General features: G+C 37.4%; 2 protein-coding genes across 4 annotated transcripts; one reads left to right on the top strand and one right to left on the bottom strand.

Moving 5' to 3' along the window:
• Positions 1 to 23,477: 23,477 nt before the first annotated feature.
• Positions 23,478 to 24,482, top strand: LOC127132667 (pectinesterase inhibitor 6). The gene has a single exon (XM_051061629.1). It carries the CDS (start codon positions 23,689 to 23,691, stop codon positions 24,301 to 24,303), a length of 615 nt encoding a protein of 204 aa, XP_050917586.1. The 5' UTR covers positions 23,478 to 23,688; the 3' UTR covers positions 24,304 to 24,482.
• A 205-nt stretch (positions 24,483 to 24,687) lies between these two features.
• LOC127132666 (caffeoylshikimate esterase) lies at positions 24,688 to 64,222 on the bottom strand. 3 transcript variants are annotated; one of them, XM_051061626.1, is made up of 8 exons: positions 39,487 to 39,541; positions 27,492 to 27,582; positions 27,362 to 27,394; positions 26,031 to 26,177; positions 25,817 to 25,947; positions 25,563 to 25,700; positions 25,300 to 25,398; positions 24,688 to 25,222 (listed from the first exon to the last, which is right to left on the bottom strand). In XM_051061626.1, the coding sequence occupies exons 1-8, from the start codon at positions 39,511 to 39,513 to the stop codon at positions 24,854 to 24,856; spliced, it is 1,035 nt and encodes a 344-aa protein (XP_050917583.1). In that variant the 5' UTR covers positions 39,514 to 39,541; the 3' UTR covers positions 24,688 to 24,853. The 3 variants fall into 3 exon arrangements, with proteins under 3 accessions (XP_050917583.1, XP_050917582.1, XP_050917585.1); XM_051061625.1 differs by lacking the exon at positions 39,487 to 39,541 and adding an exon at positions 27,724 to 28,082; XM_051061628.1 differs by lacking the exons at positions 27,362 to 27,394; positions 27,492 to 27,582; positions 39,487 to 39,541 and adding an exon at positions 64,189 to 64,222.
• Positions 64,223 to 72,089: the final 7,867 nt, after the last annotated feature.

Raw genomic sequence — 72,089 nt, 5'->3', positions numbered from 1 at the left:
GGTTGTTTTTTCGCGGATGCGACAAAACCCAACACAACACAACACAAAAAACAGTAAATACTTACAATGTTGGGGTGCCTCCCAACTAGCGCTTGTTTAACGTCGGCTAAGCTCGACGGTGCGATGCTCACAGAGGAGCATCAAGCGGAATTGTGCAGCTTCCGCTGGCCACTTTGTTTTTAGAGCTTCCGGGATCCATTTTGTTTTTAGAGCTTCCGGGATCCATTTTGTTGTGCAACCTCCTCAAGGGATTTGTTGTCTTCAAGAGGTTCTTGATGAACCTTCGATAGAATCTAATACCACCCTTTTTCGGAACTATTTGCACAACGCTCACCCATTCACCGTCGGCTATAGAACAATTCATCCCGGCCTCCACTAATTTGACAACCTCCTTCTTTTTTAGCACCCGCATCAATTGATTCTCTTCGTTTGTGGACAAATTATTGCTAATGATCACGGGTTTAACACAGTTATCATCAAGGTACACATATTTCAAATGTGGCTCAAGTTTCGGCTCCTCCACTATATTTGTCATATCCACGCCTTCCCTTGTCTCTTTATGATAGACAAGTTCTCCACAAGCTTCTAATTCATTCAATCATGCTTCCATCTTTTTTTCTTTAGTTTTGGTCGAAAGTTGGTAGACTCCGATAAGAGGTCTTTCGGAAGGATTAGAAATATGGACCTGGTTTGCGACCTCCACTAGCTTCTCCTCTGTGGCATCGATTCGGAAAGAATTATGTTTATCATTGAGATGCTTTTTGGCTTCAAAAAGATGGAAGGCTACCTCTTCATTTTGGACCCTTACCTTCATCAAACCGTTATCTACGTCTATCATCATGCGCGCGGTTTTCATGAATGGTCGGCCCAGGATGAGCGGAGCATCATCATCCTCTTCCATATCAATAATAATAAAATCAACCGGTAAGAAGAATTTATCAACTTTGACTAACATGTCTTGAGCCACTCCATATGGTGCAGTGGTAGATTTATCAGCAAGTTGCAAAGTCATCTTCGCAGGCTTGATATCAACATTTCCCAATCTTTTGATAATGGACAGTGGAATTAAATTGATGCTAGATCCCAAATCAATCAAGCCATTACCCATGTAGGTGTCTCCGATGGTTACCGGTAGAGCGACTCGTCCCGGATCGGATTCCTTCCTGGGGAGGGTTTTTTGAATGATGGCACTACATCGTGCATCAAGCAAGATTGTCTCAGGTTCCGTGTGCCTCCGTTTTTTTGTAAGTATGTCCTTCATGAATTTGGCATACTTGGGCATTTGCTCCAAGGCTTCGGCAAACGGAATGTTGATTTGCAATTGTTTAAAAATACCCATGAACCGGGCGTAATGCCGTTCATTCTCCCTTTTGGACGGAGCATGAGGATAAGGAAGGTTTTGGATTGGAGTAGCGCTCACTACCTCCTTTCCCTTTGCAACTCTAGAACTCCTCCATCTAGGTTTTTTTACTGGCTCCACCACTACTTCATCACTTGTATTTTTCTCAATCTCCACACTTTTTTTCTTTTCAACTTCACCATTCTTTTCGTTATTTTCAACTTCTTCCTTCTCATTCCACTCCCCCACTTCACCATCAATATTTTCCTCAACTATTTCCTCCTCATTTTCTCTCTCAACTCTTTTTTTATTCTCACTCATCAACTCCCTCCCACTTCTCGTTGTGATCGCCTTACAATACTCCTTAGGATTTGTTTGCGTGTTTGCCGAAAAGGAAGGATCGGTTTGTTGTTCCGCGATTTGCTTAGCAAGTTGCCCAACTTGAGTCTCGAGATTTTTTATGGCCGCGTCATTGCTCTTTTGGTTAGCCATTGACATTTGCATGAATTGCGTCAATGTCTCTTCTAACTTAGAATTGACGACCGGCGGTTGTTGAGATTGATACGGATTTTGGGGAGGGTTTTGACGGCTAGAAGAACCACCTCCATAACCTTGGTTATGATAATAGTTGCTTCTAGGTTGGAACCCTTGGTTCCCTTGGAATTGTTGTTGATTTTGAGGGTGCGGTTGATAAGGTTGTTGTTGTTGTTGTTGTCTCGGTTGATAGTCCCGTTGATTGGCCATGTAGTTTACTTCGTCAAAACCGGGAGGTGGACAAAATCCGGTGTCATGTTCACCTTTACAAAGTTCACAACAAGCTATTTGTTTAGCTTTTGACGGTTCTCTTAACTCTTTGATTTGTTGCGTTAAGAGTTCCACTTGTTGTGAGATGAGCTTGTTTTGGGCAAGGATGGCATCGTTCGTCCCTAGCTCAAGTGTAACACCCTTCTAAAATACCCCAATAATTAATTAAAACAACAAAATATAAATCAGAGTAGATATGCAATTTCAGGGTGTCACACTTGACATTTCTCACCAATCATCAAAATAACTTGTCATGCTCATTTATTAATCAAAATAAAACATTGCACAATTCGCAGCGGATAGAAATCTAACAACATTCGAACCATGTAACACATTACATGTAAAATTGTTCAACAACCAACAATGAAAACAAAGTAAAACATCCCGTCCCGATGTTACATATACCAGAGCATGACTCACTAAGGAACTACACTAGACTCCAAGCACTAGCTTCTACTCAATCACTGCTCGTTACCTGAAACATAGTTGTAAGGGTGAGTTCCTCAATCGATATAATAAGCATTATAAAATATCATGTAATGTTAAGTAAATTAACACATTCATCACCCTAATCATATCACACATTCAGCAACGGCAACATCAACTCATAATCATACTCAACACAACCACAACACACACGTATAATATTGGAATACATCCATTCATATTATACGCCATACATACATTATGAAATGAGACTCCATGCATGCGGTACCGACTATTCGTGAAACACATAGTTCAACCTCACCGATCAAACCCAGATACGGCTACCAAGCTCACTAGTCCCACTCATTTGAGACCTAGTGACTCACTCACTAATTCCTCACCATGGGAATTAGCTACCACCATAAAGGCCATGCTATGCACGCTAAATCACCTAGCATGCAAACATCAACAACAATCCACAATGGACATATGCTCACACTCTAAGCCATAAACAACTCACTAATTCCTCACCATGGGAATTAGCTACCACCATAAAGGCCATGTTATGCACGCTAAATCACCTAGCATGCAAACATCAACAACAATCCACAATTGCATACATAATAGATATATTCACAGCATTATGCATACCATCATACATCATCAACATATTTATCACAGAATCATATCATGTCATGCCAAATAATAAATCACAGTATTAGCACACTCTACTAACACTTATACTGCTCAAAACCACGGGAAATGATCCCTCAATATATCATACATCAGCTAAACTACATCACTCAGCTGAAATGACCAAAACTGCACAACAACAGCTCAGAAAAAAATCAAACTTCTGCCCATACGCGTATGCCTCATGCCCATACGCGTATGGCACATTTCCTAGCCAAGCCCATACGCGTATGGCCTGTCTCATACGCGTATGATACGCGTACTACTTCTCCCATACGCGTACCAACAGAGACAAAACTACGTTAGAACATCATCTTCTTCACTCATACGTGTATGGCCTCACCCCATACGCGTACCACTCACAGGCTACACGTAAGAGCACGCGTATGGCGCGTATCAGCACCATTCTCCTCCCCTCCAGGCCATCTCATACGCGTATGGCCTAGTGTCATACGCGTATGACCAGAAACCAATTTCCGGATCTGCTATGGGTTTTTCTCTGCTACGAGATTTCTCAGATCCAACCTCCCACAGTCCAATTTTTACACAGCATTCGTTCATATTATCTAACACAGATCATACCCATTCAATTTCACAATTTCTAACCTTATTACATCTAATTCCTACGAATTTTCTTCAATTATAACCCATATCTCATTCATCCATAAGTTCACAATTTGCAGCATTCATCATCCTGATTAGAGTCAATTCAATGGCTTATTACTACCCATTACATGTTAACCCATAATACCCATTAAACGACGATAAACCCCCCTTACCTGAGTTAATCCGACAATTGATTCTTTGACCTTCAACAATCGTGAATTCTCCTCTTGAGCCCTAGCCTCTTCTTCTCCCTTTCTTAGTTTCTTCTCTTTTCTCCCAATTATTACGTGTTCTCTGTTTTCACGTGTAAACAACTTTTTTACCAAATGGGACTCTTTTTACTGATTCCAAAGTTCCAATTCCAACTTTATTATTCCAATAATAATAATCCAATAATATTCCAATTATTTAATTAAATTAATAAATATACTAATAATAATATATATGAAGGGTTTATCTTTTATTTTGAAAAATAATACCCTCTCATTCATATTATCATCATAATATACTATTAAACTTAAATTAAATAATTATCATATTTTATCGGGGTGTTACAACTCTCCCCCACTAAAAGAGTTTTCGTCCTCGAAAACATACCTCAAGCGAATAACTCTGGATAAGACTCCTTCATCTGACTCTCAAGTTCCCAAGTCACATTGCCACCTGCTGGTCCTCCCTACGCTACCTTTACCAAAGCAATCTCTTTACCCCGCAACTGCTTCAACTCTCGATCCTCGATCCTCATAGGTGATGTTTCAACAGTCAGGTTATCTCTCACCTGTACATCATCTACTTGGACCACATGCGACGGATCAGGAATGTACCTCCTCAACTGAGACACATGAAAAACCTCATGCAAATTCGCAAGTGACGGTGGTAAAGCGATACGATAGGCTACCTCCCCTATCCTCTCCAAAATCTGATAAGGACCAATAAATCGAGGTGTCAACTTTTTCGACTTCAAAGCTCGATCAACCCCAGTTATCGGAGTAACACGAAGAAACACATGATCTCCCTCTTGAAACTCAAGTGACTTCCTCCTCTTGTCGTGATAACTCTTCTGACGACTCTGAGCAATCCTCATCTTCTCCTGAATCATCTTAATCTTTTCCGTAGTTTGTTGAACAATTTCCGGTCCAACCACAACACTCTCACCGGACTCATACCAACATAAAGGTGTCCGACATCTCCTACCATACAAAGCTTCAAACGGTGCCATACCAATGCTCGAATGAAAACTATTGTTGTAGGTAAACTCAATCAAAGGTAAATAACAATCCCAAGCACCTCCCTTTTCCAAAACACAAGCCCTCAAAAGATCCTCCAGTGACTGAATCGTCCTCTCAGTCTGACCATCAGTCTGCGGATGATATGCAGAACTCAATCTCAGCTTAGTTCCCAAAGCCCTCTGCAAACCTTCCCAGAACTCCGATGTAAATCTAGGATCTCTGTCCGAAACAATACTCGACGGAATACCATGCAAACTTACAATTTTCTCAATATACAACTCAGCTAATCTCTCTAACGGATAATCCATTCTGATCGGAATGAAATGAGCCGATTTTGTCAATCTGTCAACAATCACCCAAATAGCTTCAAAATTCTTAATTGTCCTCGGTAAACCAGAAACAAAATCCATACTGATACTATCCCACTTCCACTCTGGAATAGCCAACGGTTGCATTAGCCCAGACGGCTTCTGATGCTCAATCTTTGACTTCTGACAAGTCAAACAAGAATAAACAAAACTCGCAATTTCTCTTTTCATTCCCGGCCACCAAAATAACTTTTTCAAATCATGATACATCTTCGTAGCCCCAGGATGAATACTCAGGCCACTACGATGTCCTTCCTCAAGAATACTCTTCTTAAGTTCGGTAACATCCGGAATACACACCCGATTCCCAAATTTCAAAACACCATTCTCATCAACTCTGAATTCACCACCTTGACCTTGATTCACTAGAGTCAACTTATCAACCAAAAGCACATCGGATTTCTGACCCTCTCTAATCTCATCTAGAATACCACTCGTTAACTTCAACATTCCCAATTTAACACTATTGTGAGTACTCTCACACACCAAACTCAAGTCTCTAACCTGCTCAATTAAATCCAATTCCTTAACCATTAACATAGACATATGCAATGATTTCCGACTCAATGCATCAGCCACTACGTTTGCTTTACCCGGATGGTAATTCAAACCAAAGTCATAATCCTTCAGAAACTCTAACCATCTCCTCTGTCTCATATTCAGCTCTTTCTGATCAAACAAATACTTTAAACTTTTATGGTCACTGAAAACCTCAAATCTTGACCCGTACAAGTAATGCCTCCATAACTTCAGAACAAATACCACAGCTGCCAACTCTAAATCGTGTGTCGGATAGTTCCTCTCATGAACCTTCAGTTGTCTCGAAGCATAAGCTACAACCTGCTTATTCTGCATCAAAACACCACCCAAACCCAACAATGAAGCATCACAGTAAACCTCAAATGGTTCCGACGGACTTGGTAATATCAGAATAGGAGCAGTAGTTAACCTTCTCTTTAACTCTTGGAAACCTTCTTCACATTTTGAGTCCCAAACAAACGCTTGCCCCTTTCTAGTCAACATCGTCAACGGTAACGCCAACTTAGAAAATCCCTCAATGAATTTCCTATAATAACCTGCAAGTCCAAGAAAACTCCTTATCTCAGAAACTGACTTCGGAGCTTCCCACTTAGATACCGCTTCTATCTTAGAAGGATCAACAGCAATACCACCTCTTGAAACCACATGACCAAGAAAACTAACCTCTTCTAACCAAAATTCACACTTGGACAGTTTAGCAAATAACTTCTTTTCTCGTAGAACTCCTAAAACCACTCTCAAATGTTCAGCATGCTCTTCTTAAGATTTCGAATACACCAAAATATCGTCAATAAACACCACAACAAACTTGTCTAGGTACGGATGGAAAATCCTATTCATATACTCCATAAATACCCCAGGCGCATTAGTCACACCAAAAGGCATTACAGAATACTCATAATGTCCATACCTTGTTCTGAAAGCAGTCTTCTGAATATCCTCAGTTTTCACACGTATCTGATGATACCCCGATCTCAAATCTATTTTGCTAAACACACTCGCACCAACCAACTGATCCATCAAATCATCAATCCTCGGCAAAGGATACCGATTCTTGATCGTCACTTTATTCAGTTGCCTGTAGTCCACACACAACCTCATAGTACCTTCTTTCTTCTTAACCAATAACACTGGTGCGCCCCACGGTGACACACTCGGACGAATAAATTTCTTATCCAACAGATCTTCCAGCTGACTCTTCAATTCAGTTAACTCAACAGCAGACATACGGTACGGAGCCATCGATATCGGCCTAGTACCAGGTACCAAATCAATCGAGAACTCAACTTCACGCTCTGGCGGTAATTCATTCACTTCTTCAGGAAACACATCAGGAAAATCACACACCACGGCTAGATCGCAAATCACCAGTTTATCTCTAGCCTCCAAAGTCGCTAACAGCATAAACAACTCTGCCCCATCTGCTACTGCCTCATTCACCTGCCTTGCTGATAGAAACAAACTCTTTCCTTCCTCAATCTCAGGAAAGATCACAGTCTTATCAAAACAGTTGATATAAACTCGGTTAAACACCAACCAGTTCATACCCAGGATAACATCAATCTGCACTAGTGGAAGACACACGACGTCCATCCCAAAGTCTCTACCAAAAATACTCAAAGGGCAATTTAAACAAACTGAAGTAGTAGTCACTGAACCCTTCGCAGGAGTATCAATCACCATACTCCCATGCATCTCAGATATCTCTAATTTAAGTTTCACAGCACAATCCAAAGATATAAAGGAATGAGTCGCACCTGTGTCAATAATAGCTACAAGAGGAAAGCCATTAATATAACACGTACCTCGGATCAAACGATCATCTGCAGAAGTCTCAGAACCCGATAAAGCAAAGACCTTGCCTCCCGACTGGTTCTCTTTCTTCGGCTTAGTACACTGTGGACTGATATGACCCACCTCTCCACAGTTGAAACAAGTCATAGTCTTCAACCGGCACTCTGCAGCCAAGTGACCACCTTTGCCACACTTGAAACACTTCTTCTCAGTACTGGTACACTCATGGATACGATGTCCAGCCTGACCACATCTGTAACACTTAGCAGGGGCACTGGAGTCTCCCCCACTAGGTCTCTTCATCCCACTCTGTCTCTGGAAACTTTTGCCAGCTGCATACGGTTTCCCACGATCATTCTGATTCTTGCCTTTCCTATCAACCCTCTGCTGATAGCTCTTCGCTCTGGCCTTGGTATCCTGTTCAAAAATCCTGCAACAGTCAACCAAGTCAGAAAACACTCTAATCCGCTGATACCCAATAACCTGCTTGATCTCGGGACGTAACCCGTTCTCAAACTTCACACATTTTGAAAATTCCCCAGTAGCCTCATCATAGGGAGTGTAATACTTCGACAACTCTGTGAACTTAGCAGCATACTCAGTAACAGACCGGTTGCCCTGCTTCAATTCTAAGAACTCTATCTCTTTCTTTCCTCTGACATCCTCTGGAAAATACTTCCTCAGGAATCTCTCTCTGAACACCGCCCAAGTGATCTCAGCACTCCCAGCAGCTTCCAACTCAGTGCGGGCAGCAACCCACCAATCATCTGCTTCCTCTGATAGCATATGCGTACCGAACCTGACCTTCTGGTTATCGGCACACTCAGTCACTCGGAAGATCCTCTCGATCTCCTTCAACCACTTCTGAGCACCATCTGGATCGTATGCTCCCTTGAACATTGGAGGATTGTTCTTCTGGAACTCACTCAGTTGACGAGCAGCTCCCAATCCCACAACATTCGGATTCCCTCCAAGTACTCCAGCTAGCATACCCAGAGCCTCAGCAATCGCAGCATCGTCTCTACCTCTTCCAGCCATCTCTATTCTGAGAACCCAACAAGCTAAAACAATAAGTACTGACAGGGTTACACAACACCTATCACATATAGGGAAACAGAATAATTACGACTTGACTCGACCGACTATGCTCTGATACCACTAATGTAACACCCTTCTAAAATACCCCCAATAATTAATTAAAATAACAAAATATAAATCAGAGTAGATATGCAATTTCAGGGTGTCACACTTGACACTTCACACCAATCATCAAAATAACTTGTCATGCTCATTTATTAATCAAAATAAAACATTGCACAATTCGCAGCGGATAGAAATCTAACAACATTCGAACCATGTAACACATTACATGTAAAATTGTTCAACAACCAACAATGAAAACAAAGTAAAACATCCCGTCCCGATGTTACATATACCAGAGCATGACTCACTAAGGAACTACACTAGACTCCAAGCACTAGCTTCTACTCAATCACTGCTCGTTACCTGAAACATAGTTGTAAGGGTGAGTTCCTCAATCGATATAATAAGCATTATAAAATATCATGTAATGTTAAGTAAATTAACACATTCATCACCCTAATCATATCACACATTCAGCAACGGCAACATCAACTCATAATCATACTCAACACAACCACAACACACACGTATAATATTGGAATACATCCATTCATATTATACGCCATACATACATTATGAAATGAGACTCCATGCATGCGGTACCGACTATTCGTGAAACACATAGTTCAACCTCACCGATCAAACCCAGATACGACTACCAAGCTCACTAGTCCCACTCATTTGAGACCTAGTGACTCACTCACTAATTCCTCACCATGGGAATTAGCTACCACCATAAAGGCCATGATATGCACGCTAAATCACCTAGCATGCAAACATCAACAACAATCCACAATGGACATATGCTCACACTCTAAGCCATAAACAACTCACTAATTCCTCACCATGGGAATTAGCTACCACCATAAAGGCCATGTTATGCACGCTAAATCACCTAGCATGCAAACATCAACAACAATCCACAATTGCATACATAATAGATATATTCACAGCATTATGCATACCATCATACATCATCAGCATATTTATCACAGAATCATATCATGTCATGCCAAATAATAAATCACAGTATTAGCACACTCTACTAATACTTATACTGCTCAAAACCACGGGAAATGATCCCTCAATATATCATACATCAGCTAAACTACATCACTCAGCTGAAACGACCAAAACTGCACAACAACAGCTCAGAAAAAAATCAAACTTCTGCCCATACGCGTATGCCTCATGCCCATACGCGTATGGCACATTTCCTAGCCAAGCCCATACGCGTATGGCCTGTCTCATACGCGTATGATACGCGTACTACTTCTCCCATACGCGTACCAACAGAGACAAAACTACGTTAGAACATCATCTTCTTCACTCATACGCGTATGGCCTCACCCCATACGCGTACCACTCACAGGCTACGCGTAAGAACACACGTATGGCGCGTATCAGCACCATTCTCCTCCCCTCCAGGCCATCTCATACGCGTATGGCCTAGTGTCATACGCGTATGACCAGAAACTAATTTCCGGATCTGCTATGGGTTTTTCTCTGCTACGAGATTTCTCAGATCCAACCTCCCACAGTCCAATTTTTACACAGCATTCGTTCATATTATCTAACACAGATCATACCCATTCAATTTCACAATTTCTAACCTTATTACATCTAATTCCTACGAATTTTCTTCAATTATAACCCATATCTCATTCATCCATAAGTTCACAATTTGCAGCATTCATCATCCTGATTAGAGTCAATACAATGGCTTATTACTACCCATTACATGTTAACCCATAATACCCATTAAACGATGATAAACCCCCCTTACCTGAGTTAATCCGGCAATTGATTCTTTGACCTTCAACAATCATGAATTCTCCTCTTGAGCCCTAGCCTCTTCTTCTCCCTTTCTCAGTTTCTTCTATTTTCTCCCAATTATTACGTGTTCTCTGTTTTCACGTGTAAACAACTTTTTTACCAAATGGGACTCTTTTTACTGATTCCAAAGTTCCAATTCCAACTTTATTATTCCAATAATAATAATCCAATAATATTCCAATTATTTAATTAAATTAATAAATATACTAATAATAATATATATGAAGGGTTTATCTTTTATTTTGAAAAATAATACCCTCTCATTCATATTATCATCATAATATACTATTAAACTTAAATTAAATAATTATCATATTTTATCGGGGTGTTACATCAAGCACTCCCGACTTCTTCAAAGAGTTTCCTCGACTTTGACTCTGAAGATCATTTAAAGCCATTCGATTTATGATGTTTGTGGCTTCTTCGGCACTTTTTGACAATAAAGAACCACCCGAGGTCGCATCCAACAACGTCTTGCAGTTTGGTTGAAGTCCATTTTTGAAGATATGGATTTGAGTCAATTCATCAAATCCATGCCCTTTACATTTCCGAAGCATGGACTTGAATCTTTCCCACGCTTCATTTAATGATTCACTGGTTCCTTGTGAAAACACCGAGATGGCCGTCTTGGATTCCATGAATCGGTTATGGGAGAAAAATCTTTCGATGAATTTCTCTTCTAACACGTTCCAGTCTGTCATTACGGCTGGTGTTTGATCTAGGTACCAATCCTTTGCTTTACCGAGCAAAGCGTGGGAAAATAATTGTCTGAACAACGGAAGCTCCTGAGCCTGATCCACTCCGGCAGCCAATGCTATCTCATAAAATTTTGTGAGAAAAGCAAATGGGTCTTCATGGTCCATTCCGGTGAATGGACTTCCATATAATAAATTTAGAGTTCCCGTTTTCATCTCAGCTTGCCTTCCTGTGTGGTTGGCAAACTGAGCGGTGTTCCTTGGACTATTGATGCATGGAGTAGAAATAGGTGGTGGTGGTTGTGGCTCCATGTTTGGTATGAATGGTGGTGGATTTGTGGTTGAAGAACTTTCTCCTTGCTCTTGGCGTTGTCTAGCCTGTTGCCTCCTACGTCTCGTTTTGCTATTGAGCCTCCTTGCGGTTCTCTCGATCTCAGGATCAAAAAGAAGTTCGTCCACAGGGATTTGCCCTCGCATAAAACGTAAGCTGCACACTAAACCAAACAAATTACAAGCACAAGTCAAAAATTAACAAGCTAAAACTTAAACAACCATTGCGATGCTCGCAATATCAATTTACAATCCCCGGTAACGGCGCCATTTTGTTAGTTGTAATTTTAAGTGTCGGGTTTTTGTTATCGTATCCACAGGGATTGTAAGATATCACTGCCGTTCGATGGTTGTATTAATCTTAGCTCAATGTAACAATAGGGTTTTGGTGGTTTGTCACGTTATCTTGCATAAAAAGGTAATAAATTGCGGTAGAAGTTATGGTTTGAACAAATGAGAAATATTGCCAAAGTTAGGGTTCGATGATCACTTTGCATGTATTTGTTCGGTCAACAATCTTATAAACTCCTTTAGATGATAAATTATTTCACAAAGTCCTCCCAATATGTTTCTCTCGAACACACATTGTGAGTTTTCCCATTTTGATCCATTGTTTCTCTCGAACACAATATATCAAAATGACAACTTTTTGGTTCAACCTTATGGTGAACAAAATCATTCATTACTATCTCTAGCTAACAAACAAGATTGGATGAAAACCTAGGTCAAGAGTTGGTAAACATCTCTCGATCATAAACCAACACAAAGAGTTTTAAATAGAAACAAAGTTTTCATCATATATTTACCATTAAAGAGTTTACACATGAAGATCCTTACATTTACACACAAAGCTAGTAATCACCTACATCTAACCTTGACAAATGGATGACTTAGCTACTCATTTTCATGGTAGCTTGGTCGGCAAGTTTCGGAAGAAGGTTGATCAACATCCAAGTCGGATAATCGATGTTGGATGGGAATCCACCTTCTTTTTGTAGAAGATGGTTACAAGATGAAGAGAAATGAAATCTAGGGCATAAAAGATCCTAAGAACAATGCTGGAAAATATCTCTAAGAAAGTACAAAAGTGGAAAAATACTGTAAAAACTAGGTATGGCACTCAAAAGTGGCACCTGCTACTTATAGAGTAGTACTGGGCTGTCATGCTCGCTAGGCGAGCAGAATGGCTCGCCTAGCGAGGGTCAAATTGTGGCACCAAAGGCACCTGTGCCCAGAGAAACAGGGTCTGTTGAACTGTCATGTTCGCCTAGCGAACAAGACCTTCGCCTAGCGAAGGGCACGCCTCAACCCTCGCTCCAGCGAGGTTGAGAGGTTTGGCTACTGTAATCCTCGCTGGGAACTCGCTAGAGCCTCGCCTAGCGAGTGAGTGCTGGCTGCGCTTTTCACCAAAACTGAACGAACTCGCTACCACCTTCGCTAGCAGCTCGCCTAGCGAATTTATTGATATTTTACTGGAGCTTTTCGCTGGGCGCTTGCCTAGCGAGTGCTTCGCCACAGCCCTCGCCTAGCGAGCAGGCTGATGAATGCTTGTTTTCTTTGGTTCCTTTGCCAACTTTCTTGTGTCTTCATTTTCAATTATTTCATGCCTTCTTCCTGCACAATAACACACAAATCAAAGGTACCAAGATCGTTTATCAATGTAATGCATTTCATCTAGAACAAAGGTGGTTTTGACAATTTAGCAAGGAAATAGAGTGAAAGATGCCCACATATGATAGCTCAAATAAGCACTTTTGGGCATCTAACACGCACGTCATAAAAAGTTCTGAAAGATGTTCAAAGTTGTTATTGCAATGATCTTTCTGCTTCTATGTTGATTCACTCATGAGAAGCTTTTAAGGAGACGCTATGTTGTTGCTGCAACGTTCTCTCAGTTCATTCTTCTGGAAGTGACTTTGATCATAAAGCTTCTGAAGAATGGCAAACTTCTGAAGTTGTGTTACTTAGCTGAAGATTCTAAAGATCTTAAGTCAGACATTGAGGTTATCAAGGTTCTGACTATAGACTCTGAAGATTATGAAGATATTGAAGATCTTAAGTCAGACTACTGACGCTGCCAAGGTTCTAACCAAAAATTCTGAAGTTTCTGAATTCAACTTTATGTTTCTTCATTTCATGCTTCATCAACTTTCGTCAGAAGCCAATGAACTTGAAGATAAGATCAAATGTTTACGTGATCAAATAGTACATAATACAAATAAAGTATTCTTTCCACTACCTGATTTCGTGGACAAGGACAATACTATACATCACATGTGTCACTGATTTTATGGACGAAGGACAGTATGAAGTAACACTCTTTTCACCATCCAACAGTGAACAACCGTTTTATTTGGTTTCCCCATTTTGCCCTCTAATGGTGTTCTTCTTATTCAATATAAGTGGGACTTGGAGACTTTGAAGAAAAATAAGAGATACACATATAGAAGAATACTGAAGCGCTACAATAGTCTACTTCCTTGTGAAAAACTATAATTTTTCTATAAAATTTTTCTTTAAGTAATTGTTTATCATTTGTGTAAAATCTGCTTGTGTAGAAGCAACTTGTAATACGCAAAATATTATTCAAACCGTTTATTTGATTCCTTAAAGAGACTAGGGTGTAGTCAGATTCTTAAGAAGATAAAAAAAGTCATTCTTTGTGAGTCCTTAAGGAGACCAGGGTATAGTCGGATCCTTGAGAAGACAAAGAAGGTTATTCTTTGTGATTATTGTAATCAGTTGATTATAGTGGATTAAGTCCTTGTGTATAAAGCAAAATCACCTTGGCGGGTGGACTGAAGTAACTTTGAGTTTCAAGCGAACCAGGATAAAAATACTTGTGTTTTTATCTCTTTGTTATTATCATTTAAGTGATGTTCTTGAGTTGAAAAAAAGATTTTATTTTGTAAAACTCAATTCAAACCCATATGTTTTGTGTTTTTCACACCTTCAGCCTTTTTTCTCCATCTTCTATAGTTTTTTTTTCTAGATATTGAAATATTTTTGACTTCTTGCATGTAATGATAGTGTTGGCGGTACATTTCTCCCCTGGTAGTTTTCTAACTTAGATTTTATTATGAAACTTTTTGTGAAAATAATTTCTTTAATACAATTACCACAATATAAGTTTGGGGCCAAGTATATCATAAATAATAAATTATATACCTCATTTCCTTATTACAAGTAATAAACACTTTGTCTTTAAATACATTTCTCTAAAAATTGATTGTAAACCACTTTTAAAGCTAATTTTTATTTGTGTGGTATTTGTGAAAATAGAACTTCAAATATAAATAATGAATGGTGCAATATCATTAAGCTCTCGGTAATCTCCATAGTCAATGTAGGGTATTCGAATGAGATCATTAAGGGTTAGTGTATCGATGTTACATCTATACTCCTAGCATTCATAGTTGAATCCATAGTCCATCACTAAATATCTGTGATGGTTTTAATGACGGGTTATGGGTTCAACTATGAATCTTCTGCGACTATTTTAGCGACATAGTATGGGTTAACTTATCGATGAATATTCATCTTCTAGTGCAATTTTAGTGACAAATTCTTGAGTTTAACTATGAATGTTCATCTTCTTCATTTTATGTGACAAATTTAATGTCCAAATTATTTGTCTCTATTTAATTAATTAATATAAAAGAGACAAAATTGTTATGTGATACATCATATCAATATATTTGTTAGTTATCATGTCACATGGCGCGTTATGTCATTCACTGTCAACGAAAGTTTTTTTTTATATATATATATATATATATATATATATATATATATATATATATATATATATATATATATATAAAAGATTCGTTGACATTATTTAAATTTAAAAAAAATAAACTATCAAGAAGACGGATGAATCAACCGTTAAAACAGACGGATTTATGAACTAAAATCTCTTAAATAAAAACCAACAAATAACATGACTTTTTCGAAATCAAATAATCCAACATCAATAAAAAACATAATATCCGGATATCAAATTAATATGACATCCCGTTATAGTTAACAATGAGGTAAAGTACTTACATAGATCACTCTAAGATTTGCATAATGTCCCTATGGCTTAATTAGTTGAAGAATCTAGTTTTCGGGTTTGAGTTAGGCACGTAACTAACATACTTCTTGTCATGTTTTCCATTGTCCATAAGAAAAATAATGACATTAGACTTCATGTAAATAAGCCTAACATGAGATATTTGTGGTAATCAAATTAAAATGATTAAGCTCTCATTAGTCGTTTTCTTCTAGCCGTGATTGTTTCGTTTCATTTTTTTCATTTATATCTTTTGTTTCTGGCATGCATGGTAATTAGATATTAATTAAGTCTTACTATAAATGCAATGAAACATATTTAATCGGTTGAGTAATGGAAATACATTATGATGCGGAATCAATTAAAATGTTTTATGTCACGAAACGAAATATTTCCATCACCATCACAGTCAAAATGTGTCGCTTAATAATATGATTGGATATTGATCAATGCTTTCATCCAAATCTGATTTGGAAAATTTATCATTTGATTCTTAAAATCTTACCGGTGGAATTTGGTGATATTTATGACTTTTTTTTATTAGTAAATTAAGTTTTAAAGTTCACAAAGATTAAATTTTGTATCATATACTCATTTCAGTGTTTTTATTCACTGAATTGTCAGTCCGAAAACGTTAATATCTTGCATGTTCTTCTTCCTCAAGATCAAAGAGAGCTTCACCTTTAAAACCTTTAAATTCTTTTTTTTCATTTCCAAATAATTTTTCAACACCAAAACATAATTCTTGTATATTATCACATCAAATGGAGTAAAAGAAACTGAAATTTAAGATAAAATTCATTCATTTTATCCCTCATTTCTTGCATTGATATGATGTTTGAGCTGGAAATATGAATGTTGAGTCCGAGTATGCATCTTCGGACTCAATTTTATTTGTTTTGAAGATCCATCTCTGGATGTGTTTGATACTGAGTTTTTAATCATTTTTTTTTATTATTGTTGGTATTAGATATGATGCACCCGAATATGTTTTTCAAAGCTACTGTGAAGATGAATGTTAAACCGAACAAAGTGACAATTGATGTTAAATCAGATGATGTTAAACAGGGTGCTACGCTGATTGTTGTCGAGATAGATGTTCGGGAATAATTTACAAATAAACAAGAGTTTATTGTTTGTGAATATGTGTTACAATGGATCTGCATGGAGGTCGGAAAATTGGAGTTTGGCGTTGTAATCAGTAGGTATGACAATGGTTCTTATAGAAGACAAACATTTGTAACAATGAGATGCGAACAAAGTGGCACATACCAACCACCGATCAGGAAGTTGAAACGTGATGACACTGGATCGAGAAAATGTGAGTGTCTGTTTAAATTGTGCGGATATCGTAAGGCGAATGATACATGAAAATTTAATGTGGTTTGTGATTACATAATCATGCTTGAGTGACTAACTAGTCGATCATCCCATAAGAAGAATGAACTTGTTTCAGACATGACATTAAACATGGTGGTGCCGAAAAACATACTTGCAACTTTGAAACGGAAAAAATCTCAAAATCTTTCAAATCTCAAACAAGTATACAGTGTGCGTGCCCAAAATAACAAGGCGGTAAGAGGTCCAAGATCTGAAATGCAATAAATGTTGAAGCTATTGGAGGATGACCACTTCGTTTCTAGGTACAGAGTTTGTGAGGATAAAGTCACAGTTTGAGATATATTTTGGACTCATCACGACTCCATCAAGTTGTTCAACACATTTCCTACTGTGCTCATAATTCATTCAACTTATAAAACAAATAAGTATAGACTTCCACTCCTGAAAATTGATTGTGTTACTTATACGAAGATGACTTTTCCAGACAGTTTTGCTTTCTTGGAATTCGAAAAAGAGGATAATGTTACATGGGCTTTGGAAATTTGCAAGACTACGTTGAAGGACCAAGAAAACATACCAAATGTAATTGTCATCGATCATGACGCCACATGATGAGTTCGGTCGAAATGGTGTTTCCTACATCGTATGCATTACTTTGTAAGTATCACATAACCAAAAATATGAGAAGTCGACTAAAACCAGTTGTAGGCTCCAAACAAATCAAGGGTGAATATGGAAATTTTTTCAAACCATGTGTGGTGTTAGAAAAGATAATGGATGCATGGAATGGTATAATAAATTCTTCCATGAATGAGTTATATGCCGAATGTATGTTACATTTCAAGAGGGTGTGTCTGAGATATCCAATTTTCCTGAAATATGTCGAGAGTATTATTTTGGACCAGGTGAAGGAGAAGATAGTTTGTGCCTGGACGATCAGGTTAGACACTTTGGCAATACAACAACTAACATACTTGGATTTGCACATGCTACATTGAAGAACTGGTTGAGAAATAATAAAGGAGATTTTTGTCGAGATTGAGACATCGTGAACCAAATGCTTTGAAACTAACATACTGAGATATAAACACCTTTTGGTCGGAGAATTATTGTGTTAGAACACCGATTCAAAGACAACATCCTTTATTCACAATTGGTTGACAACATATCTCAGGCGAGATTGAATTTTATTTTTCACGAAGCCAAGCGAGAAGATAGAACAGGTTCAGATAACTCAAAGTGTGGTTGTACACTTAGAAAGATGTACAATCTTTGATGTGCTTGTTTAATTTCAAAGAAGATGAAGCTTAATAAACTGATACATATGTATGAAGTTTGCACTCATTGGAAAAGGCTCTGATTTGATGATGATGGTGTGATGAAGGATGATAAATAGAGTATAATTATTATGACTGAATGGGAAGTAATCCAAGAGTGATTTTCAAAAGCTGATGACATAATGGAATTGCATATTAAAGAGCAGATGAGGAAGATTGCCTATCCATAACAACAAATTTGAAACCACCGTAAGAACCGGTTAAATTAAAGGATGCCCCTAAAAAGGTTAAACCGACACATAATAACAACTCTATGAGACGGTATCCTTCATACTTTGAACATGTTGACTCACATGTTACGGATTATCCAACTCCAAAATCTAAAAAAAAAAGTCTTTTCAAGGGTGCTCGCATCAGCAAACCATCTCCTCCACCATCGTTACCAAAATTCATCGACATTTAAGAAATACCACATTTTATGCACAAATACATTGAGTGGATTATAGATGTTAAAGGTGATGACAATTGTGGTTTTTGAGCTATTTTGAGTTTACTCGGTAAAGGAAAGGAGAACCACCAATTCATCCCCCATCAGCTTATATAAGAGTTGACAATGCATAGAGAATCATACACATCACTATACGGGATAAAAGAAAAATTACGATGCAATTCTCAATGTTCTTGTTCCTTATGTTAGTGGCCTAACACCATTTAAAAAATGGATGCGCTTCCCGTAAATGGGACATATTATAACAAATGCTTATGATAAGGTGTGTATTGATCTGATAAGATACGGTTTCTCAAAAACATCTTTTACACTTAAGAGTAGGCCACCTCAAAATCCATCCAGACGAATCATGTGTATTGGGCGACTTTCAAAAACACAATATTTTATTCAAGTTTATTTGAAACTGAGATGTCCTATACCAAAGACATCATTGGAATGGACGACACATTTCATAAAATATGCTAAAAATTAGCCAGATCACTTTCTGGAAAAGATGGAAGAGTTCATCAAGTTGATTGACACTGAAAAATAATCAAATAAGGAGAGGTCAAAGAAAGAACCAGCAATAGATTTAGGTAGTGCCACATGTTTTGATACATTTTAGTTTTTACCTAACAATGTAACTCATTTTTTGTATGTAATATTGTACATGATGTAATCTATATATAATTTCAGACATACATAATGTCTATTCTACTTTAATGTTATAGAACTTGGGGGTAATTTTGGGATAATTTTTATGTTTTAAAATTTTGGCCTGCATATTATACTGGTCCTGTATGAACATTGCTCTGGGAGAGTCATGATATGCATCTCCGAACACACTCTATTTTAATTGTAAAAAAACAAAACAAGGGATTTTACAGATGTAAATCTCTATAAAAACCCTTATTTTATACAAAATAGGGCGTGTCCGGATATGCACGTCTGAAATATGCCCTGATGAAAGGATATTATTTCTAAGGTCCAAATTGATCTAAAGCTTGTATAAATAGGGGTATCTCATTCCACATGGGAACCAACCCTCGCGAAACTTCGATCCAAACTTGCAACTTGGAAAGGAAAACTTGTTTCTCATGGAGGTCAAGTTGTGCTCATAAACTTTGTTCTGAACTCTATCCCATTCTTTTTCTTCTCATTCTACAGAGCCCCAAAAATCGTTATCAAAGAAATAATCAATACTCAATGAGAATTTCTTTGGAATGAGGAAGAAAATAAGAGGATAATTAATTTGATTTCTTGGTCCTCAATCTTTAAATCTAAATCTGAAGGTGACTTAGGTATTAAATATTATGAGGCTTTCAATGTGGCACTCCTTAGTAAATGAGCTTGGATAATCATTGACAACAAGCCTTCTATATGGACTCCTCTTATGTCCTTTAAGTATGGTAATACTAAAGATCATATTTTGGATCCTTCATGGACAAGAAGCAACAAAAGTCCTCCTTATGGTGGAGGGACCTTAGGGATTTAATATCTTCATGGGGTTTTAAAAAGGTTGGTTTGACAATTCTATATCTTGTAAGTTGGGTTAGAGACCATACATTTACTTTGGGAGACATAGATGGCTTTGGTCTCATTCTTTTAGAATTCTTTATCCTCACTGTTTTGAATCGGTCAAACATCTTAGACTCAAAGTATTGGACTCAAGTTTGTGGTGCAATGGTGATTCGTCATGGATTTTTAATCCTAATTCGATTCAAGCTAGAATAGAATGGGAAAAACTTCATATAACTTTAACTTTTATCTCTCTCAATCATACCTTACATGATTCTTTCATATGGTGGTGTGATACAAATGAATTCTCGGTTAAATCGGCATAAATGAGGGTGAATCTTAGTTCATACTTAGATTCTTCAGGTACAAATATGGACTAATCCATTTCCTTAGCTTTGTCTCTTCTTTGGAAGTCTAGTGTTCCTAACAAGGTCCAATTTTTTGTATGGAGACTCCTCTTAAATAGGCTTTCCACTAGAGATGAATTAGCTAAGAAAGACGTATTTGTTGGTCCTCATAATTTGGTTTATCCCTATGCCTAGACACCGATGAAACTCAATCGCATTTGTTATTATTTTGCCCTATTGCTGCTCAAGTGTGGAAGCATATTGGTGTCCAAGTTGCGTTTCAATCTGTTTTCCCTTTAGACTTTCTTCTCAGTTTTAACGGGTCCTGGGAAGGTTTAGTTAAGAAGAAATATTGCTTGCTTTTCCGGTTTGCAACTTCTTGGAGTATTTGGTTGGCTAGAAAAAATATTCTTTTTTAAATGAGATATTTTAGGTGTTAAATAAATTATAAACAATGCCAAAAAAATTATTTTGGGACCGGTTTGGTGCTCGTGCAAAACAGTCTGTTATAGTTGTTTTATCTTATTGGTTGTGTAATCCCTTAACTTGTATTAACTTCTTGTATTAGTTTTTTTCTCTTCTTCTTTGTATTGGGTTGGGTATTTCTAGTATACTCTTTTTAATACAAATTCTATTAATTATTAAACGCAGAAAGTAGGATTATTTTCAATATTGTAATTACAACTTTCAATATATTAAAACTTTATTTTACAACCTTTTTTTTTAATAAAGAAACTTTATTAACCCAAATAGGGAAGCAAGTAACAAGACCAGAACAACAAAAAAACAACCAAAGGAACACAACTCCCTACTAAATCCATCATAATATTAGCTAAGTGAATCCTAATTTTAGGATGCTACCACCCTCTATAAGTAATAATATCAATCACTATACCCCAAATATCTATACTATTTACATTATTTCCAAAAATCAAATTGTTTATATACCTCCAACTTTCATAAACCATTTCAGCAGTTGCACTGCGAATCATTTGTGCTTTGCACCCTTTTCCTTTTCCAACTTTGTTCAACCAATGCTTTTCCTCATCCCAACCTTGGGGGTTATGATCTACCTTTAACCAAGCAAGAACATGACTCCACCATTCCTTATGAATAGGGCAGCAGAAAAAAAAATGCTCAGTCGTTTCACCGCAGGACATAAGACGCATTTATCATCATCAACCATACCAAACCTTTTGAGCCTCACTTTGGTTGGCAGCTTGTTGTGACACGCAAGCGAAAAAGAGAAAATAGCTTGAGACCGTGCCAAGCCCTTATGTAACAAACCTTTCCAATTCACATTAGGGACATCCCCTCTTATGTGTTCATACACCTTCTTCATGTTAAAATGGTCTGTCATGAGACTCCAATTCTGCATGTACTCACAATATCCCGTTGTTTCAAGACATTCTTTATGATCCAAGAGGCATTATGAGTCAGCTGCACATTACGCACCTCATTGTCTTTGAAATAGAACATATGGATCCATTAGATCCACAAACTGTCTTTCTTCCTACCAAGGTTCCACAACAACTTCGCAAGACAAACTTTGTTCCAATCAGCCAAAGAAATGATATTCAAACCACCTTTACACCTAGGGCTGCAAACCTGCTTCCAGGCAATAAGAGATTTCTTCGCGATAGAATCCCTACCAGTCCACAAAAACGAGCGACAAATCGCATAAATAGCATGAATAACCTTTTTAGGAAACGACAAGTAGTGCATCCAATAAGAAGACATAACAGTGGTGATACTATTAATCAACTGCACTCCCCCGACATAGCTAAGAAGCTTCGAACTCCGATGCCTAATCCTAGCACAATTTTGTCCACTAAACTCATTGTCAATGTGAAACACAAATATTAAAAACAATATTGAAAATATACAATCTCTTCAAAAGACCATACCATACATAGCCAAAACAACAAAATATAAAAAATAATAATTAATAAAGCATTCTGAATTTTCTTCATTCTTACCTCCATCTTGACAAAAAAAAATTAATCTAAATTGATAAATGGTCTATTTGGATTAACTTATTTTGAGTTTAGCTATTGTCATAAATTTTGTATCACTTTTTGATAAATTATCATATATTTATTGAACTTATTTTTTAAAAAAATTCAAGATAGTTAATGAAAACAACTTTATAATATACATAAAAAATAATTTAAATTTATTTTATCTTTTATTATAAAAATAGTTAATGCAAAAAGGCTTATTTTTATAAACACATGTACTATAAACTCCAAATAAACTATTTATTCAAACATACTCAAAATCTCACTGGACCGAATTAACTTTCGCAATGAGTCTATTTCTTTATAAACTATCAAAAACATACAAAGACACCTTCAAAAAACCAATTTATCCCAAACAAGTACATATGATAAGCAAACCCATCTTCCACCTCTTTCTAAATTAGCCTATGATACACATTAACTTCCATTGCTTGAAAATGGTAACCTTTACCAACAAAGAAAGAAGAAACTTCCACGATACTAAAAAATTGAATCATCTTATAAAGTAGTAACAACTCATTTCAAGAAGTGAGAAAATTCACTCACCTTCCTTTCACATGTTACTACACACTTTTCCCATACCTCTCTTTTGAAATGCATTCAATAGCCTCTTGCCTACACAACACAACACACTCTCACCAAAAGAAAAAGTTCCAAAAAGTTAGACATTACATGATGCTGCCATTTAAAGCCTACCTTAAAACCTAACCTCACTATCTCACACACCTTTATATATTCTTTCTTAACTCTTCCCTCTCTTCTTAATACTATTAGCACCAAACTATATTTCCCTTCATTTTCTTCCAATTTCTTCATACTCATTCTACATATCACAAAATGTTCATAACATTACGCCTTATGTTACTACTAATAATATCAATACTTCTTTCACTCTCAACAAATACTAGCCAAATGGTATATCCAAAAGGAAACAACAATAACAACAATAATGTTAAGGAAGCATGTAGTGTCACAAGGTACAAAAACCTATGCATCCACACACTAGCACAATTCTCTAACACGGCAGGAAGAACCCCGAGCAAGTGGGCGCGTGTGGGCGTATCCGTTACAATAAGCGAAGTTAAGAATGTTCAAGCATATCTTACGAAGTTAAAGACGCGCGGGGACATGAAAGGAAGAAACAAAGTCGCGCTTTCGGATTGTATAGAAACTTTTGGTTATGCGCTCGACGAGCTTCACAAATCACTAGGTGTGCTTAGAAGGTTAAGCAAAAAGACTTTTAGCACACAGATGGGAGATCTTAATACATGGATTAGTTCAGCGCTTACCGATGAAGATACTTGTCTTGACGGATTTGAAGGTGAGAATGAGAGGCAAATTAAATTGCTGCGAAATAAGGTTCAGAATGTTTCTTATATAACAAGTAACGCTCTTGCTCTTGTTAACAAACTTGCTTCTACAGGTTTAGACAGTAGTATGACTTATCCATAGAAGTTCTTAAATGAATGGATAACTGAAATATATATTACTGTCTAAATTAAGGTTGCAGAAATAAGCAAGAATAATGTGTCAAAAAATGGGATAAACAAAGTTTAGCATGTGTGAATGTTGATTTTTGTTGAATTAGTGTTGTGGACTTTTCATATAATTAGAAGATTAATGCATTATAATTTTAGGCTTTGTTTGCTAAAAATAGTTAATATCTGATAAACTAGCTGATAGTTTATAGCTGATGACCGATAGCTTGATGATTGATAGCTGATAGATTTTTTCGCTGATGACTGATTGCTAATACTCGATAACTCTTAATAACATTATAGTAAAATTATTTTGTGGTCTTTTGTTAGACTGATTTAGCATGTATAGAAGAAGATCTTAAACAAGCATAACAATCTATTATTGACTTATTGTTGCAAGGTGCAAAAAAACAAAGATGAAAAGGTAAATAACATACTGAAATTAGGCAAAATGGAAAAGATGTCCATAGTAAACTAATATATAGCTACATCACAGTTCCAACCAGAGTGTGTGAATTATTAGTCTAATTTGCGGAGTGATGTAACGAACGACTTCCTTTCAATCCACAAAGATAACTTTTTCGTGGACGAGTTTGCCTCATACCAGTGTTTGCTGATGATACAACTGGTGTAAATTTCTCAATTGTTGGATTAGAAGACTCAAAAGCAATACTGTTATTACTGTTAGCATGTTTGTCTAGCCATGTTATAATGTCTTCGAAGACCTTTTCGATGTTATCATCAGGCTCGCCGGATGTTAAACCATGCCACATTCCAGGATACAATTTAAAGGTCTTATCTTTGCTACTGGCTCTCTCATATAATGCTCTGCTTACTTCTGGATCTGTCACCGTATCAGTTTCTCCATGCATTACAAAAAACGGCATAGTCACCTGCTCAAAATTCAGACAAATTGGATCAAAATATGAATCAATCTAAAGTTGAAAAAATGCATGCGTAGATTATTAACCTTGTATAATGTGTCTTCAAGACTCATGCTGGTTCTTAACATTTCTAATGCTGTTTTTAGCCTTGGTTTGTCCTGGTATATCAACTTGTTTTTCCTTATCTGCAATCACACTCAAAAAACGAGACACATCAGCAGCAACGCTGTCTTAAGTTTTTGGTAGTCCTGTGTTGATCAGCTACGATTCAACTCTGACAAAACATCTGTGGGCCTTATTTAATCATAATTTAACCGTGATTGTAAGTAAAAAAGAAAAAAGATCTCACCCTTTCTCGTTTAGCGGGATCTTTGAAAGCTAAATTGATGACATCTTTTGTTGGAACAATCTTCCACTTTGGTATAATATCTTCAACTTTAGTCAATACGTTAATGACCACTTGGTGCGGCTTCATCTTCTCTGATATCTAATTTATTGTTTCAACATTTGCATAAGATAAGCCGCATTTCATATTATTACTACAAATTAGAAAGAAAAAAAAATCTTTTTACACAGTCAATCAATTACAATCGTCAAAACTACCTTACACATGGGCGCGACAAGAACCGCACCGTCCCAGAATGAAGCGTCCTTCTGATGCAACAGAAGACTAACCGCTCCACCCATGGACTCTCCATACAAGAACCTAGCCTTTCCCTTATACTCTTGAAGCACTGAAATATAAATGCAAATGCAAACAAAAATGAAAAATGAAACTAAAATGCATAATCAACGTGAAGGTTGTGAAAATTCTTACGTGTAACTGACTTGAAAAATTCATAGCAATCGTTAACAATGTTATTGAAGTTCTTAATGTAACAACGAACACCATCAGAACGTCCATGTCCTTCATAATCAACACCATACACAGCATATCTAGCACAAGCTAGCCTCACTCCACACTCTGCAACGAAAATAATATTCAAAGTATTGTTATATTAAAAATTACTGTCATCAGATTAATCCAAATGTGAGGACCTGGCATGGTCCACGTTAAGTACTATCACTGCGATGGTCCTTTAATGTGTTCCCTTCCATTGAAATATGGCATGGGAGGGGTATTAATTACCTCATCAAAATTGCACAGTACTATTTTACCTACTACCAATTCCTTGCAGGCATCGATTCCCCATATTGTTTCTTAGAATTGATTCACCTAAGTGAAACAGCATCAGAACAACACTGACACTCTAGATTTTTGCTACTCAACTCCAATTCACCACCATTTCAAGATTCAAACTCATTGCTGCATTATTGCTTGAAGTTGACACATTGAAATGGAAGGACATTTTTGTAAAATATGAAAAATGAAAACTTGTAAAATAATTAATGATAAAAATAAGGGTATTATGGGAAAATTGGTCACCTAATTTGTAGACACCAAATTGGTCACCTAACTAGTGTATATGTTACGTTAAACATTTTTTTCTTCTAATAGGATGTTCAACTTTTATCAAATTACAAGTGGTGTAGTAGTTTTTATGTTTTTTATTTTTTCATTGGAGGCTCAACTACCTACCTGCTAGAAAATGACAAAAACAATAACTAAATAGAAAAAAACATAATCATCACGTAATAACATTTATGTTGATGTCAAAATAAGTTAGAGATATCATTATAAATTAAAGTTTTTATTTTTATTTTTAGAAATTACATTAACCTCCCCTAAATTTATTAAAATAACACTGACACTCTTTTTAATTTTAAAATAATACATAAATTCTCTATGAGATGTATTAAAATGACACATATACCCTTTCTAATTTTTAATGACAACAAAAATTACCTAGAGTTTTTGGTCTATTGATAATTTGATATTTTCCAAGTTTATTTTTTAAATTTATTATATCACTCATAATAAAATGCTATCTACTATTTTATAAAATACATTTAGATCAATAAAAGTTGATGTACCTAATCAATATATTCAACAAAAGTACAATTTTTTGTTGATTTAAATGCTTTTATACTGTCATTAGACCTTTTTTTTCTTTTTTTTTAAACCGACTTCAAATATTATAAGACAGTGAAAAAAGAATAGAGAAATAGAGAAAACGAATAAACATGTTATGGAAGAACATTTATTACCTCTCATGAAACGACTGCATTCCATACCATAACCTGCAATAGATATTTAATGAAGCAGAAGTAAAATAAAATCACACTTTTCTAAGAGAGAGAGAGAATTTTAGAATTTCAAAAAATAAAAAATTATTACCATGGCAAAGAAAAACCAGAGCTTTTGGAGAAGACAATGGCAACCATTTGCAGGTGAAAAGTTGCACTCCTCTTGAGTTTCTCCAAAACTCCTGATGCATGTTACACATATATAAAAAATTAATCTCCATAATAATAATAATATATACTATTAATTAGCATACTATATTTTATTAGAGGAAGTACATTATGATTAATTATTGTAACATATTTGTGTAAGAGAAAGTACTTACTTCTTGATATTGAAACTCTAAATCCATAGCAACAAATTAATTGATCTGATAGACTAATAAAATAAAGTAACCTTTGAGCAAGTGATGGATCTGAAGTGAAAAGGAAACTTTATCTAGCTCTTAATTAAAAGATAATTAAGTAGTTAATGCATGAAAGTCGATGGTGAGAGTTATTAAAAGAGAAAAGAGAGAAAAAAAAAGTTTAGGTACGTCCAGAAGAGAAGAAAGGAATAAAAGAGAGTGATGTGATAGAAGAAGAGAATGAAAGTAATAGAAAAGAGGAGATAGAGAAAAGTGTACCAAAGACAAAGGTTATAGAGAAGAGAGGGTGAGGGTGAGGGTGAGGGTGAGGGTGTGTATTAATTTGTGAGTTAAATAGATTTGAATTCAATTCAAGAAATTCATATGAAATTATAATAGAATTTGCAACTTATATTTAAAATTTTAATTTAATTTTTTGTTGTTGTTAAAATTCGGTTTCAAGTGGAATTTATTAACTACTAGAATTTAACCATCTGGTTTATATAACTTGTAATAAAAGTTATTTATTCTATTAGTACATTGAATGACTTAATCTTCAAAACAATTGTCTTATCTAATCATTCTATATAAATAAATAAATATAGTATATTTTAACTAAGGTGATGATACATTTATGTTATAATAAATACAAAATAAGGAATGATATAATATAAATTTTATAAATTGTATTAAATTAGAAAGTACTATGGAAAAAATTAATTAAGTTACATTTAAAATCATAAGTGAGTTTTTTTTTAACAAACATATTTTATAAATATGACAATTATTATGGAACAAATTAAACAATTTGGAATAACTCCATGTTTTTGTTTAATAATTAGGTGATATATATATATATATATATATATATATATATATATATATATATATATATATATATATAGAGAGAGAGAGAGAGAGAGAGAGAGAGAGAGAGAGAGAGAGAGAGAGAGAGAGAGAGAGAGAGAGAGAGAGAGAGAGAGAGAGAGGAGAGAGAGAGAGAGAGAGAGAGAGAGAGAGAGAGAGAGAGAGAGAGAGAGAGAGAGAGAGAGAGAGAGAGAGAGAGAGAGAGAGAGAGAGAGAGAGAGAGAGAGAGAGAGAGAGAGAGAGAGAGAGAGAGAGAGAGAGAGAGAGAGAGAGAGAAAGAGAGAGAGAGATTTCTTATGCATTCTATAAGTTTCTACCGCATCACGTAAATTTTTAAAAATACCCCATATTTTTGGAGATGCTTCTCCGGAAGCACCCCTACACACATTCAAGTAAGACCATTAAGAGTGACGCCTTATTGTTTGGTTCATTTTATTCCAGAGATGCATCTCCAGAAATTTCTCATAATTACATTTTTGTAAGTCAGACATATCACTATTAGGTCCAAAAACAAAGGATTTTTCCAAATTAAAATTAAGATTCATAAAATAAAATTAGGATTACATATATGAGTTCAACATAAAATGCAACATTACACTTCAATATCTAGGTGGACGCTTCAACATCTTCATAATATTTTTGACGGATCTTGAAATCTTCGCTTCCAACTTAAGCAAAACTTTTGTTTCAAAATGGAAAAATGTATTCCACACAACCCTTACATTCGCTTGCGTGTTGAGCTCAAATTTGCTAAACTCAATCTTCCTCCATTGTCAATCAACGGTGAACGGTACTCGATCTTTTTAAGCTTTTGATTATCTCCGTAAGGTAGGAGATAATAGATTTCGTCTTTGATGTCATTGAGGGAGGTGAAGTCGTTGAGCTTGAACGTGCACCCGAGAGCTCTATTGAAGAAGGAGACATTTGCGACATACCAGTCAATGTTTAGTGGCGACATTTGAGACATTTTCAGTTTGTGTGAAATATAACATAAGAGCACCTTATTTTATAGAAGCCATGGATCAATATGGACCACTCAATGACTGACATGTTAATTCCGGAGATATATCTCTAGAACCGCACCCTATTATCTTGTTTCAGAGATGCATCTTCGGAACTTCTCCTGAACCAGTTTCAAGACAAAACCTAAAACATAACCTATTTTTTCATATACAAAAATCCCAAATGTTGTTATGGAGGAAATAAAAAATGCATTAAGACAAAATATGAACAAAGGATGAATATATAACACTTCATTTATATTAAGACACAATTACCTACACTTATTTGTTCGATAAAACAAGAAATTAAAACGAATCGAAACATATGTTGCTGGCTAAATCTATTGATGGTACCCCCTTGGACTTTTGTGCATTTGATTCTCTTTCAATGTTGCTCAATTTCTCGAACTCTTGCATCCTTTATGTAAAATGATTCGGACAAGTCTCGTCTTTTGTTGTTGAATGAGTTGTCCACTCTGGTGATATAAGTGGTATAGGGCATCCTGGTTTCAAGTAAACTTGCTAAAAAGACTTGATTTTGAAAGTCATCCAATACACATATTACAATCATTTGGAGTTTGAGGTAGGGCATTGCGCAGTGGGAAAAGGTTTCTGAAAACTGTATCGTGTCAGACCAATACACACTGTATCATACGCACATGATATTAGGTAACCCATGTCAGGGAAGCGCGTCCATTTTTCCTCTGGTGTTGGACCGCTAAGGCAAGGAACAAGAGACTCATAAACGTTGTCAGAGTATTCTTTCTTTCCGTACAACCGTGTGTAAGATTATTTATGTGTATTCAAATCTTGGATAAGTTGATGGCGGAAAAATGTATGACTATCTTTTCCTTTACCGAGTAAAGCCGAAACGGCTCAGTAAGCGCAATTACCGCCCCCTTAACATTGACGATCCGTTCGATATATTTGTGCATAAAAACTGGCATCTCGTCGATGAATGCAATCTTTGGTGGAGGTGGTGCCGGAGGTGGTTTACTAATGCGAGCTCCTTTGACAAAACTTTTTTGAGATTTTGGAGTTGGTGAGTCGGAAAAAACCTTGTCAACATGTTCAAAATATGAAGGAGATTGTGTAGTCGAATTGTTATTCGGTGTAAGCTTCATTTTCTTCAGATCACCTTTTGTTCTTACCGGTTGAGAGGACGGTTTCATACTAGTGGTTTACGGATAGACAATCTTCCTCAATTTTTATTTGATGTGGAGTTTCATGTTGTCATCGGCTTTCAAAAATCTATCTTATATCACTTCACATTCGGTCAAAATAGAGATATTCGATTTACCGCCATTCATGACACCATCATCGTCAAACTTAAGTTTATTCCAATGAGTGCAAACCTCTGACATTTTTATTAGGTCACCAAGTTTCACTTTTTTATCAATAACACAAGCACATGGGAGACAATATATTTTCACAATGGTGCATCCACACTTTATGGTATCGGATCCTACATTATTAGCTCATTTAGCCTCGTAAAAAATATAGTTCAAACCCGCCTGAGAAATGTTACCGACCAAATGAGAATATATAGTGTTGTCTTTAAATCAATGCTCCAAAATTGTAAGGCTCCGACCAAATGATGTTTATATCTCATTATACTGGTTTTGAATCATTTGGTTCACAGAGTCCCAGTCTCTACATAAATCTTCCTTACTATTTCCCAATAAATTTTTGAAAGTAGCATGGACAGAGTCAACTCTGTTAATTTTTTGTATTTCCGAGGTGTCTAACATTATCAGTCCATACATAAACAATTTTCTCCTTCACATGGTCAAGAATTGTGCTTTCAACATATTTCAACAAATCTGAGTACTTTTCACACACTTTCCTGAAATGCATAACAGAATCGACATATAGTTCTTTTATGGAAGAATTTATTATATGATTCCATGCATACATTATTTTTTCCACAACCACTCTGTCGCAACCTGCGAAAAAATAACCGGCAAAAAAAGGAAAAGACAGAAGAGTCGCCACCGCGCGTTATTCATCCAAAAGGAGGGAAAGGAAACGCTCGAAGTAAACCTGGAAAAAAAAGAAAGGAAAAGACAAGGTCTCGCAACCAAATCTTGGGTTCGGAAGTCGATTATGCGAAGGGAAGGTATTAGCACCCCTACGCATCCGTAGTACTCTACGGGATCCACTTTTGTTATTCTTGTCTAAAGGGTGTGGATTTATCTAATGTACTATTTGCTAAAAGAGGGGGTCAAAAGAAAATGACTCGCACGGATATCGCATCCACTGCATACGTATCTCATCTGGATATGAGAATCAGAGTCTTCGTAGCTCGGCTCCCTAAGAAACCACGGACTTGTTTCTCTGTTCTTGGCTCAGGCATTTCTTGTATCGCTTTCACTTTGGCCGGATCCACCTCAATCCCTTTTTCACTAACAATAAAACCCAGTAACTTTCCAGATCTCACCCCAAAAGTACACTTGTTCGGATTAAGCCTCAGCTTGAATTTTCTCAAACGCTCAAACAATTTCTGCAAATTCACCAAATGTTCTTCTTCCGTCTGAGATTTGGCAATCATATTATCAACATAAACCTCGATTTCATGATGAATCATATCATGGAAAAGAGTCACAATCGCTCGTTGATATGTTGCTCCGACATTTTTCAGACCAAACGGCATCACCTTGTAGCAGAAGGTGCCCCATGGGGTTATGAATGTTGTCTTCTCCATGTCTTCTGGTGCCATCTTAATTTGATTATATCCAGAAAAGCCATCCATGAAGGAGAATACCGAGAACTGAGCTATGTTATCCACCAAAACGTCGATGTGAGGTAATGGGAAATCATCTTTAGGACTAGCTCTGTTCAGATCCCGGTAGTCAACACACATCCGTACCTTTCCATCCTTCTTAGGTACTGGAACGATATTTGCAACCCATGGCGGATAATTTGTGACTGCTAGAAACCCTGCATCCAACTGTTTTTGCACTTCTTCCTTTATATTGACAGCCATCTCTGGTCTTGTTCTTCTAAGCTTCTGCTTGACCGGAGGACAACCTTCTTTGAGAGGCAAACGGTGTACCACAATATCTGTGTCAAGCCCTGGCATGTCCTGATAAGACCAAGCGAAGATGTCAACATACTCTTGCAACAATTCAATCAACCCCTTCTTCACATCGTCTTCCAAAGCAGCCCCTATCTTGATTTCTTTCTTGACATCCTCGGTGCCAAGATTAATCACTTCAACAGACTCTTGATGCGGTTGAATGACCCTTTCCTCCTGTTTTAATAACCTGGTAAGTTCTTCAGGGAGTTCACAGTCTTCATCACCCTCTTCTTCAGCTTGAAAGATTGGATTTTCAAAGTCGAAGCGAGCCATAGCATAACTGTTATCAATAGGACCCGGTGATGTGCATCTGCATGAGTGATGGTATGTGCTTATGAGTGTGAAAAAAAATGAAAACTAAACAAAACATTGCCAGATATTTTTTGATTTTTGAAAACGGCAAAAATAGAAAGACAGTGAACAAAATATTTGAATGCAAAAAGACGTCCTTTATTTATGATAAAAAATGCCGGTATTCGCATAGATGAGCCCTACAATGAGTCATTACGCCCTGGGCGGAACGTAAGACTTGGATATGCATGAATAAACAAAGAAAAATTACTCCTCCGGAAAAGTGACTTGGACAATCTCCTCAGAAGACCAATTGTTGATGACTTCACCCGGGATCCTCGGACACACCCAGTTGTCGATGTCGCAATCACTATCCCCATATTCATTGTTGATTGCAGAGACCTGGCCATATTGGATGACACCAGCGCTGAAGAAAGTAACCGGCCCCTGACGAGTCTGAGGCGCTGAAGTACACACATCCGAAACATCGGAATCAAGTTCAGCAAGTACATCAGAATCAAACGCCATGTTTGGAATATCAGCGACACCATCATCATGGATCACAAAATCAGTAGGAACAACATCTGCGAATTCATCAGTAGCATCTTCAAACACTTCTTCCTCAACCCCTTCCACAGACTCTTGGACAGACAAATCTTCAACCTGGAGGATACCTTTGTCGAGCAAGACCTGGATACCCTGTTGTAGCTTCAAACAACCTCCACTATGAGTAGCATAATCCAAACAACCCTTCCCATAACCGGGGAAAACATCGACCTTCAACAAGTAGCCCTTGATATCCGACAACGGAGTCTTCAGCTTCAACGTATCTTTGACGGATCTGGCTTCCCCTTCCGTCATATTAACATTCGCACCACCATGCTGGGGCATGGGATTGTTGACGACATTCGGAGCCGGTGCAAGTTCGATGGCCTTTAAATCTATGAGGTCCTGAACTACGTGCTTAAAAGCTTTGCAGTTCTCAATATTGTGGCCAGGTGCCCCAGAGTGGAAGCTACACCTAGCGTTGGCGTCGTAACCCATCAGAAGTATACCAACGGGAGGAGCCAGAGTGCGTAACTGCACAAGTTGTAGTTGTTGAAGACTAGAAAGTAGTTGAGCGTACGACATTGGTAGAGTGTCGAAACGCCGGTCCATCGTCCTTGGCCTCTGTTGATAAGCGGGTCTGTTACCCGGTTGTTGTGGTTGGTATTGAGTTGGTTGACACTGGGGTTGTTGTTGTTGTAGTGGTGCTGCAGCTGGAATGGTCACAGCCGCAACATACGGTTGCTGATGATAGTTCTGAAAGTTATTCCTCCAGTTATCCCTGTTCTGATAAGAAGATATGGCACTTGCATCCCCTTCTCTCCTCTTCTGTCCCTGAATGAATGGCTTCTTCACCCCTGATGAAGATCCACCTCCACACTGGGTGTTGTATGTCTTCAGGTAATTCTCCACCCTCTCTCCGGTAGAGACTACATCAGCAAAGTTGGAGGCATTGCAACCCACCAGGCGCTCCAAATAAGGTCCGGGCAGAGTGTTCATGAACATGTTAGCCATTTCCTTCTCCAACATAGGAGGTTGAACACGGGAAGCTGTCTCCCTCCAGCGTTGTGTGTATTCCCTGAAGCACTCATTGCTTTTAAGAGACAGATTCTGAAGTTGAGGTCTGTCCGGAGCCATGTCTGCATTATACTGATACTGCTTCACGAAAGCCTCCGCCAAATCCCTCCAGCAACGGATGTGGGCTCTGTCCAGCCTCATATACCATTCCAGGGATGCCCCAGCTAGGCTATCCTGGAAAAAGTACATAAGCAACTTTTCATCGTCAGAGTATGCAACCATTTTACGGAAGTAGGCTTGCACATGGGTCTTTGGGCAAGAGTTGCCACTGTATTTGTCGAATATCGGGACCTTGAATTTCGGTGGCACCCTCACGCCTGGGACCAATCCCAAGTCAACAATGTCTACTCCCAGAGGACTTTGTCCTTCCACTGCCTTCAACCTCTCTTCCAGTCTTCGAAACATAGGGTCCATACCATGACCCATACCAAAGTCTTCCTAAAGCAAGGGGAATTGATCCTCCTGGTCATCATGGACAGGTTGTTGACCGGAGGTGACATGTAGGATCGGGGTAGGCCCCGATCCACTGGGTCCGTTAACCTTTCCAGCTGGAGGATCAGTCAACGTCTCTGGTTGAGTAGTGGCGGGATTCCTCTACATCATCTGCCTGAGCTCTTGCTGTCCCTGAGCCACCCCTTGAACCACATCCATGAATTGGTTCATGCGGATCTTCATCTCGGCGAGCTCTTCTTGTAGACTTTCCATTACTCTCTGGTGGTTTCTACGTGTACCGTACCGGTGAATGCCTGAGTCAGCTATCCTGCTAGTGGAACACCAAACAACTGAGAACACTGTGGCGGTACCTGCTATGCAAGACATGCTGATGGATATGCAAATGCAATGACATGTTTATCAGTTCCAAAGGGTATTCTAGCCCCTTGATTCCAGTCTCATATTTGATAAGAAGAAAAACCCCGACTAGAATCAAGAAGAAGATATGAACCCCTGGGAATAGATAAACATGTGTTAAATGATGTGAATGCAAAATGATGTGATGCAATGATGTGAATGCAAAACGATGTGATGCAATGCAGTGACATGGGAATCAGGATTGCTGGATCCGCTTGAACATCTGTCAGGTTGCACTGTCTGAAGAGAAACCCACCGAAGAATGTAATACAAGATCAGAACTCTGCTCCAGAAAACCGGGTTAGTTGGAGGTTAAGGTTTCCTGAATTTAGCCCGCCCCTCACTGGTAGGTTCTAAGAACAGAAGTTTGTCAACTTCGGGCCTTCAATCGAGAATAATACGTTTACCACTGAAGGTTTGGCATTATTACGGGATAAAAGACCTCCATTGACTCCCCTCAACAGGACATCCTAATAGCAAGTTCCCAGTCTCGGGGTCCTCGGATTGATCAGTGAGAATGCGCCCACCAGAGCTAACATAATCACGTCTCGGAGGAGAGGCCTCGACTGAGTTCTCAGGAAATGGTCACCAGAGTCGATGATTTCTAGAGGAACATCTGCCGTTATGGAACACCCATAGGACATAATATATCCAAAAGAAACCTCATCTGGATGTGGGTCTTCATGAACGACTTAACGTAGCAACACGCCACGCAAGCCTCATGACTATCCACTCTAAAACCTGTGTGTACACTCAAGTCTGGGTAATGGGCTTATCTCTCATAGAACACCCCATCCCAACAAACAAACAAACCAACAACAGAGCCAACAGATACAACAATGATATGTACACAATGCAATGAAGCAGGTAAATGCTGAAAAATAAATAACTGTACAAAAGAATGAACACCCAATAAACAAATAACCTACAAAAGCTAGGAGGGACTCACTCAGGGAAACCAGGGTCCCCAACAGAGTCGCCAGCTGTCGCAACCTGCGAAAAAGGAAAAGACAGAAGAGTCGCCACCGCGCGTTATTCATCCCAAAGGAGGGAAAGGAAACGCTCGAAGTAAACCTGGAAAAAAAGAAAGGAAAAGACAAGGTCTCGCAACCAAATCTTGGGTTCGGAAGTCGATTATGCAAAGGGAAGGTATTAGCACCCCTACGCATCCGTAGTACTCTACGGGATCCACTTTTGTTATTCTTGTCTAAAGGGTGTGGATTTATCTAATGTACTATTTGCTAAAAGAGGGGGTCAAAAGAAAATGACTCGCACGGATATCGCATCCACTGCATACGTATCTCATCTGGATATGAGAATCAGAGTCTTCGTAGCTCGGCTGCCTATGGGCTAAAGAGGAGTGTGCTCGCTAAGACATCGCGTCTTATGCCTACGTATCTCATCTGGAATGAGAATTAGAGCAAACCGTAGTTCGGCTACCTACGGGTTAAGGGTTGTGTTTTTTAGATGAACGACGTTACTACGCAATCTACTGGATGCTCGACCTTTGGAGACTTACTCGCCTGTAGTAGAAGGAGTTAACATGTTCTTAGGAGAAGAAAAATCAATGAGTTTGTTGTGTTTTAGGAATGCTCATGCAAAAACGGAAGTCATAGACGAAGGAATAGTGCTACCTTAATTGACATGCAAACGAGAGACTATACGAAGCCTAGCAATCCTATTGGGAGACGATCACACCATACAAAACAAACATGCATAAAGTAAGATGCCACCAAGGGGGCCCAAACGTACATGGGTAGGGCTTTAGTCAAGAGGGGTCATATCAACCTCGACAAACAAGCCATGGAATGGGTAATCAAATGGGCTCTTAACCACTGACATTGAACGTCAGGGTGAGCAGATCAAAAGGGTAATGAGGATAAGACCTCATAGCTCTTAACCCTGGACAGGGTGAGCTCATGACAAAGAGTGGGGATTCAGAAAGGTGGAACCCTCTCCACTGACTGACCGGACAAAAGATCTTGGGCTTTTGTTCTGAAGCATTGACACGTAGTGTGAGCATAAAGAACGACACACTAAATAACGGGGGATTGACTATTAATCCCTTTTATCCGTCAATTGCCTCTTCATGGAGGTCTTTAGCACTGGTGCCTCTTCTTGGAGGTCTTTGGGCACAAAAGTAAACAAACAAAAGAAAACATTGCCTCCTATTGAGGTCTTCCAGCTAAGAAAGCGATAAAATGCGGGAAAGAGGTAAAAAGGATCAAAAGATCTACCACACGGATAAAGATCTGAAGTAACAGTAACTAAAGAGACAAGAAACCCAGAGATCTCTCGAGCTGCCACCATCAAAGAAAGCAAGTTAGTACAGGTAATCGGAATAAATCTCCAAGTGGTATCCCACAAATAAAGTGGAATACCAAACAGGCTATCTCTTCAGGAGTCATATGAGCCCTCACAAAAACTCAACAAACAGGTTAGAATAACAAGACGGGGTGCAATCAAGAGTTGCCCCAAATCAAAATGTAACCACATGAATCATGCCATTAAAATTCACAAAAAAAAGCTCACAGAAAGCAACCAAGTGTAGGAGGCCTAAACCTCTTGTCAAACACATGCATCAAAAGGGTATCAAAATTCAAAGTCAGGGGGCAAGGATCCACACATCATACATACTAAAACATGTGCCCACATGCAAAACCTAATGATACCCACTCTTCCAAATTCACCCATAATACCTCATACATTCAGAAATTTCAGGTTGAAAGTATAAAGTAGTGGAAATATGGCATACCTGATTGGGGAGGATCGATTGAAATTGAATTGCACCGTTGGCTTTGCATAACAATCTTAGGGTTTATATGAGAGGGAATTGGTTCTTTGCAGATGAGTTCCCTTCAGTCTTTGGAGGTTGCTCTGAATTAGTTAGAATCTCTTTAGGGTTTTGTTCCAAGGAAACTTCAGAGTGTTTTCAGCTTTCACCAATTCTCTTTCTTTCTTTTTCCTTTACTGAAATTTCAGGATCTATAACTTGATTTTCATGGCTTTGTGGGCTCAAATGAGAGAGGTCAAAGTCCAAGATTTTTCTGTTATATTTTATTTATTTATTTATTTATATATATATATATATATATATATATATATATATATATATATATATATATATATATATATATATATATATATATATATATATATATATATATATATATATATATATATATATATATATATATTTATTTATTTATTTTTATTTTCGTTTTTTTTTCGAAACGCGTGGGCTTCGCCTAGCGAGTATGACAATTCAAGAAATTCCTCTGAGCGTAGGTGATTCTGGTGGCTTTTCTTGGGACTCGCTAGGCGACCCATTCTGCTCGCCTAGCGAGCATGACAGCTCATGAACAAACTTTTGCTCCTTCAAGATTAACGTTTTGACTGATGAATAGACCCCATTTGAACATGTTGGAAGTATCTCAAGCCATTCCCTTGTGTTGACTGATCACCCAGATAGGACCCACAAAGTGTCTTGAATGATATTCAAGCTTCTTGGATCTAATTCCGATTGACATGATGAAATGCAATATGAAATGTTAAATGACCTAAAAATGAATGCATGAATGAGGGGGGCAAATTTTGAGGTATTACACACTCCCGTCTTCACTAATTTTCCATCTTTTGACTTTATATGTTTCATCCCTACCGTGGGTTTAAACCGACTTTTCACATTCTTTATTACGTGATACCTACAAAGTAATGCATTAAAAGAAGGAAATACCTTTTCAACGGAATTCATCAATGTGGTATCGCGGTCGGTAACAATCTCTTTAGACATCTCACCTTGATCCTTCAACAATATCTGACACACCTCTAACGCCCAAGTAAAGTTGTTCTATTTTTCACACTCAAGAAATGAAAACCCAATAGAATATGTCTTATCGGTTGAGATAACACCAACTATCTCTAATGATTGAAATCTATACTTATTGATCTTGTAGGTTGAATCAAATATGAGCACCGTAGAAAAAGCGTTGAAGACATATTTGTGTAATTTGTGTAAGAGAAAGTATTTACTTCTTGATATTGAAACTCTAAATCCATAACAACAAATTAATCGATCTGATAGACTAATAAAATAAAGTAACCTTTGGGCAAGTGATGGATCTGAAGTGAAAAGGAAACTTTATCTAGCTCTTAATTAAAAGATAATTAAGTAGTTAATGCATGAACGTTGATGGTGAGTGAGAGTTATTAATTAAAAGAGAAAAGAGAGAAAGAAAAAAAGTTTAGGTATGTGCAGAAGAGAGGAAAGGAATAAAAGAGAGTGATGTGATAGAAGAAAAGATTAAAAGTAATAGAAAAGAGGAGATAGAGAAAAGTTTACCAAGACAAAGGTTATAGAGAAGAGAGGGTGGGGGTGAGGGTGTGTATTAATTTTTGAGTTAAATAGATTTGAATTCAATTCGAGAAATTCATATGAAATTTTAATAGAATTTGCAACTTATATTTGAATTTTGAACTTTTTTGTTGTTGTTAAAACTCGTGGAATTTATTAACTACTAGAGTTTAACCATCTGGTTTATATAACTTGTAATAAAAGTTATTTATTCTATTAGTACATTGAATAACTTAATCTTCAAAATAATTGTCTTATTTAATCATTCTATATAAATAAAGAAAAATAATATATATATATATATATATATTATATATATATATATATATATATATATATATATATATATATATATATATATATATATATATATATATATATATATATATATATATATATATATAAACTAAAGTGCTGATACATTTCTGTTAGGGAATGATATAATATAAATTCTATAAATTGTATTAATTAAGTACTATGGAAAATAAATAATTAAGTTACATTAAAAATCGTAAGTGAGTTTAATAAGTCTTTGATGTGATTTGTGCGTTTGAGTCGTATTAGAATTCCAAAGTTGTATTAAGTTTGTATCGGATATGCAATTGGACATGGAATATGTTCAAGCCATATCATAATTTCATAAATGCGTTAAATTTGTATCAAATACACGTTAGGGCATGGAGTGTGCCTAAGTCAATAACGTAAATGTGTTAAGTTCGTATCAGATACACAACCGGGTAGAGAGTATGCTTTAAGTCGTATCAGAATCGCAAATATGCTTTAAGCTCGTATTGGAAACATATTCATACACCTTGTATCTATTTTTTTTTTGTTATGGGCTTTCTAGCAGAAAGAGACAAAGAGGTACATAACAGAGGAAAAATATATATGCATTGTCTCTATTTTTTGTTCCAGACTCGTCGAATTGCTCCGTCCAATGCTTCGGTAAGGTGTCTTGCTTCTCGGGGTAGGAGAAATTCCTTGGGATGAGAACTCTCTGATCTAAGCCCCTCATTCAGAACGATGTGGTAGGCTGACAATCAAAGGGAGCTATCAAGATTTGGGGTGCCTTTGGGATTAACTTGTCAACATATCCAAGCCTTTGAGAATATCATTAGGGAATGTTGTCCATGAGCATCCTTGTCCAGACCTCGGCCCTATTGGAACTGTTGTGTTCCCTCGATAATCGATATCTTAGCCCATACACCTTTATCCCTTAAGTGGTCCCCCTGTGTCGACCTTCTAGAGAGGACTGGACCAAACAATAAGAGAGCGATGTATTCGTTTAGAGGAAGGCTCGTCCATGGGTCGAAAATCCTCAACTTCAAAGTATTTGGAAATGTATTCTTTATCACCATTTGTTCTCAAGATTTTTAACATCTTGTAATTTTGTTTTTCTAATGGGCACTCGAGTCTTTTGAAAACTTCTAATGCACCATTCTTAGCCTTAATCAGATATAGTCATTACATTTTGAAAAATTCATATACAAATGTGATGAAATATTAACTTTCACCTAAAGATAACCCAACAAAGGGGGAACAAATATTTGAATGAACTACATTTAGTACCTCAATTGGTTTTATTGGCAAGATACTTTTAAAATTTGATCTAGGATATTTTCCATCAAATATGGTGTACATTAATTCTCATAGGTTGTAACTTTAGGTATGTCTAGTACCATTCTCTTTGAATTAAGCTGACTTAAGCAATTAAAATTCTGGCGACCATACCTCTTGTTCCATAAGATGATATTTTTCAAAAGAATTATAATTACAAGATAGTCAACTTCTACAACATTGACCAAGGTCTTGAATGTTATGGTATTGGAAATGGATAATTTCATAATCGATCTTCTCTTTAATCATAAAATTTTAGTGAATCATCTTCCATGATCATAAGCTATTCTTTCTCCACCAATTGATCAAAGTTGCATTTCATTTCAAGAGCATATACCACCTTTTCTATTATTGCTTTCTTTCCATCTTGTATATGATCAACCACATATCACATGCCTACTACTTCCATTGTATTCTTATCAACCAATTTTAATTTAGTTCTCTTAATACGATCGCCGTACCCCAAAATTTGCCCTCACTGTTCCACTTTTAATCCGACCCATGACTTTGGATTCGTCCATTATGCATCATGCATTCATTCACGCCTTTTGGTTGATTGAGGTCATTGGTCGACTTTCTGGTCAACTAGTTGACCAAAGTCAACCATCTGTTCCCAAATCCATATCGTCTCGACTTTGGTAATATTGGTCATTTTCCATACCCTTTCGACTCATTTCTTTGTTATATACATCTTGGCGTTTTGATTTTAATTTCAAAATTGATTTGGTTAGGATTTTGGATTTTCAATTTAATTTTATTTGATTTTCTATTTTTAAATTTAATTTTAATTAATTTTTAATTTCAATTGATTAATTTCAAATGAAGTCTAATTTCAAATCAATAGTGGAATTCTAGTTTAATATTTAAATTGATTTTTAATGATTCGAATTTTGAATTAATTAATTTTTGATTTTTTCAAAGTGATTTAACTGATTCTAATTTTAAAGCAATTTGAAATCGATTTTAATTAATTTTACTTCGATCTTTGTTTTTTTAAAATTAATTTTAATAGACTTTTATTTTAATTGGATTTTTATTTTGAAGATGATTTTAATTAACTTTTAATTTCAAATTGATTGTAGAATTTCAATTTCATTTGGCTTTAATTCAACTTCGAATTGATGGATTTTGATTTTTAAATGAATCCTAAATTATTTAATTCTATTTGTCTTTTATTGACTTTTGATTTTTAAATTAGATTAACAATCCAATTCACCATTTTAATAATCCATGAACAATCCAACTCACCAATTAAATATCCATAAGCCATATCGACTTTGTAGTGCAATTATCCACATTCCAAATCCAGTATTTAAATCCACATGCATAATGGCATAACAGAATAACCTGCATAATACTCCATGATAACAGAAGATCCACAACACATAGAATCAAAAACTCTCAACTGAATGTACAATTTCTAACTAACCAAATGAATTTGCAACAAATTATTGAATTTCAATATAAAACATGCATTTGGTAACTGAATTGGAAATGTTATAAATAAAATTCTGCACACGTTCTGAAATTCTGGTATCAGATATGAGATGTCGAAGGTAATGTCACGACACTAATATCTGAACAATATAAACAAGATAAAAGATGAAGAATAATAGTACAAGTGACACAAGCAGTTGTTAACCCGGTTTGGTGCAAACTCACAAATGTCTGGGGGCTACCAAGCCAGGAAGAAAATCCACTAAACAGAATTAGTTCAAAGACTCTCAGTAAACAACTTCAAGTTACAGTCTTTTCACCTAATCTCTACCTACCCGTGTGACTTCTATCTAAGAATTCTTAGATAAGAGATCCTACTCACCCCCCCCCCCCCCCCTCAATCACAGCAGTGATGTAAAAACAAATATTACAAAGAAAGAAGACACTCTTCAAGAACACATACTTGATTTTGCTTAAAAGCTTCAACCAAGTAAACACACACTCATGCTTCAAAGCTTAGAGTGGACAAATTACAACACAAAAGTCAGTCCAATTCAATCATCAATGGATGAATGAATGACTCACAATACACAAGCTCACACAAGACTAAAACCCTTATTCTCTCTCACTATTCCGTTCGTTATTTCTTGTGTATTAAAACCAGGTTTTCCATGCCCTTTATATAGAAGCGTTTGAAAACCCTAAAACTATTTTCCATTCGTATCTTCTTAACAGTTGATCCTATCTTATTGGAAAATAAATCAATCTGGTTTTAATTACTGCTTGAATGGCGCGTTCAATATCCACATCAATCACACACAAATTAGCATGAAAAGCGCAATCACAAAATACATAACATTCAGACTGAATGTTCTATATACAGATGTCTTGACATCGGGTCTGACATCTCAGCTAAATCCTGCATAACCTTTATTTAAACACCTTGCAGGAACCTGATATCTCATGTCAAGACAACACTTGTGACAACTTGTGAAAACTCTAGGTTTTACCAAAATTGATGCCAACACATAGAACCAACAAACTCCCCCTTTGGAAAATTTTGGCTAAAACATACATCAGATCATTTGTTTCACAAGAGAATAATCATAGTATCAATTCAGCAACAGAAGTAATAAAATACACATTACTAGTTAAAATAGCAACTAGTAAACACACATGCGCTTGTGCTCCACCTCCCCCTCCAGCCAGCACTAGTCTGCTTAACACAGACATAACACTTCTTCCTCTAACAACACCTTCAACATCACCTATAATAAACAAATTATCTCCAACATATATCTGTAACATCATCTTCAATATCATCTGTATATAGTGTAGCTATACATATTATCTCCAACATACATCTGTAACATCATCTTCAACATCATTTGTATATAGTATAGCATAGCTACTTTAGCTACTTCTCCCCCTTTTTAGCCAAAAGAGACCAAAGGGACAAAATAAATGTCTATTTAGTCAAACAAACATAATGTCACACAGAATGTCAAAGCAGATGGTTAAGTGTTACAGAACCAGGAACAAACACAACTTTATACAAGCTAAGATAAAATCCAGAAAATCCAAAAAGAACCCAAAAAAAATACATCAAGGTAGCAGAACATAACTGCAAAAAGAAACACCAGAACATTCATCACAGCACACCATCAAAAGAGTGAGGGACAACTTCAATAAAACTAGTCAGAGGAGCTTGCATCTTCATTAGCATCAGAACCAGAACTGCCACTTGTTTCATCTTTAGTTTCATACCTCTCACTAGAGGTTTGGGCTTCTGCTTCCTTGGCTTGTCCAATATTCTCTCTTTCAGCTTGCTCCAAGCTTGCAATCAGAGCCTCCAAAGCTTCTTTCCTGGCTGTTGCTACCCTTATCCCTATATCCAATTCTTTACAAGTTTCTTTCAGCTCAGCAATAAGACCACCTTTTGAGGCTGACTTTTTCACAGCAGATGTCATGACAATGTCTTCGACATGACTGCCTTCAAACAATTTGTAATGAACTGATAGAGAAGGTTTTCTTCTACTAGGAAGATCATTTGTACTCATAATTCCAGGGTGTTGGCTCAAGATAATCCCACAAATCATTGAGGGAAAAGCTATAGGCAACTTTACTGCATTTGTAGAAGCATGTTTGACAATTTGTTCAAACATAAATCTACTATAATCAAATTTCAGCTTGGTTCCAACAGCAAAGATGAACCTTCCAAGAGCATTTGAAATTGTGGAGATGTGATTGGTAGGCACCCAATTTTCTGACCGTATCTTGTGCAATATAGCATATTTCACAGTCAGCTTCCCAACAGGGAGATGCTTCTAACTAGGCCACTCCTTCACCTATCTTGTTGTGATTTCCCTGCAGACCTCATTATCTGTGGCTTCCAGTTCACATGCACCTTTTATACCTCTTCCTAGAAACTTATTAATCACAGTGGGAGAAAAAGTGATACACTTTCCTCTTACAAACACTTTACAAAACTCCTTGCTGTTTTTATCATCAATGTTGACCATAAATTCTTTAACCAATCCTTCATAGCATTGTGATAACCCAGCCACAGTCTTCATTAATCTAGCGTTTTTAATTAGGTCCATGACCTCTTTGACCTCCACAACATCCTTTTCTAACTCTCTCTCCACAACCACCCTTCTTTGGATCACAAACTTCCATTTTGTTGCTCCATCTTCAAGATGGAAAGAAATATTGTCCAAGTGTACAACAACAACTTTTATAGGGGACTTCCTAACAGTTGTCCTCTTGACAGGGGAGATGTCAGAGACATCTTCTTCAACATCTTCATCTGACTCAAAAATTTCTCTCACTTTTCTCTTCTTCACCTTAACTTTGCTCCAAGATTTTGAGGGCCCTACACCAGTAGTCTTCTTAGCAGTTTTGGCTGACATCATTTCAGCCGCAGACTTACCTTTTCTAGTCTTCATCCTCTTAGCCACACTAGGATTCAAGTGATGAAGATGGCTATCATCTTGATCATCCGAACCATCATCTTCTAGGTCAATCACCTTCTTTGCAGAATCATGCTTCTTAGACTGTGAATCATTGGCAATAGGTGATGCCACAGATTTCTTACCAGACACAGTTTGCCCTAAAGATCATAAACCTTCAGCAGCCATATCCTTTTCAGACCTAGAGGAATCATCATCCTTCTCATTATGAGGTCCAACCTCAGAAGAGGGGTCCCTTCTTGATAGAGGAGTAGAAACTCCCTTTACAGAATATCCTTCATTGAGGATTCTCGTGACAAGGTTTCTTATGACACGATCAGTGTGATGCATGTCGTCCTTAGAACTGGGGGTATGAGTAGAGCTGGAAGGGATATTAGAACTATTACCTTGAGTAGGGCATGCAGTGGCAGATGCATCCATGGGATGGGTGGAGTCAGTAGCTTCGCCTAGAATGACGGACAGGGGAACCACGTCTAAAATATCTTCATCAAGAAAGTCCATAGAGGGCGTTCTATCCTTGTGAGTAGGTTGGGAAGTTTTAGAACCAGATGGTGTTGGATGTTGTGACATCTTGTTGTTTTTGTGGACAGGTTTCAGTTTCCCTGGCAAAGAAGTTTGATGAAGTCGAAGGAAGTTGGAAATGTTTGAGTAGAGGTTGCGTGTGAAAAGGCAATAGATGGAATTTCCGATACTAGGTCATGATTTACCATAAATAAGGAACTTTATTTTAAGTAAGCAGACAATATTTTTATTACCTTTTCCACTCCAAATTAATTGCTACAAATTCTCATAAATACAAATCCCTAATTTCCCTCTTAGAAATTCAAATTGATTTGCATCCAAGGCCTTTGTAAAAATATCAGCTAACTGCATTTCAGTAGCAATATGCTCTAGGGCTATAATTTTATCTTCCATTAGTTCTCTAATAAAATGATGACGAATATCAATATGTTTTGTCCTGCTATGCTGAATAGGATTCTTAGAAATATTTATAGCACTCAGGTTGTCACAGTACAATGTCATGACATCTTGCATGACATTGTATTCAATCATCTCTGTTTCATCCATACCAGTTGAGAACAACTACTTCCAGTTGTTATGTATTCAGCTTCAGCAGTGGACAGAGACACACAATTTTGTTTCTTACTAAACCATGATATTGAGTTGCTCCTCAAGAAGAAGCATCCTCCTGATGTGCTTTTCCTATCATCAACACTTCTAGCCCAATCAACATCACAATATCCAGTCAGCACAAAACCAGATCCATGAGTGTACATCATCCCATAGTCACTAGTGCCATTGACATATTTCAGGATCCTTTTCACTTGGTTTATGTGACTCACTTTTGGTTCAGCTTGATATCTAGCACAAACACCTACAGCAAAAGCAATGTCAGGTCTGCTTGCTGTGAGATATAGCAGACTCCCTATCATGCTTCTGTAGAGACTTTGATCTACACTAACACCATTTTCATCTTTAGAGACTTTCAGATGAGTAGGAGCAGGTGTCCTTTTGTGACTAGCATTCTCCATGCCAAACTTCTTGACAATATTTTTGGCATATTTGCTTTGAGATAGAAAGATAGAATCTTCCATCTGCTTGACTCGTAGCCCAAGAAAATAGGTTAGTTCTCCAACAAGGCTCATTTCAAATTCAGACTGCATTTGTTTAACAAAATGTTCAACCATCTTATTTGACATCCCACCAAACACAATATCATCCACATATATCTGAGCCACCATGAGTTTTCCTCCTTCATTTTTAACAAATAAGGTCTTATCAATGCCTCCCTTCCTGTATCCATTGTCAATGAGAAACACTGTGAGTCTATCATACTAAGCCCTAGGAGCTTGTTTCAAACCATAGAGGGCTTTCCTCAACTTATACACATGCTTTGGAAGATTTGGGTCTGTAAACCCTTTAGGTTGTTTAACATACACTTCCTCATTTAAGTAACCATTCAAGAAGGCACTTTTTACATCCATTTGGAATAGTTTAAACTTCAGAATACATGCCACTCCAAGCAATAATCTAATGGACTCTAGGCGAGCTACATGGGCAAATGTTTCATCAAAGTCAACTCCTTCAACTTGAGTGTATCCTTGTGCTGCCAATCTTGCTTTATTTTTAGTAACCACCCCTTGTTCATCAGATTTATTCTTGTAAACCCACTTTGTTCCAATAACATTTATTCCTTCAGGTCTTGGAACCAATTCCCATAATTCATTTCTCTTGAATTGGCCTAACTCTTCCTGCATGGCATTGATCCAGAGTTCATCAGTTAAGGCTTCCTTGACATTCCTAGGCTCAATCTTGGACACAAAACAACCATGTGAGATCACTTCCCTTGATCTAGTTGTGACCTATGTATTTGGGTCTCCTATAATGAGATCTTTAGGATGGTCCTTCTAAATTCTGATAGAGGGTCCCTTATTAATTTTGTCAGCTTCAGGTTCAGCTTGAGTAGGTTCACTCTCATTACTTTTGTCTGGAAAATCAGCTGGAGCATCATTTAGAGATCTCTCAACATCGTCTGTGACATCATTTTGTTGATCATCAACAACAACATTGATGGATTCCATCATTACTTTTGTTCTGGAATTAAAGACCCTAAATGCTCTGCTGTTTGTTGAGTAACCTAGAAATATTCCTTCATCACTCTTGGGATCCATCTTCCTTCTTTGTTCACGATCAGTCATGATATAACATTTACTACCAAACACATGGAAGTATTTGACAGTAGGTCTTCTTCCTTTCCAGACTTCACATAAAGTAGTTGGAGTCCCTTTCTTCAAGGTTACTCTATTGTGAACATAGCAGACTGTGTTCATAGCTTCAGCCCAGAAGTGGTAGGGCAATTTCTTAGCATGAATCATAGCTCTGGCAGATTCTTGGAGAGTTCTATTTTTCCTTTCTACCACACCATTTTGCTGAGGGGTAATGGGAGATGAGAACTCATGACTATTTCCTTCAGATGAACAAAATCCAATAAATTTACTGTTCTCAAATTCTTTCCCATGGTCACTTCTGATTCTGGTAACCTGACTTTCTTTTTCTCTTTGAAGTCTTAGACAAAGATCTTTGAATACCTCAAATACATCAGATTTTTCCCTTATAAAATTTACCCAGGTGTATCTGGAGAAGTCATCCACCACCACATAAGCATACTTTTTCCCACCAAGACTTTCCACCTGCATAGGTCCCATCAAGTCCATGTGGAGAAGTTCCAGCACTCTGGATGTGGTGTCATGTTTGATCTTCTGATGTGACATCTTTGTCTGCTTTCCAATCTGACACTCCCCACAAACTCTTCCTTCATCAATCTTTAAGTTTGGGATTCCTCTGACAGCTTCAATAGATATAATCCTCTTTATTCCTTTAAGATGCAGATGGCCCAGTTTTTGATGCCATAGCTTCATTTCTTCTTCTTTGGCTAGAGTACACATTGATGAATAACTAGTTTCTTGAGAACTCCACATATAGCAGTTGTCCTTAGACCTGACTCCTTTCATGATCACTTCATTTTCTTTATTAGTAATCAGACATTCAGTTTTTGTGAAGTTTACATTTAGACCTTGGTCACACAGTTGACTGGTGCTGATTAGGTTTGCAGTCAGTCCTTTAACAAGTAGCCCATTGTCAAGATTAGGGACTCCAGGGCAGTTTAGCTTTCCAATCCCCTTGATTTCACCCTTTGCTCCATCACCAAAGGTTATAAAGCTGGTGGCATGAGGATGAAGCTCAATTAGCAGGTTTTTGCTTCCAGTCATGTGTCTATAGCATCCACTATCAAAATACCAGTCTTCTTTGGCTGAAACTCAGAATGAAGTATGAGCTATCAGGTTAGTAGCACCAGTCCTAGGAACCCACTATTTTCTGTTGACAGGGATGTGGTGTTTGGGTCTAGGTTGATGATGAGAAGGACTAGGATAACCATACAACTTAAAGCAGAATGGTTTTATGTGGCCAAATTTTCCACAGTAATGACATCTCCATCTTTGGTGTTTTCCTTTATGTTGTATTTCCTTATGATGTTGTGACACATGATGTGACATCTTTGGTTTTCTACCAGTGTTACTACACTCAGGTTTGGATTCATTGAACCCAAGGCCAGATTTGTCTCCTGCCATTTTTCAAGTCTGGAGGATTTTGTCTAAGGTGTCAGATCCATTGTTTAGCATTCTGACATACTTTGTCATCTCATCCAGTTTGGAGTTGAAGAACACTACTTCAATCTTCAACTTAGAGATGGTTTCCAAGTGTTCTGTCTTCTCATCCTCCAGCTGTGTTATCAATTTCTTCTGATTTTCTACTTTTTGACACACTTCTTCACTTCTATAACACAACTTTTTGTAGGTAGTGGCTAACTCATCAAAGGTTACTTCATCATCACTTGAGTCTTCATCAGAACCCCATCTTCCAGTCAAGGCAGTCACAAGATTGGCAGACTCTCCTTCTGTTTCACTTTCATCAGACCAAGTAGCAACAAGACTCTTCTTCTGTTTCTTGAGGTAGGTCTCACATTCAGTTCTAATGTGTCCATACCTATCACATTCATGGCACTGAACTCCACTTCCTTGTTTGGACTTTTCATCAGATCTTGTTCTTCTTCCAGCATCATTGGACCTACTGATGTCAAATGAGTTATTCTTGACATTAGACTTAGACCTTACATTTATCTTTTTCAAGAGTTTGTTGAACTGTCTCCCCAGTAATGCTACATCATTTGCTAGATCTTCATCAGTATCTTGACCACTTTCTTCCTCTTTCTCTTCAGTGTTTAACATGAAGGCTAGGCTTTTGACTTTCTGTTCAGATCCATCACTCATTCCTAACTCAAATGTTTGGAGGGATCCAATTAGCTCATCCACTCTCATATTACAGATGTCTTGAGATTCTTCTATGGCTGTCACTTTCATGGCAAATCTCTTGGGAAGTGACCTGAGAATTTTCCTCACTAGTTTTTCATCTGACATCTTCTCACCCAGGGCTCCTGAGGCATTAGAAATTTCAAGGATATTCATATGAAAGTCGTGAATATTTTCATCTTCTTTCATCCTCAAATTTTCAAACTTGGTAGTAAGCAGCTGCAATCTAGACATCTTTACTCTAGAGGTACCTTCATGAGTGGTTTTGAGAATATTCCAAGCATCTTTAGCCACCTCAAAGTTGTTCACCAGTCTGAAGATGTTCTTATCAACCCCATTGAATATAGCATTTAATGCTTTAGAGTTTCCAAGGGCTAGTTCATCCTCCTCCTTGGTCCATTGTTCCTCAGCCTTCTTATCAATTGTAACTTCTCCTTCCTTAGTAATAATTGGATGTTCCCAGCCTGTTAGAACAGCCTTCCAAGCCTTATTATCCAAAGATTTCAGGAAGGCTACCATTCGAGGTTCCAGTAGTCATAGTTAGATCCATCCAGAATTGGTGGTCTGTGAACAGATCCTCCGTCTCTATCCATAGTACCAGAAAGTAACGTCCCAAGATCTCACCCAGAACGAGAGCAGGATGTATGCTCTGATACCAATTGAAATTCTGGTATCAGATATGAGATGTCGAAGGTAATGTCACGATACTAATATCTGAACAATATAAACAGGATAAAATATAAAGAATAATAGTACAAGTGACACAACAAATTGTTAACCCAGTTCGGTGCAAACTCACCTACGTCTGGGGGCTACCAAGCCAGGAAGGAAATCCACTAAACAAAATTAGTTCAAAGACTCTCAGTAAACAACTTCAAGTTACAGTCTTTTCACCTAATCTCTACCCGTGTGTCTTCTATCTAAGAACTCTTAGATAAGAGATCATACTCACTCCCCCTCAATCACAACAGTGATGTAAAAAAAGTATTACAAAGAAATAAGACACTCTTCAAGAACACATACTTGATTTTGCTTAAAAGCTTCAACCAAGTAAACACACACTCGTGCTTCAAAGCTTAGAGTGGACAAATTACAACACAAAATTCAGTCCAATTCAATCATCAATGGATGAATGAATGGCTCACAATACACAAGATCACACAAGACTAAAACCCTTATTCTCTCTCACTATTCCGTTCGTTATTTCTTGTGTGTTAAAACAAGGTTTTCCATGACCTTTATATAGAAGCGTTTGACTGGGCTTGGACATCATAAAACCCTAAAACTATTTTCCATTCATATCTTCTTAACATTTGATCATATCTTATTGGAAAATAAATCAATCTGGTTTTAATTACTGCTTGAATGGTGCGTTCAATCTCCACATCAATCACACACAAATTAGCATGAAAAGCGCAATCACAAAATACATAACATTCAGACTGAATGTTCTGTATACAAATGTCTTGACATCGGGTCTGACATCTCAGCTAAATCCTGCACAACCTTTATTTAAACACCCTGCAGGAACCTGATATCTCATGTGAAGACAACACTTGTGACAACTTGTGAAAACTCTAGATTTTACCAAAATTGATGCCAACACATAGAACCAACACTGCATCACAAAATTTCTGCACCCTGCTACATCTCTCTCTTTCGTCCTGCATCTAATTCCATTCTGTACAAACCTCTTTAACCTCTTCAGTATCTCCGTTCTGTAAATCATGATTTTCTTCATCTTGTTGAAACTACAATCCTGTAACGGAAAATGAATAATGCACGCTCATAAGAATAGAGAGCAAAGTCGCGTAATAGAGGCGATCACAGAGAAATCCAAAAAAACGAAGCAGAAGCAGAAGCAATTCGAGAATTAAAGAAGAAGAGAAGCATCGTTCAAACAAGATAAACAACTCTTCATCACAATAATTCACAACTTTCAGAATCACAGAAAATTCGCACACAATCTCACAAAACTTCACAAATCAAAATCCAATAGTGTCAGAAGAAAGAGGAAATCGATAGAGTAAAAGATTAGCATACCTCAGATTGCTGTTGTCGATTCGTCGTGTCGGAGATTGGTATGTTTCTGCCACCGTTGATTGAATCGTTAAACTATCCCTCTTCTGTATGTCGTCGTCTCTGAAATTCTAGTTAACAGACTTTCAATGTCACACTGGATGTTGTGACATCCAATTCTGCGCAGACAAGAATTATGCAGAACTTAAAAGTAAAGTGCAGTAAATAATACAAGGAATTGTTTACCCAGTTCGGTGTCACACACACCTACGTCTGGGGGCTACCAAGCCAGGGAGGAAATCCACTATTAGCAGTATTAATTCAGACCTTAAACCACCTGTTTAACCTTATCACTTAAGACCTACCCAATGCAATTTCAATCTTAAACTAAGACCAGAGTTCCTACTCACTCCCCCTCAATCACCTTAGTGATTACAACCTTTAATTAAGTTTAAAGTCAATGGTGAAGTAATACTTCAAACAACTCTTGATTGTGCTTAACAACTTTAATCAAGATACACAGCACTCACGCTTAAAAGCTTAGAGTGACACAACACTTATAACTCAATGAACACCCTAGTCCAATGCAATCATCTAGGTGATAATTGCTTGGCTCACAAGTAACACCTAATACAAGACACACATAAAAATACAGCAGTGAAGTATACTGGTACAATGAATGCTTCACGCTTAAAAACCCCTAAGTTCTGAAATCAGGATTGCCATCCTTTTATATTGCAGCACTTGGGCCTTGTACTTGTATTTCCTAAAAATAAGGTTAAGCAAGTTAACCTAATTTCCACATATTAGGGTGCTAACAAATAGGCTATTTGTTAGGTCCATTAATTGTAGCTTAGTTGTTAGTTTCCTGGATTTTAGCTCAGCTGTTGGATTCCTAAAAAATAGTCTGAGAAAAATACTGAAACAGAAAAACTAACCATCCTACACTTTAGCATATGCTATCAGGAATGAATGTCACAAAATTCAATTTGACGTCCAGAACATAGACCATATGATAGGTCTGTTATTCTCCTGAAAATAGACTGTACTAAATGCTGAACTGTAAAAGACCAACCAGTCTATACTTCAGTATCAACTGTCAGAGATAAATGTCATAGCATCCAGTTTGACATTTAGACAATGGGTCATATGCCAGGTCTGTTACTCTCCTGAAAAACAGATTGAAATAAATACTGAACTGTAGCAGAAAACCAACCTGCCTATTATTCAGTATATGTTGTCAATGATGAATGTCATAACATTCAGTTTGACATTCAGACAGTAGGCTATGTGCCAGGTCTGCTACTCTCCTGAAAAACAGTCTGAACTCAATACTGAGCTATAACAGAAAAACCAACTATTCTATAGTTCAGTATCTGCTGTCATGGATGAATGTCATAACATCCAGTTTGACATTCAGTAAATCCTGTATTAGCTGAACCTGCAGCATACTACACAATTATGTCATGACACCAGTCAAGACATCAGAGTACAGTTAGTGTTTTAACACAAAATGCAGCCAATCAAACATCTACAAAGCATGTCATGACATCAGTCAAGACATCAGAGTATAGTTAGTGTTTTAACACAAAATGCAGCCAATCAAACATCTACAAACTCCCCCTTTGGCAAAATTTTGGCTAAAACAACTTGGCATCACAACAGAGTTCACAGCAGCGGAGAACACACATCATAGCAGAGAATTACCATAGCTAATACACTCAGAACAACAACACACACAACACACGCAGAAGTTAAATAAGAACTTCAAACAGCAGCACACAAGGAAGTTAAATAAAAACTTCAAACAACAACACACATAGGAAGTTAAATAAAAACTTCAAACAGCAGCACACATACACTCATCATGCACACACATAGAAGATAAATATCCAGCAACAACACAACCTCTGGATTAGAGGATCTTCAATATCTGTTGTCCTGGGGCACAGGTGTTACTCCCCGTTTTTGTCAAAAATGTTGCCAAAGCAACACTTAAAATTACAGACCAAAACAAAATAAATTACAAACACTTGTTAGAAACACAATCTTGATTTTATTTTATAGTTTCAATCAAGGATACCTCCTCTTGATCTTGCTTCTCAGCCTTGGTCAAGACAACACCCACTTGATCTTGCTTCACAGCTTTGATCAAGTAGACACACACACTCTTTCTTCACAGCAGGTACAACCATATCAGATGCCATGACTTTGTGTATGACATCTTGAAACACTCCTGCGTGAACATGTTCTTGAACTTCAGCAGGTACATAGGCTGTCTCATGTTAGGATATCCCCTTAACATCTTGTTAACACACTTGCTGCAAGTGAAATATCTATGATCTGTTGACCAGTCAGAGCACACTTTCAATTGTTTAATAGTTAGAATTATTAAACAATACATTCCAAACATCCTTGGTTGCTATAAACCCTTAGAAAGGCATATTCCCAATTTTCCCCTTAAATTTTCAAACTGAGTAGCATCCAAAGCCTTTGTGAATATGTTAGCAAGTTGTAGTTCACTAGCTACATGTTCCAAGGTAATCACTTTGTCTTCCACCAGATCTCTGATGAAGTGATGTCTAATGTCAATATGTTTGGTCCTGCTGTGTTGGATGGGATTCTTTGAAATATTAATGGCACTGAGATTGCCACAGAACAATTTCATGACATTCTGAGAGACATTGTACTCAGTCAGCATCTGTTTCATCCATACCAGTTGGGAACAACTGCTACCCGCTGCTATGTACTCAGCCTCTGCAGTGGACAATGATACACAGTTCTGTTTCTTGCTGAACCACGATATGAGATTGTTTCCCAAAAAGAAACATCCTCCTGATGTGCTTTTTCTATCATCAGCACTCCCAGCCCAATCAGCATCACAATACCCAGATAAGACAGGTTCAGAGTCATGAGAGTATAGCATACCATAGTCACAAGTCCCATTGACATACTTGAGAATTCTTTTGACTTGATTTAAGTGGCTCACTTTGGGTTCTGTTTGGTATCTAGCACACACACCAACTGCATATGCAATATCAGGTCTACTGGCAGTTAGATATAGTAGACTACCTATCATGCTTCTATACAAGCATTGATCAACACTAGAACCTCCTTCATCTTTAGTTAATTTTAAATGAGTAGGTGCAGGAGTTCTTTTGTGACTAGCATTATCCATACCAAACTTCTTAACTATGTTCTTGGCATATTTGCTTTGGGAGAGAAACATAAAATCCTCCATTTGGTTAACTTGCAGTCCAAGAAAATAAGTCAATTCCCCAACCAGACTCATTTCAAATTCAGATTGCATCTGGTTAACAAAATGTTTCACCATTTTATCTGACATTCCACCAAAGACAATATCATCCACATAAATTTGTGCAATCATGATTTTGCCATCTTCATCCTTCACAAACAAGGTCTTATCTATCCCTCCTTTTCTGTACCCATTAGAGGTCAGAAATTCAGTCAACCTTTCATACCAAGCTCTAGGAGCTTGCTTCAACCCATACAAAGCTTTCCTCAACTTGTACACATGTTTTGGCAGGTTAGGATCACAGAACCCTTTAGGTTGTTCCACATATACTTCTTCATTAAAGTAGCCATTTAAAAAGGCACTCTTCACATCCATTTGGAATAATTTGAACTTCAGAATGCAGGCAACACCTAACAACAATCTTATTGATTCAAGCCTTGCAACTGGTGCAAAAGTCTCATCAAAATCAACCCCTTCAACTTGAGTATATCCTTGTGCCACTAGTCTTGCTTTATTCCTAGTGATTACTCCTTTCTCATCAGACTTGTTCTTGTAGATCCACTTGGTACCAATGATGTTAGTCCCTTCAGGTCATGGAACTAACTCCCAAACTTCATTCCTTTTAAACTGCTCCAGTTCATCTTGCATGGCATTGATCCAATATTCATCAGTCAGGGCTTCTTTTACATTTTTTGGTTCAACCTTGGATACAAAACATGAATTTGAGTTGTTCTCCCTTGATCTGGTAGTCACACCACTATTGGGATCCCCTATTATAAGATCCTTAGGGTGGTCTTTTTGAATTCTGATAGAGGGCACCTTGTTGGATGCATCTACCTCAAATTCAGGAGGAGTATCCTGTACATCTTCAGTCTTGACTGGTATGTCTGTTGAAGTCTCAAGGAATGTTCCAACATCCTCTATGGCATTGGCTCCTTCCTCTTTATCATCCACAATCACATTTATGGATTCCATCAGGACATTGGTTCTGGAGTTGAAAACTCTGTAAGCTCTACTATTAGTAGAGTATCCTAGGAATATACCCTCATCACTTTTGGGGTCCATTTTCCTTCTCTGTTCACGATCTGTAAGAATGTAACATTTGCTTCCAAAGATATGAAAGTACTTCACAGTAGGTTTTCTGCCTTTCCATATTTCATACAGAGTGGAAGAGGTTCCTTTTCTCAAGGTAACTCTGTTGTGAACATAACAAGCTGTATTCATAGCTTCAGCCCAAAAGTGCATAGGAAGCTTCTTTGCATGAATCATAGCTCAGACAGATTCTTGAATAGTTCTGTTTTTCCTTTCAACTATCCCATTTTGCTGAGGAGTAATAGGTGAGGAAAACTCATGACTTATTCCTTCAGATGAGCAGAACTCATCAAACTTGGAATTTTTAAACTCCGTCCCATGGTCACTCCTAATTTGGACAACACAACTATCCTTTTCCCTTTGAAGCTGATGCACAGATCTTTGAAGACATCAAATGCATCTGATTTTTCTCTGATGAAACTTATCCATGTGTATCTGGTATGGTCATCAACAACCACATAGGCATATCTCTTTCCACCCAGACTTTCAACCTGCATAGGTCCCATTAAGTCCATGTGCAACAGTTCTAGAGTTTTGGATGTTGTAGGATGTCCAAGCTTAGGATGTGACATCTTGGTTTGCTTGCCAACCTGGCATTCTCCACAGACTCTTCCTTCATCAATAAGCAGCTTTGGGATTCCTCTAACTGCTTCCTTGGATATGATCTTTTTCATTCCCCTTAAATGAAGATGACCAAGACGTCTATGCCACAACTTCACCTCCTGTTCTTCCTTGGCTGAGGAGCAAATTGAGGAGTAGTTTGAGACTTTAGGTTCCCATAGATAGCAGTTATCTTTGGATCTGGATCCTCTCATAACTTCCTGATTATCTCCATTCGTCATAACACATAATTCCTTAGTGAACTGAACATAGAGACCTTGATCACACAGTTGGCTTATACTGATGAGATTAGTAGTTAGTCCTTTTACTAACAACACATTATTCAGTTCTGGAACTCCAGAGCTGTCCAGCTTACCAACACCTTTGATTTTTCCTTTAGCACCATCACCAAAGGTCACATAACTGGTAGTGTGAGGTTGTATATCCACCAATAAATTCTCCATACCAGTCATATGTCTTGAGCAACCACTATCAAAGTACCAGTCTTCTCTGGTAGACGCCTTTAGAGCTGTGTGAGCTAACCTAGCAACCCATTGTCGTTTCTTGATGGGGGCATTATACTTAGATGCCTTATGCTTAGGTCTGACATGAGGGGTTTGGTTAGGATAACCATGCAACCTGTAGCAAAAGGCTTTTATATGACCAAATCTACCACAGTAGTGACATCTCCATCTCTGAAATTTCTTCTTCTGATGGTTACTCGTCCTGGTTCTCTGATATTGAGACATTGGTTGTGACTTCTGCTTGAGTTTCTGAACTTCAGCCTTTGAGTGTTTGAGTTCAGCTGGGGATTTCTTAACAAAGCCTAAACCAGACATGGTTCCTGACTTCTGTCCCACCTTTAGAATCTCTTCCAACATATTAGTTCCTTTATTCAGCATTCTGATGGATTTTGTCATTTGATCTAGTTTGGAGGTCAGCAAGGTTATCTCACCATTTAGACCATCTATGACTGTCAGATGCTTCTTTTTCTCATCCTCCAGCTCCTTGATGAGTTTCTTCTGCTTTTCTCCTTGTATACACACTTCTGCACTTTTGATACATAGCTCTTTATATGAAGCAACAAGTTCATCAAAAGTCAGTTCATCTCCACTTGAGTCATCATCAGAGGCACAAACACTTGTTAGTGCAGTGACATGTTTAGCAGATTCTCCTTCTGATTCACTCTCAGAGTCTCCTTCAGACCAGGTGACAGATAGTCCCTTCCTTTGCATCTTGAGGTAAGTAGGACATTCAGCTCTAACGTGTCCAAAACCTTCACATCCATGACACTGGATTCCCTTGCCTTGGTTGAACTTTTCTTCAGGTGTTGATCTTTTCCTGATGTCAGACGAAATGTTCTTGACATTTGGTCTACCTTTTTGATCAATCTTCTTTATGAACTTGTTGAACTGTCTCCCAAGCATGGCTATGGCTTCTGATATGCTTTCATCACCTCCAGTATTTCCTTCTTCTGAATCCTCTTCAGTATTTGATACAAAAGCTATGCTTTTGTTCTTCTTTTCAACATTCTCACACAAGCCCATTTCAAAGGTTTGGAGAGAACCAATAAGCTCATCAACCTTCACATTTCAGATATCTTGAGCCTCTTCTATAACTGTGACCTTCATGGAAAATCTCTTTGGCAATGATTTGAGAATCTTTCTTACAAGTTTTTCTCCAGCCATTTTCTCTCCTAAGCCACCAGAAGTGTTGGCAGTTTCAAGATATTCATGTGGAAGTCATGAATAGAGTCATCCTCTTTCATCCTCAGATTTTCAAACTTGGTGGTCAGCATCTGAAGTTTAGACATCCTCACCTTGGAGGTACCTTCATGAGTTGTTTTGAGAGTATCCCAAACTTCTTTAGCCAGTTCACAGTGATGCACCAGTCTGAAAACGTTCTTATTTATTCCATTGAACAGTGCATTCAAGGCCTTAGAGTTTCCAATGGCCTCTTGCTTCTTGTCCCACTCTTCTTCAGGAATTTGCAAAATGATTCCATCTTTACCTGTCTTCGTTGGATGTTCCCATCCTTTGTTGACAACTCTCCAGACCTTGCTATCTAGAGACTCAAGAAGGCTATCATACGAGGTTTTCAGTCATCATAGTTAGAACCATCCAGCATGGGTGGTCTATTTGAGTATCCTACATCCTTGTCCATGGTACTAGAAAGTAACGTCCCTAGATCTCACCCAGAAATTAATAGGCAGGGTGCCTGCTCTGATGCCAATTGAAATTCTAGTTAACAGACTTTCGATGTCACACTGGATGTTGTGACATCCAATTCTGCGTAGACAAGAATTATGCAAAACTTAAAAGTAAAGTGCAGTAAATAACACAAGGAATTGTTTACCCAGTTCGGTGTCACACACACCTATGTCTGGGGGCTACCAAGCCAAGGAGGAAATCCACTATTAGCAGTATTAATTCAGGCCTTAAACCACCTGTTTAACCCTATCACTTAATACCTACCCAATGCAATTTCAATCTTAAACTAAGACCAGAGTTCCTACTCACTCCCCCTCAATCACCTCAGTGATTACAACCTTTAATTAAGTTTAAAGTCAATGGTGAAGTAATACTTCAAACAACTCTTGATTGTGCTTAACATCTTTAATCAAGATACACATCACTCACGCTTAAAAGCTTAGAGTGACACAACACTTACAACTCAATGAACACCTTAGTCCAATGCAATCATCTAGGTGATAATTGCTTGGCTCACAAGTAACACCTAATACAAGACACACATAAAAATACAGCAGTGAAGTATACTGGTACAATGAATGCTTCACGCTTAAAAACCCATAAGTTCTGAAATCAGGATTGCCATCCTTTTATATTGCAGCACTTGGGCCTTGTACTTGTATTTCCTAAAAATAAGGTTAAGCAAATTAACCTAATTTCCACATATTAGGGTGCTAACAAATAGGCTATTTGTTAGGTCCATTAATTGTAGCTTAGTTGTTAGTTTCCTGGATTTTAGCTCAGCTGTTGGATTCCTAAAAAATAGCCTGAGAAAAATATTAAAACAGAAAAACTAACCATCCTACACTTTAGCATATGCTGTCAGGAATGAATGTCACAACATTCAATTTGACGTCCAGAACATAGACCATATGCTAGGTCTGTGATTCTCCTGAAAACAGACTGTACTAAATGTTGAACTGTAAAAGACCAACCAGTCTATACTTCAGTATCAGCTGTCAGAGGTAAATGTCATAGCATCCAGTTTGACATTTAGACAATGGGTCATATGCCAGGTCTGTTATTCTCCTGAAAAACAGATTGAAATAAATACTGAACTGTAGCAGAAAACCAACCTGCCTATTATTCAGTATATGCTGTCAATGATGAATGTCATAACATTCAATTTGACATTCAGACAGTAGGCTATGTGCCAGGTCTGTTACTCTCCTGAAAAACAGACTGAACTCAATACTGAGCTATAACAGAAAAACCAACTATTCTATAGTTCGGTATCTGCTGTCATGGATGAATGTCATAACATCCAGTTTGACATTCAGTAAATCCTGTATTAGCTGAACCTGCAGCATACTACACAATTATGTCATGACATCAGTCAAGACATCAGAGTACAGTTAATGTTTTAACACAAAATGCAGCCAATCAAACATCTACAAAGTATGTCATGACATCAGTCAAGACATCAGAGTACAGTTAGTGTTTTAACACAAAATGCAGCCAATCAAACATCTACAGTCTCCATTTGAGTTTATGACTTATGGCGAATTCAAGAGGGAAGCTTCAGATCCGTTTCTCCGACGAAGTTGACGCACATTTGCGACCCGTCCTTGTCACATCTCCATCTTGCGTGCAGGAAATGGATTGATTGGAGGTGAACGATGATTTCAAAATAAACAGAATTTCGGTGATGGTGATCAAGTTTGGTCCGGATCCGAGTTCGCTTGTATTGTTTGAACATTTGCATTGAGAGTGTGATTCTGGAATCGATGTTGAACGCAAGCAAGAATGACGAGCTGAAACGCGTAAGAATCCATGAATCAAGTGACGAATCTGCAGTTTGTTCAGTGTTGCGGCTTCTGCGTTTCTAATCATTAGGATAATGGTTGATTAGATTCGTAAGTCGAAACATTGAATCGTAGACTCGAATCCTGAAGTTGATATGATGGAATTCTGCATACGCGAACCGAGGACGAACACAATGCTTCACAAAGATGTTCAATCCATGAAATGCAGGCGATCCGACGAAGCGCGATCCGAGTTGCAACCAATGTGCGGTCTGAAACACGAATGGGGGAGATGAAACACCTTGAGGTTGATGACGCAATCACATTTGGATGTCGTGGTTACCATTGCTCCGTCATGGCGTCACGAGGGCGATGCAATTTGAGTTGAGACGCGGTGACAACGTAGCTGAAAACTAAGTGTTTCATTAGGGATTTTCGGATGATAGATCCGCGTCCCTTTGAACCATAACTTTCGGGCCCGGTTTTCATGGGCCTGTGTAATTTTAGCAATCCATGCACTGCCGATTCGTTGCACCCCTTGCCACATATCAGACTTTATCACTAAAACTGCCGGTGGGCCAACGACCACAAGGCCATCCTTCTAGCCATTTCCAGGTTCTGCTTTTTGCACCTTTTTCTTTTGTTTTCAATTTTAATTATTTGGTGTGAATAGTTTTAGCTAAGATTAATTTGAGTAATTAAGTTTAGAACTTTGAGTTAATTCAAGCAAATTAACTTGACTTAATTAATTAGGATTGAGATTTAGTTAGGATAATTAGAATCTTAATTAATTTAATCAAAAAAAAATTTATAGAATAAATTTTAATTAGATTTTTAGAAATTAATCAATCCTAATTGGGTCATGTTTAGGGTTTCGTTAGGATCGTTAGATTTTAGTTAATTGTTAAAATTAGACTAATTAGGATTTAATTTGCTTAATCAGTTTCTAGAATTAGGAGATTGATTTAGATTAATTATATTCTAAGATTAGTGACCTTTAGGATTAATCATAATTGGTCTTGTTAATTAGTATTCCAATTAATTTAATTGGACCATCTTAATAGAATAAATAATATTTTTAAAATTTAATTGAATTTAATTAGATTATGATAATTAGGTAATTATGCCTAATATAGTCTTAATTAAATATCGGTTTTAGAAACATGTCTATTTTAGATTTAGGATTAGAATGCTAAATAAGTTAATTAGATGTTAGTTATGATTAATGAATTAATTAGTTCTAATTGAATCTTGTGGGTTAGAAATTAGTCAATTTTTGGCATATTGACCATTTTGTCCTTGAGACTTAAAATCTCAATTTTTAATGCATGTTCCCTTAGTTTAGGGCCTTGATTAGAATTATTTAGATCTAATTGGATAGTAATTAGAAATTTCATTAATTCAATATTTCTCTAATTAATCAATTTTTAAAATATGACCATTTTACCCCTAGGTAGAATCTTGATTTTTATGCATGATCCCTTAGTTTAGGGCATTTGTTAGAATTGTCTAACTTTTTTATTTAGTTGATTAATTCAATAGGATATTATTATACATAATTCATCTATTATTTTAATCTCAGTGATCCGTGTTGACCAAAGATCGCTTTGGTCAACCAAATCCTTTGTAACTGCGCTGTAATCCCCTAACCCATTTCAAGTGATCAAAAGACCCTTAATCACTTGATATGACAAGTTCATTACGCTCAAGCTATTGTGGATACGTTGAATCTCAGGAGCTCGAGATCTCAAGGTTCAAATGTAAGATCAAGACTTCAAGTCAATATCAATCAAGCATAGCTAGCAAAATAGACTACTTCTCAAGCATTACAAAGGTATCAACACTTGTTAATCGTAATTCAAAATGTGCGACACGAGCTTTAAGCAATAGAGAAGGAATGAGACCGGAGAATTCCTATCCCCATTCTAAATATCTTTGGGTATGGGACGAATGACCTAGTGCTCGTCATATTCGCCTCTATTCATAGACTTTAGCACGATTCAAATCATACGATTGGCAAGTCTTCTTCTACAACAAATGACACAACATCAATAAGATCAACACGCATGATCTCCTATCAGCAACTTGTCAAGTTTGATTCGAGTTGCACGCTATGAGTCTTAAGCAATGGAGAAGGAGTGAGACTGAAGAATTCCTACCCCCATTCTGAATATCTTTGGGTATGGGACGAATAATTCTTTTGCCTCCTCAATCACCTTGTTTTCAGCCGTAGTAGGCTGAACTGCGAAATCTCTGATTTTCTTATTGCACTATTTTTCAAATTTATTATATTACTTATTTTTATCTACTATCTATTTTATAAAATACATTTATATCAATAAAAGTTGATGTATCTAATCAATATATTCAAAAAAAATATAATTATTTTTGTTGGTTTAAAATCTTTTATACTGTCATTAGACTTTTTTTTTTCTTTAAATCGACTTCAAATATTATTAGAGAGTGAAAAAAGCATAGAGAAATAGAGAAAACGAATAAACATGTTATGGAAGAACATTTATCACCTCTCATGAAACGACTGCATTCCATACCATAACCTGCAATAGTTATTTAATGAAGCAGAAGTAAAATAAAATCACACTTTTCTGAGATAGAGAGAGAATTTTAGAATTAAGAGTTAATTCAAGCAAATTAACTTGATCTAATTAATTAGGATTGAGACTTAGTTAGGATAATTAGAATCTTAATTAATTTAATATTAAAAAAATTATAGAATAAATTTTAATTAGATTTTTAGAAATTAATCAATTCTAATTGGGTCATGTTTAGGGTTTCGTTAGGATCGTTAGATTTTAGTTAGTTGTTAAAATTAGATTAATTAGGATTTAATTTACTTAATCAGTTTCTAGAATTAGGAGATTGATTTAGATTAATTATATTCTAAGATTAGTGACCTTTAGGATTAATCATAATTGGTCTTGTTAATTAGTATTCTAATTAATTTAATTGGACCATCTTCATAGAATAAATAATATTTTTAAAATTTAATTGAATTTAATTAGATTATGATACTTAGGTAATTAGGCCTAATATAGTTTTAATTAAATATCGGTTTTAGAAACATGTCTATTTTAGATTTAGGATTAGAATGCTAAATAGGTTAATTAGATGTTAGTTATGATTAATGAATTAATTAACTCTAATTGAATCTTGTTTGTTAGAAATTAGTCAATTTTTAGCATATTGACCATTTTGTCCTTGGGACTTAAAATCTCAATTTTTAATGCATGTTCCCTTAGTTTAGGGCCATAATTAGAATTATTTAGATCTAATTGGATAGTAATTAGAAATTTCATTAATTCAATATTTCTCTAATTAATTAATTTTTAGAATATGACCATTTTACCCTTAGGTAGAATCTTGATTTTTATGCATGATCCCTTAGTTTAGGGTCTTGGTTAGAACTGTCTGACTTTTTTATTTAGTTGATTAATTCAATAGGATATTATTATACATAATTCATATTATTTTAATCCCACTAATTCGTGTTGAACAAAGGTCGCTTTGGTCAACCAAATCCTTTGTAACTGCGCTGTAAGCCCCTAGCCCATTTCAAGTGATCAAAAGACCCTTAATCACTTGACATGACAAGTTCATTACGCTCAATCTATTGTGGATACGTTGAATCTCAGGAGCTCGAGATCTCAAGGTTCAAATGTAAGATCAAGACTTCAAGTCAATATCAATCAAGCATAGCTAGCAAAATAGACTACTTGTCAAGCATTGCAAAGGTATCAACATTTGTTGATCGTAATTCAAATGTGCGACACGAGCTTTAAGCAATAGAGAAGGAATGAGACTGGAGAATTCCTATCCCCATTCTAAATATCTTTGGGTATGGGTCGAATGACCTAGTGCTCGTCGTATTCACCTCTATTCATAGACTTTAGCACGATTCGAATCATATGATTGGCAAGTCTTCTTCTACAAAAAATGACACAACATCAATAAGATCAACACGCAGGATCTCCTATCAGCAACTTGTCAAGTTTGATTCGAGTTGCACGCTATGAGCCTTAAGCAATGGAGAAGGAGTGAGACTGGAGAATTCCTACCCCCATTCTGAATATTTTTGGGTATGGGACGAATGACCCAATGCTCATCATATTCACCTCTATTCATAGACTTTAGTGCAATTTGAATCGAATGATTGATAAGGTCTTCATCAACACAAGAACAACAAAGATTCTCCTCTCGCGACTTAAAAGTTAGGATGAGAACTACATGGCATGAGCCTTAAGTAGTAAAGAAGGAATGAGACTGGAGTTTTCCTACACTCATTCTGGATATCTTTGGGTGCGAGAGATTTGACTCGTTGCTTATCGTATCCACCTTTACTCATAGACTTTAGTGTGATGCTTTTCAAATAACTATCAAATTTATTCCATTCTCTCATTAATCATTCAATAATTCTTTTGCCTCCTCAATCACCTTGTTTTCAGCCGTAGTAGGCTGAACTAAGAAATCTCTGATTTTCTTATTGCACTATTTTTTAAATTTATTATATTACTTATTTTTATCTACTATCTATTTTATAAAATACATTTATATCAATAAAAGTTGATGTATCTAATCAATATATTCAAAAAAAATATAATTATTTTTGTTGGTTTAAAATCTTTTATACTGTCATTAGACTTTTTTTTCTTTAAATCGACTTCAAATATTATTAGAGAGTGAAAAAAGCATAGAGAAATAGAGAAAACGAATAAACATGTTATGGAAGATTATGATAATTAATTTAATTGGACCATCTTCATAGAATAAATAATATTTTTAAAATTTAATTGAATTTAATTAGATTATGATAATTAGGTAATTAGGCCTAATATAGTTTTAATTAAATATCGGTTTTAGAAACATGTCTATTTTAGATTTAGGATTAGAATGCTAAATAGGTTAATTAGATGTTAGTTATGATTAATGAATTAATTAATTCTAATTGAATCTTGTTTGATAGAAATTAGTCAATTTTTGGCATATTGACCATTTTGCCCTTGGGACTTAAAATCTCAATTTTTAATGCATGTTCCCATAGTTTAGGGCCTTGATTAGAATTATTTAGATCTAATTGGATAGTAATTAGAAATTTCATTAATTCAATATTTCTCTAATTAATTAATTTTTAGAATATGATCATTTTACCCCTAGGTAGAATCTTGATTTTTATGCATGATCCCTTAGTTTAGGGCCTTGGTTAGAACTGTCTGACTTTTTTATTTAGTTGATTAATTCAATAGGATATTATTATACATTATTCGTTGAACGTGCGAACACTTGCATTGTCTAGTCCCATGTGTCGCAACCTGAAAAAGGAGATGCGAAAAAACAACCAGCGAGAAAGAAATGACAGAAGAGTCGCCACCGTACGTTATTCATCCCAAAGAAGGGAAAGGAAACGCTCGAAGTAAACCTGGAAAAAGGAAAGGAAAATACAAGATCTCGCAACCAAATCTTGGGTTCGGGAGTCGATTATGCGAAGGGAAGGTATTAGCACCCCTACGCATCCATAATACTCTACGGGATCCACTCTTGTTGTTCTTGTCTAAAGGGTGTAGGTTCATCTAATGTACTATTTACTAAAAGAGGGTCAAAAGAAAATGACTCGCACGGATGTCGCATCCACTGCATACGTATCTCATATGAATATGAGAATCAGAGTCTTCGTAGCTCGACTACCTATGGGTTAAAGAGGAGTGTGCTCGCTAAGACATCGCGTATTATGCCTACGTATCTCATCTGGAATGAGAATCAGAGTAAACCGTAGTTCGGCTAACTAGGGGTTAAGGGTTGTGTTTTTTAGATGAACGACGTTACTACGCAATCTACCGGATGCTCGACCTTTGGAGACTTACTCGCCTGTAGTAGAAGGAGTTAACGTGTTCCTAGGAGAAGAAAAATCAATGAGTTTGTTTGGGTTTTAGGAATGCTCATGCAAAAAAGGAAGTCCTAGACGAAGGAACATTGCTACCTTAATTGACATGCAAACGAGAGACTATACGAAGCCTAGAAATTCTATGGGGAGACGATCACACCATACAAAACAAACATGCATAAAGTAAAATACCAACAAGGGGGCTTAAACATACATGGGTAGGGCTTTAGTCAAGAGGGGTCATATCAACCTCGACAAACAAGCCATGGAATAGGTAATCAAATGGGCTCTTAACCCCTGACATTGAACGTCAGGGTGAGCAGATCAAAAGGGTAATGAGGATAAGACCTCATAGCTCTTAACCCTGGACAGGGTGAGCTCATGACAAAAAGTGGGGATTCAGAAAGGTGGAACCCTCTCCACTGACTGACCGGACAAAAGATCTTGGGCTTTTGTTCTAAAGCTTCGACACGTAGTGCGAGCATAAAGAACGATACACTGAATAACAGGGGATTGATTACTAATCCCTTTTATCCGTCAATTGCCTCTTCGTGGAGGTCTTTAGCACTGGTGCCTCCTTTTGGAGGTCTTTGGGCACAATAGTAAACAAACAAAAGAAAACATTGCCTCCTATCGAGGTCTTCCAGCTAAGAAAGTGGTAAAATGCGAGAAAGATAAAGGGATCAAGAGGTCTACCACACAGATAAAGATCCGAAGTAATAACAGCTAAAGAAATAAGAAACCCAGAGATCTCTCGAGCTGGCACCATCAAAGAAAGCAAGTCAATACAGGTAATCAGAATAAATCTCCAAATGGTATCCCACAAATAAAGTGGAATGCCAAGCAAGCTATCCTTTCAGGAGTCATGTGAGCCCTCACAAAAAAACTCAACAAACAAGTTAGAATAACCAGAAGGGGTGCAGTCAAGAGTTGCACCAGACAAAAGAAACATAACAACAACAGTGTCAGGTAAACAGTGCACAAATGCAATAGAAAACGTGTCGCAAAATACCAAACAGATTAGAGCAAAAAACAACTTATGTCATGATCGCTACTGCTTCGCTTAGCGAAGTGCTAGCGAAGCCTCGCTACAGGCTCGCCTAGCGATGGTGCTAGCGAACGCCTGCGGGTTCCGAATTTTCCATTGATAACAGGACGATTTCGGGGACTCCAAACCCTATGGTGTCCCTTCCAGAAATTAAGTGATCGAACATTCAAGGCATCGTTCTACATATTCATGCATTCATGCACATCTAAACCCACATGCAAAACCTCACGATAATACCTCATACATTAAGAGTATTCAAATTAAAAGCATAAAGTAATGGGAATAAGGCAAACCTGACTGGAGAGATCGAATGAAATTGAATTGCACCGTTGGGTTCGCAGAACAATCTTAGGGTTTATATGAGAGGGAATTGGTTCTTTGCAGATGAGTTCCCTTCAGTGTCCGGAGGCTGCTCTGAATCCTGTTAGCTTTTCTCCTTCCCTCTAGTCTGTCTGTCTTTTTTGGGAGATGGAAGTCTAGAATTTATAACCTGATTTTCATGGCTTTGTGGGCTCAAATGAGAGAGGTCCAAGTCCAAGATTTTTCTGTTATTTTTGAAAACGCGTGAGCTTCGCCTAGCGAAGGATTTGCTCGCCTAGCGAGCATGACAATTCATATTCGCTAAGCGAACCACTCTGCTCGCCTAGCGAGCATGACAACTCAGGAACAGGCCTTTGTTTCTTCAAGATTAGCGTTTTGAATGATAAATAGCCCCCATTTGAACATGTTGGAAGTAACTGAAGTCATTCCGCTGTGTTGACTGATCACCCAGATAGAACCCCACAAAGTGTCTTGGATGATACTCAAGCTTCTTGGAGCTAACTCTGATTGACATGATGAAATGCAATATGAAATGTTAAATGACCTAAAAATGAATGCATTAATGAGGTGTAAAGCATAATCCCATGCTTCCGGGAAAAATGAAGGGTAAATTTTGGGGTATTACAGCTGCCCCTATTCAATCAACTAGAGACCCGAAAAGAAGATAGCGGCGACTTTCGCACTTTCGAGGTATCAAGAGATTGAATACAATAAAAGCCTGAAAATTTACACTGAAGTGAAATGAAGTAACAATGCCTGTCAGAATCGGCAAAGAGGTGGTCTTGAAAGAAGAATCTGTCTGGTACGGTGAGAGTCGGTCTGAATACCGAAAAAGAATGTTAACCTGGATACCAAAATTAATGGTAACACAAAAATAACCATGGCATGAATGCCGCTCATCAGTCTGAATACTGGAAATGACTTCGATCTGAACATCGGAAGATATGAGATTATTAATATCGGTTTGAACACCGAGAGGCTGGCCTGAATGCCATAAGTTGCGTCGACCTGAATGTCAGAAACTTCTTCGATTTGAACATCGGAAAACTGGCCTGAACGCCACTTCGATCTGAATACCGGAAACTGGCCTGAATGCCACTTCGGTCTGAATACCGGAAACTAGCCTGAATGCCACAAGTTGCATCGACTTGAATGTCGGAAACTTCTTCGATATGAACATCGGAAAACTGGCCTGAATGCCGCAAGTTGCATCAACCTGAACTTCGGAAACTTCTTTGATCTGAACATCGGAAAACTGGCCTGAACGCCACTTCGGTCTGAATACCGGAAACTGGCCTGAATGCCACTTCGGTCTGAATACCGGAAACTGGCCTGAATGCCACAAGTTGCATCGACCTGAATGTCGGAAACTTCTTCGATCTGAACATCGGAAAACTGGCCTGAACGCCACTTCGGTCTGAATACCGGAAACTGGCCTGAATGCCACAAGTTGCATCGACCTGAATGTCGGAAACTTCTTCGATCTGAACATCGGAAAATTGGCCTGAATGCCACTTCGGTCTGAATACCGGAAAAACTTCATGCTTGTCAGCATCGGCAGAAATAGGGAAAGATGATAGAGGCGGCGCATGGGCCAATGACACTTGTTGGGGATAATAAGTCATGAACAACCTTCAGTCTGAGTACTGGAGACATCTTCTGGTTTATCACTTGGGATACCGAGAATGTTTTATGCTTACATGCGTATGTTTGAATTTTTCAATGGCGTAATGCTCCATGAAAATGGAAATGCTACGCGATTTGGGAGGATGCGATGCAATATGATTCTACATGCAGGGATGCGAAATGCTAGGTAGAATGCCAAGCCGAGGCAAGGGAATCTGCTGGGGAAATGATCACCATCTTCTGGACCCTGGCAAGGCTGTTGGAGATGCATAGCGCAAAGAACTCTGTGGGGAAATGACCCGCCACACGGCATTCTAGCAATGGCGAAATACCGAGACTCTAACTGGGGAGAGAACAACACTGAAAACCTGTTGTTGGGGAAAACGATAGTGGTTCTAGCAACCATAATCTGCGAGAGAGACGACTTAGCAGGGGAAGCAAACACTGATATGGTTCCGAGATTCTGCTTCAAGGAAAGAGACCATGAATCTGGCGTCGAGATCATCGATCTGGCATCGAACTCTGAGGAGCAGCCGCTTCTGCTGGGAAGATACAGTCTGGCACTGTCAACTCCGCTGGGGATATATAGTCTGGCACTGTCAACTCTACTGGGGAGTGTATATTCTGAAACAACCGCTTGAGGGAGGTACAACAGTGAAAGCCTGTTGGGGATCGAAGAATCCAATGCTCTGATCAGCTCTGCAGGGATAAGATACTAACTTCGACTGTTGGGGGAAAACATTCGCGATCATCGGCTGGGAACCTTAAGGAAATGCCCCGAGGGTACCTGTTCTGAATAGACGATCTAAAGCACTTAACATTTACAACAATTTTGAATGTTTATTAAGCATGTACATGTAAAGCTCTTATGTTTCATGATGCAATGTTTATCAAAAATTCAGACGTCATTTTTGCAAACAAAACAGTAAAATGAAAATGAAAACAGAGATATACTGAATAACATGATTTTATTGATTGAATGGCCTCTGAATAGGCATTTACATCAGGAAGCAATCCCTGGAAAGAGGTAATCGCATAAAAGATAAAAACAGAAATTAATCTAATTCTCCAGATGATCAAGATCCTCCAATATGATTGAATGGCCTCTGAATTGGATTTCTATTGGGTTCTAATTCTGCTATGACTTGCTCGTCTTCAAGATCCTCCAGATGATCAGCTTTCTGAAAAGAGTGATTGGACTGTTTCCTATCCTTCAAAAGTTTCCATTCATTGACACGAGATGAGATTCAGAACTACTCAGAATGCAGTCATTCGTTTAATCCCTAACTTTTGCCTGGATCGCCCTTTTCGGGTTTTCAATCCACCGGGATACCCATTTTTGCCTAAGTTGCCTTTTCAGGTTTTCAACTTACCGGGTGTACGATCTTTTCATTTTTAATCCCTAATTTTTTCCTGAACCTTTTCATTTTCTTGGTTCGTCGGGATGCCCATTTTTGCATGGACTATTCTTTTTACTGTCCAGCGGGTCTATTTTATGCGAAGTATTTTTTAACTACGTCTGAGTTCATAGGGGA

The sequence above is a fragment of the Lathyrus oleraceus genome, chromosome 3 (genome assembly GCF_024323335.1).
Source record: "Lathyrus oleraceus cultivar Zhongwan6 chromosome 3, CAAS_Psat_ZW6_1.0, whole genome shotgun sequence".
Lineage (NCBI taxonomy): Eukaryota > Viridiplantae > Streptophyta > Magnoliopsida > Fabales > Fabaceae > Lathyrus > Lathyrus oleraceus.
Note: the sequence above shows the minus strand (reverse complement) of the source record. Positions and strands in the feature narration are given on the sequence as shown.

Excerpts from the sequence above, each read along its gene's own strand:
- LOC127132667 (XM_051061629.1), top strand. The coding sequence starts at position 23,689 with ATGTTCATAACATTACGCCTTATGTTACTACTAATAATATCAATACTT.
- LOC127132666 (XM_051061626.1), bottom strand. The coding sequence starts at position 39,513 with ATGGATTTAGAGTTTCAATATCAAGAA. Across the intron at positions 27,395-27,491 it reads TCTGGTTTTTCTTTGCCATG|GTTATGGTATGGAATGCAGT; the intron begins GTAATAATTTTT and ends TATCTATTGCAG. Across the intron at positions 25,948-26,030 it reads ATTTTTCAAGTCAGTTACAC|TGCTTCAAGAGTATAAGGGA; the intron begins GTAAGAATTTTC and ends TTTATATTTCAG.